Source organism: Solanum stenotomum, chromosome 5 (genome assembly GCF_019186545.1).
Source record: "Solanum stenotomum isolate F172 chromosome 5, ASM1918654v1, whole genome shotgun sequence".
Lineage (NCBI taxonomy): Eukaryota > Viridiplantae > Streptophyta > Magnoliopsida > Solanales > Solanaceae > Solanum > Solanum stenotomum.
In genome coordinates, this window is record NC_064286.1 from 44,157,625 (window position 1) to 44,229,713 (window position 72,089).

A 72,089-nucleotide genomic window follows, 5' to 3' on the forward strand; every position below is an offset into this window, starting at 1 on the left:
ACAACAACACTAGACTATATCCTTACTTCAGATGTCCTGCTTGTCTTGAGTTTACTCAAAAGCATCACAGAGCTGATACGAACACTCTTTTAGCTTTCTCGATGTGGCTTCAAAACAATAATGTAGAAGCATAAGAGCTTTACATGTGATGTTCAAGATTGAAGGCCTTGAAATCTTTTGTATATATGTTAAATCTTTGATTTATATATTCTTGTTGCAATAATTCTATTAAGTTAGACACCTAGTATTTAGGAGTTGATTTCTATTTCAGCTTGGTTTTTACTCTCTGAATACATGTCTTTTGTTAGTCATCAATAATATAAAGCTCTATAGTGCATTTGTTTCCTTCAACTTTTCTTCCATAGTAATTTTCCTGCATTTGTTTTCTTTCAAAAACTACTTGGTGGAATCTAGTGCTATTTTATTGAAGGGATCTTTGAGTGAAGAGATGGATTTCAAAAATTGTTTTTCATGAATAACACATGTTGTTTTTAGTAATGAAAATTACCATTTATGAGTTGTGAGAATGGAAAATTACTTCGAGACCCTTGATCTTTAGGAAGGAAGCCGTGGAAGTGGATTATGAAATGAATCGGTTACAAAATAATCCAACCATAGCGCAAATCAAGAGTCACAAGGAAAAGAAAATCTATGAAGTCCATGACGAAAGCAACTTTGTTTGTTGTTGTCTTAACAATTATTTTAAAGAGAATTATATTTCTCCCATCACCTAAACAAATTTGGACTTATCTTAAGAAAGAATATGTTGGAGGTGAAGGAGCTCAAGTTGAAAAGAATAAAAGACTCCAAGAAAATCAAAGAATGTTTGGATAGATTGCTTGGTATAGATAACAAGGTGAGATTTCTAGGTAGTAGATCAGAAAAGGTAAGAGATAAATATAAACACAAGCAGTCAAAGGTTGATTCATTGAATAATTTGAGTTTAGAAAAAAAATCCAGAAAGTCATTTTTGGGATGTGATATTAAAGACTCCCTTAATTAAGAGGAAATGGAATAAATGCTAGAATCCTTAGAAAAACCCCCCCCCCCCCCCCCAAGATATTATAGAAGAGACATGTGATAATGATCGTATTAAAGACAAGAAGGCAACGGTTTCGAATTCCATGGGAAAAGACTTCAGTAGAAGTAGTGCTAGTGAAGGGACTGATGGAAAAGGTAGAGGTAAGAAAAGAGAGTGAGTCGGACAAGATCTAGATTACACTTTGTCTCAGCATATTGCAGATGCTAAAGATTCTTCAAGACGAGGGATGTAAGTAAGACATATTTGGATGGTTCTACAGATGAAATGTTCAAGAGAGATGATGTACATTATGATGACGATCCAATTTGGGGAACTGTTTTATCGAATAGTGGATCATAAATTTATAATACAAGCAACCAAATGTTCATTCATTGAAAAAGTTGGCATTAGTAAAGATTCTAGAAAACTATTCTTTGGATGTGATATTAAAGACTCCCTTAAGAGGAATGCATTAATGCAAGAATATTGAGACTCAACCTTCCCTGGATATTATAGAAGTGACATCTGATAACGATTTTCAGAAAGAAAAGAATCATAGGTGTCCAAGTTCTTGGGAAAATACTTCTATATAAGCAAAGCTAGTGACAGATTATTATAAATAATAAGTTCACAACGATTATCAATGTCACAACCTAGCCCGCCGTGATTGGCACCGACTCTAACTATCCAGTGGGAAAACCATTACGACAAGCCAACTAAGCAACTTAACGAAAAACTAAACATTTAACGATACAGAAACAGGTTTAAATGATGGATAAAAACGGAGTTCCCATAAACTCCAAAGGTTTTAAATAAACAATTTAAACAACTATTGCGGAGGTCAACCCCTAGAACCAAAAAGTCGTTGTACCAAAACTCTACCAATCAACAAGTCTAAGGAAAGGGGGTACGACCTCGGAACTAAATATACGAATTAATCTAACTATTGAGTCTGATTTTGAAAAGAATGGACTAAACAATAGAGGACCCATGGCAGCCTGGAAGAACTGGATCACCCTTGAATTTGGTTTCGATCGGTGATCTCCTAACTGAGGTTTATCAGTAGCCTCCTGAGGATGCCCTCTACTCAACAAAGAATGAGCAAGTGTAGTATCAGTACACACGTAGGATCACACGACTACTCCAGTAAGCGAAATACAACTAGGAAATTACAACACAGTAAACACATATACAAAATACATAGTTCAATTAGCATTTCAGGAGCAACATACCGTTTCCTAATATCAATTACAGGTAGACATGAACATAATTATCACAAGTGGTTCTCTCATGGAACCCATACCCAAATTGTTAGTGTGTCGGAACGTGACACCCGATCCAAGGTATGTGTCGGAACATGACACCTAGTCCAATATATGTGCCGAAATGTGACACCCAATTCAATGTTTGTGTCGGAACGTGACACCTGATCCAATCATCACACACATAATCACAACCACCCCATAATGAATAACACATATAGTCACATGGTCAAGTATCAGTTCATGGCATGTAGTTGTTCGCACATATTCATTTCATTAGATTCGATTCAAATTTCACGATTCACATACACACATGCATATAAGAAGCAATTATCTGGCATATATAACACAAACAAGGAATTGAACCATCACCTACCTCAAAACCAAGTTTGAATCCTCCTAAGACACTTGAATCTTCCCTTTCCGAATTCTCTCCACTAGCTCTTGGTCTAAACACAAGTAATTAGCACAAGGATCAATAAACAAGGCCTAATTTACCTGGATTATAATCAAAATATCAATCCAACGCCAAACCCAAGATCCTAATATTGAACTAGGCCTTTTCCCACCATCAAATTCAGGCAAAAACCCTCCCCAAATGATAGTTACCCAAGATTCTAAGCCCTAGGAATCAAAATACGGATTAAGGGAGTAATTTCCTTACCGTTAGAACTAGAAGTCATAGAAAACTATCAAGAATCGCCCTGGGTCATCTCCTTGCTCTTAAGAATGATGTTTTGCAGAAAATAATGATTTTGGGGTTTTCCCAACTTAAGTTCATGACTGGCCCACCACAGCGCAGCCCATCCTGCCACAGCGGCCCCGCCAATACCTTACTTATGAAGCCTCTCATAGCAATCCAAAACGAACTCATAGGCATCCTCACTCTCACAACCATGGAACACAGACGACTTCAGCTTTAGAAACTTAGTCAGCATATCGTGCTCAGTACCAGTTATCACAGTACCCAATAGGGGACGGAAAAAGGCATTTGTGGCTAATGCTACATCAACCTTTTGAACTCTATCAATAATTGGGGGATTGGTTGGGGGTTTAGTCGCTTGCACAGTGGAAAGGACTCTAGGGCCGACCAATCCCTTCAAAAAAGTCATGATCTGTTGAGCTAGCACTGGTTCTAAGGGAGGAATAACTATAGTCTCAGCCTGTACCTCATCCTCTGGTCCAACATCATCCCCGTATTTGATTTCCACATTCTTTTGTACCTATTCTTACGGAGCAGGAGGGGCCTTTTCCCTTGGAGCATTTTCAATTGGGGCTCTATTCCTAGCGGGTGCTACCCTTCCTCGACCGCTACCCCTTCCTCTTTCTCTACCCCGGACTCGACCACGGCCTTTTGGTGCGGGCTCCTCAATTGGCTCATTGATAGGGGCTACATGTCTCACGTCGTTGTATCACGATTAACCATTTGTAGATAAAAGTGTGAAAGAAAATTATATACCACTTTGGATCACCAGATACCAATTGGAATCAAGACATAGCACGAAGAGAGAAAAAGATAGAGAGAGTTCCTAAAGTCTTATAGTCTCTCGAAGAAAAGTACAGACGTCTCCATACCGTTCCTCAAAACTCTACTAGACTCGTTTTGGTACAATGAGATCAACAAACCCAGGGCTCTAATAACAACTTGTAATGACCCAGCCCGCCATGATTGGCACCCACACTAACTCTTCGGTGGAAGAACCATTACTACAACCCAACTAAGCAACTTAACAAAAAAGTAAACATTTAAAGATACATAAGCAGGTTTAAATGACGGATAGAAAAAGAGTTGCCATGAACTCCAAATGTTATAAATAAACATTTTAAACAACTATTATGGAAGTCAAACCCTAGAACCTGAAAATCATTGTACCAAAACTCTACCAATCAAAAAGTCTAAGGAAAGGGAATGCAACCCCGGAACTAAACATACGAATAAATCGAACTATAGAATCTGAGTCTGAAAAGAATGGACTAAACAATAGAGGACCCATGGCAGCCTAGAAGAACTAGCTTACCCTTGAATCCAATCTCGATTAGTGATCTCCTAACTGAAGTATGTGAATAGCCACCTGAAGATGCCCTGTACTCAACAAAGAACGAGCAAGTGCAGTATCAGTACACAACCACAATATTAGGATCACACGGCTACTCTGGTAAGCGAAATGTAAGGAGAAAATTATAACACAGTAAACATAGATAAACAAAATACATAGTTCAATTAGCATTTCAGGAGCAACATATAATTTCGCAATATCAATGACATGTAGACATGAACATATTAATCACAAGTGGTTCTATCATGGAACCCATACCTAAACTGTTAGTGTGTCTGAACGTGACATCTGATCCAATGTTTGTGTCGGAACGTGACACATCGGCAAATATGTGTCAAAACATGACACTTGATCCAATTTATATGTCGTAAAATGACACCCGATCCAATCAGCACAACGACAATCAAAACCATAATCACAACCACCCCATAATGAATAATACATATAGTCACATGGTCAAGTAACAGTTTATGGCATGTAGTTGTTTCCACATAATCATTTCATTTCATGATTAACATACACGCATGCATACAATGAAGCAATTATCCGGCATATATCATACAAACAGTAAATCGAACCATCACCAGTCTAAAAACCAAGCTTGAATTCTCCTAATACACTTGAACCTTCTTTCCAGATTCTTTCCGCTTGTACTTGGTCTAAACACAATTAATTAACGCAAGGATCACTAAAGAAGGCCTAATTTACCCGGATTATAATCAAACTATCAATCCAAGGCAAAACATAAGATCCTAATATTCAACTAAGGATCTTTCCTCCATCAAGTTCAGGCCAAAACCCTCCCCCAACGATAGTTACCCAAGATTCTAAGTCCTAGGAATCAAAATACGGATTAAAGGAGTAATTTCCTTACATTTAGCACTAGAAGTCGTGGAAAACTATCAAGAATCACCCTGGGTTGTCTCCTAGCTCTCAAGAACGAAATATTGCAGAAAATCACAATTTTGGGGTTTTCCCCAACTTAAGTTCGCGACTGGCCCGCCAAGGTGGACCCTATTCCTCCACAGCGACCCCGCCCTGGCGGAATTAATCCCGCCCTAGTGGCACGAACGGAGATAGAAGCTCAGAGTTTGAGGTCCAAGCTCCCATTTCACAACACACCTTCCTCTCGGGGAGTTCTAAAACTACCATTTCACGCCAGGATAAGTTTCGGGAGTTTTACTCGCCCGAATTTGATTTTGTAAAGTCGTACAGGCTCCTTAACATCTTGGTTATCCACTCATGTAATCAAAATCATAATTAAGAACCCCCCGCCCCCATTAACTACAAGATTTACCTAGGCTAGAAATTTCCAAGTCACTACTCAAAAGTTTTCTGGCCCAAATTCTTTCCCCATTGGCTTTTCCATAACGACGGGAACAGGTCATTACAATCGATGAAGTTCATTGCTAACTTACAGTTTTTTTTTGTGTCTTAGGAAGAGCATTTTGATAGGGAAGACCTTGCAAGAAACGATTGTGGCCATATATACCATATTGATCGCCCCAAAGAGTGGAACAAGATCCAGAACGCTTGCCCCATCTGCAAGACAAAAGTGGTTATTATTTGCTATTTTACATTGAGAATTCGTGCAATCCTTTGTAACTTCACTACAACTAGTTAATTTATTACACGCCCAATGACTTGGTTTTGGTGGGATCTTTCTACAACTTGTTATTTTTGCAAAGCTCAAGAAAGTTCAGAAAAACCTCAAAATTAGAAATCGTTTTCAATCTTAGAACAATGGTCTTTTAGTTTTTCAATTTAGTAAGTTATATGTTTTTCTTACTTTTTCAAAGCTAAACATAACTAAGTATTTATGTCTCATGTTTTTAATGGATGATATACAAAATATTTGATTTTTATTGATCTTTAATGTAGATTTTGAATCCCTTTTTTATTGTAACTGCATTATTTAGTTCATAATATAATAACTGATCTATATTGTCCAGTTTCCTATGCTATGTACACTGGAGAGTTTGTGCATCCTTGTACTATTAATAAAGCATAATTGTGTATGTACTAACAACATAAAACATACATACAAAAAAAAAATTTGCCTTATTTACGAAGTGATATAAGTTTCAAATTTATTATCTTAATTTTAAAACTTGTGTGCTTTCTATGTGTATACACCAATATGCATATCTATGTCTGTAACCATATAAATTTAGGTAAACACATGCATGTAAATCGTTATAAGGGTGTAATATCTGATAACGATGTATAACTCTCTCTTATTCTAAAATATTTCAAAGTTTTTCTTGTCACATTTCTTTATGTAAATCTTGTATTCCAAAAAATGCCCTTAAATTTTAGGTAAATTTAGTGGAGTATGATTTTAGAATAATATTTTTTTTCTAAAATTCGAGTATCCGTCTAAGTTATATTACCCTACAAAATATACTGAAAGTTATCATTTTGTTGTCTGAAAAGTCAAAAGATGGAGAATTTTGTGGGGCTTTAGAAGTTTCTTATTATAATTTGTTCATGATTGCTTTCTAGAAATTGAAACTCACAATTATGACATCATGAGTAGATAGATTTAAGATTTCAGATTTTAACTAGATAAGTTCAACCTTTAAGTCTTTAAGATGCTTAATGCTAATCTCATTGTACATTTGAAACTATTTGTTCACAACTAGATTTTTTTTTTGGAACTTTTAATAGTTTTAGTTGTTTTTCACATATTTATTTGTGTTTCATATTGAAAATATTGGGTTTAGTTGGACCTATAGAACATATGCACTATAGGCCTCTGATAAGATGTCATTAAAATTATTTATCTTAAACTGCTACCAAATAGGAAGATTTAGCTAGTGTCATCAAACAAGGTAAAAAAAAAACCATCTGGGAACGCCAATTAGTAGAAGCTCTAATGTTACTACTGTGAGAAAATTATATGCACATCGAAAGCATACCAGAGTCTTATTGTTTACATGAATAATAGATAATCAAATTGTTTATGCTTGAACATATACAATTATGCTAGAATACATAAACTTACTGAAATTTAATTCAAGAATTACCTCTTGAGGTGTGAGCAGATACTTTCAAGCGAATCCACAAGTTAGACAGATCTTCCTTCAAGCGTATTCCCAAGTTAGACATATCTTTGAGTGTGTCCACAAGATAGACAGAAGCTATGTAGTCATCTACAATGATCCCAAATTCACATGCTAAGTCTCTCAATACTTGGGTGGGTAAGTATGTATAGAAACCATCAATCTTTTTCTAGGTTAGGAGAATCCCTACTTATAGAGATTTCTTCCCAATCCAAAAAGGATTACAAAACACAGTCTATTTTCTTCAACCAGAAAAATACACGACAGTTTTCTTTTCAAAAGAAAAACTCATGCTAGTCTCCTCTTTTCTCCTTAGAAATAAGATTCTGAGTTCTAGTTAAATATGGGCACTGTAGAGACCACAAAATTAATTGATGAGGCTTCCTATTATGGATATAATTCCGAATAATTAATTTGAATTATTCCTACCATAATAAATTACAAATCATTTCACTAGAAATTCGTAATTGCACTCCTCTATTTATATTTCGAAATTCCCCATTAAACACTTATGTAATTCACCATGATAAGATTACAGATACTAATCAATAAATTAAATTACTGACGAATTTAATTCAATGTTTAATTTCTTTTAGAGCACTACTTAACTTATTTAATGTGCCGGATTGGTTGAGAATATGTCTCAGGGTATTGCAAAAATAAAACAGTTACCTATTTTTAAGGTTTTTAAATTATGTTATTAAAGTCCTATTTGACTTATATTTAGGAGTTAGTTCTTTTTATTTGTTATTTGAATTAAACTGATAAGTTAGTAACTTATTTTTCTATTTTTAGTTAGGAATTATAAATGCACTATTCTGAGACACATTGTAATCTATATCTTGTCCGACTCGCTCTCACTTCTTACCTCTACCTTTTCCATCAGTCCCTTCACTAGTTCTGCTTCTACTGAAGTCTTTTCGCATGGAATTGGAAAGTTTTGCCTTCTTTTCTTTAATATGACCGTTATCGCATTCTCTTCTATAATATCTGGGGGAGGTTGTATCTTAGGATTCAGACATTCACTCCATTTTTTCTTAATTAAGAGAGTCTTTAATATCACATGCAAAGAATGACTTTCTTGATTTTTCGCTAAATTCAAAATATTCAATGAATCAACCTTTGGCTGCTTGTATTTATATTTATCTCTTACTTTTATCTAATCTAGTGCCTAGAAATCTTACCTTGCTATCAATGCAAAGCAAACTATCCAAGCATTCTTTGATTTTCTTGGAGTCTTTTATTCTTTGCAACTTGAATTCCTTCACCTCCAACATATTATTTCTTAGGGTAATTCCAAATTTCTTTTGGTGATGGGAGAAATATAATTCTCTTTAAAATAGTTGTTGAGACAACAACAAACAGAGTCGCTTTCCTTGTGGACTTCATGATTTTCTTTTCCTTGTGACTCTTGATTTGCGCTTTGGTGAGATTACTTTGTAACGAATTTATTTCAAAATCCTCTTCCACTGCTTTCTTCCTAAAGATCAAGGACCTCCAAGTAATTTTTTGTTCTCACAACTTATAATTGGTAATTTTTATTACTAAAAACAGCATGAGTTATTCATGAAAACCTATTTTTGAAATCCATCTCTTCACCTAAAGGTCCCTTCAGAAAAATATCTCTAGATCCCACCTATCAGTTTTTGAAAGAAAAGAAATGTAGGAAAATAACAATGGAAGAAGTAGAAGGATAAATTATATTTTGCACTACAAAACTTTATATTATTGACTAACAAAAGACATGTTTTTACAAACTAAAAACCAAACTGAAATAGAAATCAACTCCTAATTACTAGGTGTCGAACTTAATAGAATTATTGCAACAGGAATATTTATAGTTCTAAATCAAAGATTCAACATATTAACAAAAGATTCCAAGGCCTTCAATCTTGAACCTTATATGTATAGCTCTTAAGCTTCTACATTATTTTCTTGAAGCCACATCGATAAAGCTTGAATAGTGCGCGTATCAGCTCTATGATGCTTCAGAGTAAACTCAAGGAGAGCAGGCCATGTGAAGTCCGCATATAGTTGAGGGTTGTTGTAGTGCACCAATTCAATTGGTGGATTCACCACCTTATCTTTATCTGGAAAAATAAAGAAAGCAAGTGATTTCTAGGAGTCTTATTGTTAACCATTTCTCTATGCAAGCAACTTTTGTATCTACCATTCGATAGGGCCTGCAAAAGGACAAACACCAAATATGTTATATTCAATTTCTAAGTAAGAACTCGTGAGGTATTTCATTGCGCGTCATGTGTAAAGATCTTATAATGTTTTTCACCAAAAAAAAAGTATTATTTGTTTAATTGATTATGTTTTATTATTTGAATGTAATACATTAGCTTATTATATAGTACTAGTTTGAAATTTTGCTTACCATAAATGTGTCGCCGATGTTAACAACAAAAGCATTAAAATTTGGACGAATGGAGTACCATTCGTTGTCCACAAAAACATAAAATCCTGACTTGAATTGAGGAATAATACATAAAACATTGAAGTCAATAAATAGGATACATAATTTAATAGGATACAATGTTTTGATGTATTCATTGTACTTTATGTATCATAAATTATTATTTTAAAGTAAATTCAATAAATATGATACATAAATTATTAGGAAACAATAATTTTGATCTAGTAAATATTAACATTTCCTAAATCTCAAAAGACTCTTTAAATTAATTAAAATATTAATTTATCTATTAAATTATACATCTACAAATTAATAATATTTTGTAGTCTCACCTATATTAATTTAATGAGTTTTACTATAGTATTATTTTAAGAATAAAAGTTATTTGTAGTTATATAAGGAAATCTGTCTAAGGAAAATCAATCGGAAAAATTCATTAAATATCTCTACCTATGATTGTGCTATATTATGTATAGATATGTCTATGTACATTCTATAACAAAATTATACCCCAATTTTAAGCATTATTAAGCCATTCTTAGCAAACTGCTTTGGACCCATTTTTGATATTTCAAAGCTTTTTAAGGAAAAAATTTCAAACTCTGATTTGAAATCTATGGTCAAAAATATCTTTAAAAATATTTCCTTTTTAAAATTTGCTTCAAACTATATGAAAACTCTCTGCCCACAAAATTAAGCACTATTCAGCCCTTCTCAACAAACTGTTCGGACCCGTTTTCTATACTTGAAAACTTTTTAAGGAATTTTTTTTTTGAAATCTATGGTCAAACATATCTTCGAAAGTATTTCCTTTTTAAAAATCCTATTCAAACAACATATGAACTTCTATCCAAATTTTAGGCATACTAAAGCTTGAAGGGCAATCAGGTTCAAGTGGGAAAGATTCATCTATTGTTTCATCGAAAGACGATGAAGAATGGGAAACTGTTGGCCCAAAGAACAAGTCTGCAGTCACGAGAACTCAGGACTTCGTTCCTTCAAACTTGAGTGCCATTATTGGCGGGCAGTTGAAAAGCCTTGTAAAAGTGAGAGTGAACAAATCCTCTACAATAGTAAAACAATTTTTGGTATTCCATCTTCATATTTCACACGAAGCTGTTCATAACATTCAATATGCTCTTTGCCTATTTTCTATCCCAGAGACACTTGAGGGATATAGAACTATCGTAGGAATGGTTGGAGTGGCTAGTGCTAGGAAATCCATCAGTGTACAGACACTTCCTAAGATGATGATTTTTACATCTGATGCGGTTTGGTTATGGAAGCTACATAAGTACCAAATTGCACAGGTTTATGCAATTTGGTACGTCCATAACCAAACTGCTTCAGGTGAAAATCAGCATCTTAGGAAGTGTATGTATACTGATGAATTTCCTAGCAGTAGCCACTCCAACCATTCCTACGGTAGTTCTATATCCCTTGAGTGTCTTAGAGGAAGAAAATAAGAGGAGAGCATCTTGAATGTTATGAACAGCTTCGTGTGAAATATCAAGATGGAATACAAAAAATGGTTGAACTATCGCAGTGGCTTTGTTCTATCTCACTTTTACAAGGCTCTTCAACATCCCCCCGATAATGGCATTCAAGTTTAAAGGAACGAAGTCTTGAGTTCTTGTGACTGCAGACTTGTTCTTTCGACCAACAATTTCCTATTCCTCATCATCTTCCAATGAAACAACAGACTAATCTTTCCCACTTGAACCTGATTGCCCTTCAAGCTTTAGTATGCTTAAAATTTGGATAAAAGGTCATATGTTGTTTGAATCATATTTTAAAAAAGGAAATACTTTCAAAGATATGTTAGACCATATATTTTGAAAATATTTCCTTAAAAACTTCTCAAGTATCAAAAACGGGTCTGAACAGTTTGTTGAGAAGGGCTTAATAGTGTTTAATTTTGTGGCCAGAGAGTTTTCATATATTTTGAAGAAAATTTTAATAAAGGAAATATTTTTAAATATATGTTTGACCATAGATTTCAAATCAGAGTTTGAAAATTTTAACTTAAAAATCTTTGAATTATCATAAATGGGTTCAAACAATTTGCTAAGAACGGCTTAATAATACTTAAAATTGGGGTATAATTTTGCTACAGAATGTAACATATCAACAAATAATATAGCATAATCATAGGTAGAATGTAATGACCCGAACCGTTGTTATTTAGGAAGGACAAAAATCTGTGAAAATCTTGGCCACTGTTCCGTCAGAGCGGGCCAGATGCCGCTGGAGCAGCGGCACCACAGCGGGGTAAGTTGCCGCCAGAGCAGGATGAGCGAGTTAGAATGTAATTACGAGAAATCCTATTTTCTCCATCTTCCTAAAATACCTAAATAAGTTGTAAAATAGCTTTAAAACCACAGAAAAGCTGCTCTAAGCTTAGGAAAGGAGGGGAAGAAGAATTCTAGCATGGGGACGGTGAAACCTTTCGGATTCTTGGAAAATTCTACCATCACGAAGCCAGAAAGCTCGAATTGAAGCCAAAAATGTCATGTTACTGCTTGGTGCCTAGGTAGGCTAGGTTTTATGAATTGAGTAGTTTAAACTTGTTCCCATTGTTTGATATATGTGAATCGATGGTAAGATTTATGCGAAGGCCTTCATGCATCGAACAAGTTATGTTTCAAACTTTAGAGAGAAGCGTTAGACGATGGATTAAGGCTTAGTATGATCGAACTAGGGTTTGTATGAGATGGGGGATAAATATTCGTGATAGGTGATGATTGTGATTCTATGATTGTGAGATGTATTCTTGCTATGCCTTTGTTACGATATATGTTGGTATATAAATGTTGCAATATTGATCACACTTTTCGTAACTGAGATAGATGAATGATTGTATTCCATGAATCACTCTTAAATGCATGATCTTGATGATGTACATGTGTTTGTGATTGTGGTGTGATGAATCAGATAGCCACGTTCCGACATACTAACTTGGATCAGATTGCCACGTTCCGGCATGCTAATTTGGATTGGATTACCACATTTCGGCAGAACATATGGGATTGGATTGCCATATTTTGGCATAACTATAGGATCGGGTACCACGTTCCGGTGCACTAACAGTTTGAGTTTAGGTTCCAAGAGAGGACCAACTACTTGTGATAACTGCATATTGTGAAGCATGTGATAAAAATGTGGGTTGTTCGGTGTTCGTGTGCTTGTTGATAATATCGTATATGCTTGTTATACGCTCTCGAGGAGAGCATTGTATTGGTTGTATATGTTGTACTTAGAGGACACATGTTATGTCCACTTATAGTTAGTGGTTCGTGGGTTGTGAGGGAGAGAGTAGATATAGTGTATATGAAGGATATGAAGGAAATCGCCGGAAAGATTTCACCTTGAGGGAAATAGATTGGATTAGCAGTAAGAAGGTTGAATTAGGGCATCATGCGACTATGATGGTAAGGTGACGGGGAAACAAGGGTATGACGTGAGCAAGTAGTTGAATTGGTAGGGGTAGTACTTGGGTATATTCTGCGTGTTTCTAGAATGGCTAAGCTAGGATCCAGGTTTTGGTAAGTGGGTTAAGTCAAAAAGGGGGTTAGTAATCAGGGTACTAGTGTATATTGGAGGTGTTCCAAGAGAGAGAGTGAAGGTGGAGAAGGGAGTGGTTTATTTCATGATATTACTAGTTGATTTCTTATGTTATGTAGTGGGCGTCGAGTGGACCGATGATGCCTACCAGTACGTGTGTTTGTACTGATACTACTCTTGCTATGTCTTTTTGACATAGTTTGGATGCAGGATTGGTGATGTTTCATTAGGTGAAGACAAAGAAAAATCTCCAGTAGCTTCTATCCTTCTTTCCGCATGGTGGGAGCTGTGTCTTTTATGGTATTTTCCAGTTGTACTCTTAGTACCTCTTGTACCTGTTTAGACTAGGTCCTTGGGGGTTGTTAAATTCATTACAAGTCTTAGCTAGTTATTTTGAAAATATTCCATTTACAAAGATTTTTGTTCTCTATTCATATCCGTTTTTCATTAATTTTCACATGTTTTTAACCTAGGGTATGAGGGTTCTCCTACTTAGGTGCTATAGTGGGTGCCCGCATGGCCCGTTGGGTTAGGTCGTGACAAATTGGTATCAGAGCCTAGGTTATCGGTCTCCTAGTACAAGAGCAAAATGTGGACTAAACTCTTGCGGATTGGTGTGTTGACGTCCACATTTAATTTACAAGAGGCTAGGAAGCATTCTAGGAATATTTTTCCACTCATTCTCTCCTTTCGTGCGAAGTGTCACTTGTGGTATGTGTTGATTCCAATTGGTATCTCCCGATTCCAATTGGTATCTCAACGAAGAGGACTAGACTTTGTTGATATGACCGAAGGGACACCAACAAGTTAAATTGGAACTGGAAGGTTCCAATTGGTATCTAGCCTTAGGGGCTATAAGGAATATGGATGACCAGTAATGGTCATCCATGGAAAGAACTAACTAATAAATTGAAATTGTCTTTGCATTGTATTTTGGAAATTGTGAATGTGTGCTTCTTGTTACCTGAAATGACTGTAATTGTGTATTGCTTGTTGAGTGAATTGTCTATGTGTGTGGAAGTATTCTTTGATTGTCTGATTTTACTGAGGAGGTGAAGACATTTTGGTTGGTGCGTATGATATGATCAAGGACACAATGTGACGTGTCTAGACTAGTTATGAGTGCATTTTTTATGGAATCATTAAAAGAATGCAAGTGTAATTCCTTGAATATTGTGAAATGTGTTGAGATAGACTATGACTTATAATCATGTGCATGTATAGGTGTATCCTGGGGATGTGTGGGTGTAATGTCTAATTAATGAGAACTAGCGGGGTATCGTGTCGTTAAGATAGATTCGGAGTAGTTAATGATTTTCCTAGCTTGGAGATTTATCTTAGATGGATTGTTAAGCTAGGAACCTTGGGGAAGTCTTAGAAAAATGAAAAAAAACCCAGAAATTATTAGCATGGGTTCTGGCCTCGTCTAAACCGCTAGGGTGGGATTATTCCCGCCATAGCGGTACCGCCAGAGCAGGACAGGCTGAGGCAGAACCTCACCTAGCCTCCCATGTTTCCCCTCCTAAAACAATTCGAACCCCCAATGGGATCCGAACAAATCCCTTCAACTCTAAACAGTGTTCAGCAACTGGAATAGAGAGATTATGAACTTTCAGACTTAAATATAGGGCTGCATCAGACAGCCAAAAATGAGCATCCATGTGCTACAAAAACATAGAAAAGTCAAAAAAGTAAAAAACAAGTTGTCTTAAATTTACAAGCCCAAGAGGGGAAAAGGGAAAGCTGATCAAGGACTCTTGGACTGGGTAGTGTCGATGTTTGAATCGAGGTCCTCTTGGGATGTCACGCCATTCCAAGCCTCATTCAGCATAGATAAATCCCTGAAGTCCGGTGGCTCGAGTTGGGGGAGTTCTTTGTCGGGGACCATGCAAGTAAAGATGGCCTTGAGCGTTTTCCACATCCGCAACATCAAACGATCCCTGACCACACCCTTTTTCCTCTCCTTGCACAGCTGGCGGAGGAGCATCTCGATCTCCAGGGCAGTGCTAGGTAGGACGGGAGTGAATTCAGTGTAGGCACTCCCCATCCTCTCCCGGACAGCCGCTAAGTCTTTCTCAACCCGTGCACCTGAGAGTGGGTCCTCGTCATCCGAACCCACGGCCGCCTTACTGCTGCTAGCCCTACCGGTCCTCCTCCTCTTACTCCTAGAAATAGAACATGTCTGAATCAAAAGAGGGTGAATGGGGGGATCCATACGAAGTACCTCATCAGCATCAAATAAGGGCACTCCCGCCCGCTTGCATAGGGCAGTGATGAGTCCGGGAAGGAAGAAAGCCTTTTTGTTGCCTCGATAAAACATCTTCCATTCAGAGCTGATTTGTGCTCCCACATTTAGCTGAATACCCTGTATAGCACATGCCACCACCATGACCCGGGGAAAGGTCACATCGGTACGATTGCCCGATGGGTAGATCCTCCTAGATACCAAGTGTAGCCACCTCTTAGTATCAGGTGACCAGTCTGTGCTAGTGATGCCCTCCGCAGTAGCCTAGTAAACATTATCCTGACGCGTAGGCTCGACAAGAGTGTCTCTCAACCACTCCAGATCCATCTCTCTTAGTCGGTCCTCGAAAGCATGGTTCGGGACCTCCGGCACCTGTAGGGTCTCATTGATAGTAGTGGCATTCAGGGGGATATCAACTCCCCGAATGCGGATGGCGGGACTAGGAATGTCCCAGCGGACGATGGGTAGGATAGCGTAGAACTCCCGCACCCAATTAGCTCTAGAGTCAGTAGGAACCTCAATTAACGGGATCTACCCGAACTCTACCAATCGAGCATAAAACGTAGACTCTTTCTTCTCGAACCTGTGCAGCACAAAGCCCCTCTCGCAACTGAAACCCGTGTTCCGGTAATCATGATATCTCTCCCGACTAGCTGCATCGGGAAACCAGATGAAAGGCAAGTGTTCGTCATTTTGTCCGGCAATTTAGATAACATGCAATAAGTTGAATGTGAGTTAGAACACGATAGGATATTGGGTGGAGGCTAAGATGAAAGAGAGAAAAAATTGGGGTGGGAAGGCAGGCCACTGCTTGTGAAATCCCTCCACAGCGGCCATAATCCCGCCCTGGCGTGATTATTGAGGCCGCCACAACAGGATGTAGGCCGCCAGAGCGGCCTTCATCTAGGACGAACTCCATGCGTGACAATGGCGTCTTTTCGTCCCAAAATCCCCGTTTGATCAGAATTTCAGCAGATTAGAGTATATTAACTACCCTAGAACCTACTTACGCAATTAATTCAACAAAATAACCCCTAAACAAGGCCCAATTTAAAGTTTATGTCAAGAAAACTTTTCAACTTCTCCCTCCCCCCATTTTTGCTTCGATTTACCTGTGTTTTTACGAAATCCTTACGCCCAGGATGTTGTGTAAATGTTAGGGACGTAAGGGAGACGTCCATGCTACGTTTTTCTAACACATTTAGCAAGCTAGTTCAAATTTCAAAATAACCACCCAAAAACCATTTTGATTTGATCAGTTAATTGGCATGCAATCGTTGTCAATCAAGTAACAAAGTAAGGAACATGGGAAGTGAGAATTTTCACTTGGAATTAACGATACCGAGCAATGGAGTGAGAGGTTTTTGGGAGAGAGTTGGGAGAATAGAAGGAAATGGGGAGGAAATTTTGTTTTCCCCCTCTACTTGCTGTTCCGAATCTCCCGCTTCAGCGGGAGATCTCTCGCCATAGCAGGAAGGCTGCCGCCCTGGTGGGCCAGGCTATGTGATTTTAAAAGGCGTGTCGATCTTCGTGTGTCGCCTCCGAGTTTCTTCTAGTCTTGGGGAATAATACCTTTTCATGTGTTAATTAACTAAAAAAAAAAGGTCACGATTCGTCATGGTTTCTGTGGTTGGTCAAGTCGGTAGTTGGGAGTGTCCCGAAATTAAACCAGGTGGTTTCCGTAGACTAGTCGTTCGGGAAGAACGACGGGTAAATTGGTATCTATTGTAATGACCTGAACCGTCGTTATTTAGGAAGGACAAATATCCGCGAAAATCTGGGCCACTATTCCGCCAGAGCGGGCCAGATGCCGCTGGGGCGGCGGCGCCACATCGAGTTAAGTTGCTGTCAGAGTGGGATGAGCGAGGAAGAACGTAATTACGAGAAATCCTATTTTTTCCATCTTTCTAAAATACCTAAATAAGTCGTAAAACACACTAAAAACCTTAGAAAAGCTGCTCTAAGCTTAGGAAATGAGGGGAAGAAGAATTCTAGCATGGGGATGGTGAAAACTTGTGAATTCTTAGAAAATTCTACCGTCGCGAAGCCGGAAGCACGAATCGAAGCCAAAAACTTCATGCAACTACTTGGCGCCCAGGTAGGGTTGGTTTTATAAATTTAGTAGTTTAAACTTGTGCCCATTGTGTGATATATGTAAATTGATGGTAAGATATATGCGTAGTCCTTTGTGCACCGACTGAGTTATTATTTAAACTTTAGAATTAGATGATAGATTAGGGCTTCGTATAATTGAACTAGGGTTTGTATGAGGTCGGGGATGAATATCTGCGGTAGCTAATGATTGTGATTTTATGATTGTGTGATGTATTATTGTTATGGCTTCGTTACAATGTATGCTGGTATATAAATGTTGCAATATTGATCACACTTGTCGTAACTGAGATAGATGAATGAGAGTATGCCATGAATCACTCTTAAATGCATAATCCTGATGATGTAATTTTGTTTGTGATTGTGTTATGATGGATCAGATTGCCACGTTCTGGTATAACATATGGGATCGGATTGCCACGTTTCAGCATAACTATGGGATCGGGTACCACGTTCCGGTGTACTAATAGTTTGAGTTTGGGTTCTATGAGAGGACCAACTACTTGTGATAATTGTGTATTGTGAAGCATATGAAAAAATATGGGTTGTTCAGTGTTCGTGTGCTTGTTGATAATATCGTATATGCTTGTTATATGCTCTTGAGGAGAGCACTGTATTGGTTATCTATGTTGTACTTAGCGGACACGTGTTATGTCAACTTATAGTTAGTGGTTTGTGGGTTGTGAGAGTCAGAATAGAGATAGTGTATATGAAGGAAATCACCTGAGAGATTTCACCTTGAGGGAAAGAGATTGGATTATCAGTAAGAAGGTTGAATTAGGGCATCATGCGACTATGATGGTAATGTGATAGGGAAACAAGGGTATGACGTGAGTGAGTAGTTGAATTGGCAGGGGCAGTACTTGGGTATATTCAGCGTGTTTCTAGAATGGTTAAGCTATGATCCAGGTTTTGGTAAGTGGGTTAAGTAAAACAGGGGGTCAGTAATCAGGGTGTTAGTGTATATTGGAGGTGTTCCAAGAGAGAGAGTGAAGGCGGAGAAGCGAGTGGTTTATTTCATGATCTTACTTGTTGGTTTCTTATGTTATGTGGTGGGCGTCGGGTTGACCGATGATTCCTTCCAGTACGTGTGTTTGTACTGATACTACTCTCGCTATGTCTTTTTGACATAGTCTGGATACTGGATTGGTGATGTTTCATTAGGTGAAGACGAAGAAAAATCTCCAGCAGCTTCTGTCCTTCTTTCCGCATGGTGGGAGTTGTGTCTTTTATGGTATTTTCCAGTTGTACTCTTAGTACCTCTTGTACCTGTTTAGACTAGGTCCTTGGGGGTTGTTAAATTCATTACAAGTCTTAGCTAGTTATTTTGAAAAGATTCAATTTATAAAGATTTTTGTTCTCTATTTATATCAGTCTTTCGTTAATTTTCGCATGTTTTTAACCTTGCGGTTTGAGGATTTTCCTACCTAGGTGTTAGAGTGGGTGCTCGCACGGCCCGGTGGGTTGGGTCGTGACATAAAGATATTCAAAGAATTTTTCCGACTGATTTTCCTTAGATAGATTTCCTTATATAGCTACAAATAACTTTTATTCTTAAAATAAAACTGTAGTAAAACTCACTAAATTTATATAGATGAGACTACAAAATATTATTAATTTGTAGATGTATAATTTAATAGATAAATTAATATTTATTAATTTAAAGAGTCTTTCGAGATTCAGAAAATGTTAATTTTTATTACATCAAAATTATTTTATCCTGATAATTTATGTATCATATTTATTGAATTTACAAAAAAATAATAATTTATGATATATAAAGTACAATAAATACATCAAAATATTGTATTTTATTAAATTATGTATCCTATTTATTGAATTCAATGTTTTATTTATTCTACCTCAATTCAGGACTTCAGGTTTTTGTGGACAATGAATGGTACGCCATTCGTCCAAATTTTAATGCTTTTGTGGTTAAGATAGGCGACACATTTATGGTAAGAAAATTTACAAACTAGTACTATATAATAAGCTAATGTATTATGTATTACATACAAATAGTATAAACATAATCAATTGAACAAATAATACATTTTTTTTGGGGAAAAACATTATAAGATCTTTCCACATAATTTATCCTTCAACTTTTCTTCCTATGTTATTTTCCTGCATTTATTTTCTTATAAAAACTGATAGGTGGGATCTAGAGCTATTTTTCTGAAGGGACCTTTGAGTGAAGAGATGGATTTCAAAAATTGTTTTTCATGAATGACTCATGTTGTTTTTAGTAACGAAAATAACCAATTATGTGTTGTGAGAACGGAAAATTACTTTGAGACCCTTGATCTTTAGGAAAGAAGTCGTGGAAGAGGATTATAAAATTAATCCGTTACAAAATAATCCAACCATAGCGCAAACCAAAAGTTACAAGGAAAAGAAAATCTATGAAGTCCACGACTAAAGCAACTTTGTTCATTGTTCTCTCAACAACAATTTTAAAGAGAATTATATTTCTCCCATCACCAAAACAAATTTGGAATTATCTTAAGAAAGATTATGTTGGAGGTGAAGGAACCAAGTTGAAAAGAATAAAAGACTCCAAGAAAATCAAAGAATGCTTGGATAGATTGCTTGGTATTGATAACAAGGTAAGATTTCTAGGCACTAGATCAGAGAAGGTAAGAGATAAATATAAACACAAGAAGCCAAAGGTTGATTCATTGAATGATTTGACTTTAGCAAAAAATCCAGAAAGTCATTCTTTGGATGTGATATTAAAGACTCCCTTAATTAAGAGGAAATGGAGTGACTGCCAGAATCCTAAGAAACAACCTCCCCCCAAGATATTATTGAAGAGACATGTGATAACAATCGTATTAAAGAAAAGAAGGCAAAGGTTCCCAATTCCATAGGAAAAGACTTCAGTAGAAGCAGTGCTAGTGAAGGGACTGATGGAAAAGGTAAAGGTAAGAAGAGAGAGAGAGTCGGACAAGATCTAGATCTGACTCCAGATGCTGAAGATTCTTCAAGATGAGGAACATAAGTAAGACAGATTTGGATGGTTCTACAGATAAAATGTTCAAGAGAGATGATGTACATTATGATGACGATCCCATTTGGGGAACTGTTTTATCGAATAGTGGATCATAAATTTATAATACAAGCAACCAAATGTTTATTCATTGAAAAGGTTGGCTTTAGTAAGAATTCCAGAAAACCATTCTTTTGATGTGATATTAAATACTTGCTTAGGAGGAATGCATTAATGCAAGAATATTGAGACTCAACCTTCCCCGGATATTATAGAAGTGACATGTGATAACGATTTTAAGAATGAAAAGAAATAATGGGTGTCCAAGTTCTTGGGAAAAGACTTCAATATAAGCAAAGTTAGTGATAGATTATTATAAATAATAAGTTCACAATGATTATCGATGTCACAACCCAGCCTGGCTTGATTGCCACCCACTATAACTCTCCAGTGGGAGAACCATTATGACAACCCAACTAAGCAAATTAATGAAAAACTAAACATTTAAAGATGCGGAACCAATTTTAAATGATGGATAGAAATGGAGTTCCCATAAACTCCAAAGGTTTTAAATAAACAATTTAAACAACTATTGCGGAAGTCAACCCCTAGAACCTAAAACTCGTTGTACCAAAACTCTACCAATCAACAAGTCTAAGGAAAGGGGGTACAACCCCAAAACTAAATATACGAATAAATCTAACTATAGAGTCTGAGTCTGAAAAGAATGGACTAATCAATAGAGGACCCATGGCAGCCTAGAAGAACTGGCTCACCCTTGAATTCGGTCTCGATCAGTGTTCTCCTAATTGAGGTTTATCAGTAGCCGCCTAAAGATACCCTTTACTCAACAAAGAATGAGCAAGTGCAGTATCAGTACACAACCACAGTGTATGCGTAGGATCATGCGACTACTCCATTAAGCGCAATACAACCAGGAAACTACAACACAGTAAACACACATATACAGAATACATAGTTAAATTAGCATTTCAGGAGCAACATACAATTTCCCAATATCAATTACAGGTAGACATAAACATAATAATCAAAAGTGGTTCTCTCATGGAACCCATTCCCAAAATGTTAGTGTGTCAGAACGTGACACTCGATCTAATGTAGGTGTCGAAATGTGACACCCAAACCAATATATGTGTCAGAACGTGACACTTGATCCAATGTATGTGTCTGAACGTGATACCTGATCCAATTAGCACAATCACAATCGCAACCACCCCATAATGAATAATACATATAATCACATGGTCAAGTAGCATTTCATGGCATGTAGTTTTTCGCAAATAATCATTTCATTAGATTCGATTCACATTTCATAATTCATATACACACATGCATATAAGAAGCAATTATCCAACATATATCACACAAACAGGGAATCAAACCATCACCTACCTCGAAACAAAGCTTGAATCCTCCTAAGACACTTGAACCTTCCCTTTCCGGATTCTTTCTGCTTGTTCTTGGTCTAAACATAGGTAATTAGCACAAGGATCAATAAACAAGGCCTAATTTACCTGGATTATAATCAAACCATCAATACAAGGCCAAACCCAAGATCCAAATATTGAACTAGGCCTTTTCCCACCATCAAATTCAGGCCAAAACCCTCCCCCAATGATTGTTACCCAAGATTATAAGTCCTAGGAATCAAAATATGAATTAAGGGAGTAATTTCCTTACAGTTAGCACTATAAGTCATGGAAAACTGTTAAGAATCGCCCTGGGCCGTTTCCTAGCTCCAAGAATGATGATTTGCATAAAATAATGATTTTGGGGTTTGCCCGACTTAAGTTCACGACTGGCACACCACGACGGACCCCATCCCGCCACAGCGGGCTTGCCCAGACGGGATTAATCTCTCCCTGGTGGCTTTCACGGAGATAGAAGCTCGGAGTTTGATATTCAAGCTCCCAAGACGTTCTAAAACTACCCTTTCACACCAAGATCAATTTTGGGAGCTCTACTTGATCGAATTCGATTTCGTAAAGTCGTACAAGATCCTTAACGTCTTGTCTATCCACTGATGTGATAAAATTAATAATTAAACCCCCCATTCATTACCAGATTTCCATAGACTTCACCAGATTGAGATTTCTTCCAAGTCTGGCATAGGCTAGAATTTTCCAAGTCACTATTTAAAAGTTTTCTGGACCAAAATTATTTCCCCATTGGATTTTCCATAACGAGAGGAACATGTCGTTACAATAGATACAAATTTACCCATCACCCATCCCCAAGTGATAAACTAGGAAATATTGGCTAAGGTAGATTAGAGTATTACCTGAATCGTTGAATAACTCGGGATACTTGTCTCACATGTGCTTCTCGGTTTCTCAAGTAGCTTCCTTAACTGGATGATGCTTTCATTGAACTTTAACAGACCTTATCTTCTTGGTCCTCAGATTTTGGACATCGCGATCAAGAATTGCAACCGGTTCCTCCTCATATTGAAGGTCTTTGTCTAACAGAACTGAGTCCCACTTTATGATGTAATATGTGTCACCATGATACTTCTTCGACACGGACATATGAAACACCGAAAGGACCCCAGATAGGCTAGGGCGGTAAAGCCAACCTATAAGCCATTAGCCTTACACAGTTAAGAATCTCAAATGGACCGATGTATCGAGGACTAAGCTTTGCCTTCTTGCCGAATCTCATCACCCCTTTCATGGGTGATACTTTTAGAAGAACTTGCTCACCAGCCTGAAATGTCATGTCCCTTACCTTACGGTCCCCATACATTTTCTGTCGACCCTGGGCTGCTAGAAGCTTAACTTGAATGCTTCTTACCTTATTCTGAGCATCTTTCACCAAGTCAACCACCAAAGGTTTCACATCTCCAGCCTCAAACCACCCTATGGGTGATCTACATCCCCTCCTATAAAGTGCCTCGAAGGTTCCATGTCAATGTTTTAGTGATAACTGTTATTATAGGAGAACTCACACAAAAGTAGGATCTTATCCCAATTCCCTCCAAATTTGATCACACATGCCCTAAGCATGTCCTCTGACACTTGAATAGTTCTCTCTGACTTGCCCATCCATCTGTGGATGGAAGGTTTAACTAAAAGTGAGTTTAGTGCCCAACTCCTCATGCAATTTCCCCCAAAACATTGATGTGAACTGCGTACCACGGTCCGAGATGATGGAAAGCGGCATCCTATCCTGCCTCACTATCTATTTCACATAAGCCTTAGCCAATTGTTGAGCATTATAGTCTACTCTAACTGTAATGAAATTGGCTGACTTAGTCAATCAGTCAACCACTACCCAAATGGAATCAAACTTCACCAAGGTCTTGGGAGACCAACCACAAAATTCATAGCTATCCTCTCCCACTTTCATTTAGGTATTGGAATTTGCTGAAGCAAACTTGCAGGCCTTTGGTGCTCATACTTTAGTTGCTGACAGTTTTGTCACTTTGCCACAAACTAAACTATGTCTTTCTTCATGCTAGGCCACTAATAAAGTCGTTTCAAGTCTCGGTACATCTTGGTCACACCAGGATGAATGGAATACCGCGAACCATAGATTCTGTCAACATCTTCTGAATCAAGTCATCCACTCGGGGAACACAAATTTTTCCCGTAAAACTGAGCACACCACCAGCGTCAATAGTCGCATATTGTGCCTTGCCAGATACTTTCCTCCTTCTAAACTCATTCAAATTATCATCCTCAAACTTTTTGGCCTTGATCTCCTCAATGAATATGGGCCTAACCTCAATGCTGGCTATTACCCCACCTTTCTCTGAGATGCCCAACTGCATGAACTTAGACTCCAAGGTTTGAATTTTGTTGGCCAAAGGTCTCTTGGACACGCCCAGCATGCTAGACTACGCATACTCATCGCCTTCCGGCTTAACGCCTCTGCCACAACGTTAGCCTTACCTAGATGATACTGGATAGTAACATCATAGTCCTTACGTAACTTCATCCACCGTCACTGTCTTAGATTCAGGTCCTTCTAAGTGAATACACGTTGTAGACTACGATGGTCTGTAAACACCTCACACTTGACACCATAAAGGTAATGTCGCCAGATCTTTAGGGCAAACACTACCGCTGCCAACTCCAAATCATGCATCGGATAGTTTCTCTCGTGTACCTTTAGATACCGTGATGCATAAGCTATGACATTCTTATCCTTCATCAACACAGCCCCCAAACTCGAATGTGAAGCATCACAATAATTAATGAAATCTTTATCTTCCACCGGTAGCGTCAGAATGGGTGTTATGATCAGAAGAGTCTTGAGCTTTTGGAAGCTTTCTTCACATTTGTCAGTCCAATCGAAAGACACTTTCTTTTAGGTCAGCCTTGTTAAATGCATGGCGATTGAAGCAAAAATTTTCACAAACCATCGATAGTAGCTGGCAAACCCCACGAAATTCCTACCTTTAGTCATAGACCTAGGTCGGACCCAGTTCTTGACAACTTCGATCTTTTGGGGATCTAGCATTACCCGTTCCCTTGAAACCACATTCCCCAAAAAGGCAACTGAATCCAACCAAAACTCACACTTTGAAAATTTGGCATATAATTTCTATTTTCCAAGGACCCCCAAAACAATACGAGCATGGTCGACATTCTTTTCCTTGCTCTTAGAATAAAGAAAAATGTTATCAACGGAGACTATAACAAAAGAATCCAGGAATGGTTTGAACACACAATTCATCAAACTCATAAAGGCTGCAAGCGCATTGGTCAACCTAAACATATCTCTAAAAACTCATAGTGCCCATAGCAGGTCCTAAATGTCATTTTTGGTACATCCTCAAGCCTAATTTTCAGCTGATGGTAACCAGGACTTAGGTCAATCTTAGAGAAAATCGATGCACCATGAAACTGGTCAAATAGATCATCTATTCAAGGCAACAGATACTTATTCCAGATGGTGACCATATTCAACTGTTGATAGTCTATGCACATCCTCATACTACCATCCTTCTTCTTAACAAACAAGACATGAGTACCCCACTGGTAAGAACAGGGATAAATGAAACCTTTATCAAGAAGCTCCTGGATTTGAGTCTTAAGCTCTCTCAATACCACCGGAGCCATGCGATAAGGAGGGATGGAAATAAGGCGAGTGCCCGGTTCCAAGTCAATGCAAAGATCTATATCTCTATCCGGAGGCATACAAGGCAAATCGGTAGGAAACACTTCCTTAAATTCAGACACTACATTAATAGACTCAATAGAGGGACAATCAGCATCTACATCCCTAATATGAGACAAATATGCCAAACACCCCTGCCCCACTAGTTTCCTAGCCGGAATGAAAGATATGACCTTAGATGGCTTAGGCTTGTCCACCCCTTCCCACTCTACCTTTTCCCTACCCGAGATCTTTAGAGTCAGAGACTTAGTATTACAATTAAGCACAACATAATAGGGGGTCAACCAAGTCATGCCAAAGATTATATCAAAGTCAGTCATATCTAGAATAGAAAAATCAGCCCAAGTTTGATAACCGATAAACAGAATAGAACAAGCACAATATACATAGGTGATTATAACTGACTCTCCAATTGGGGTTGAAACATGGATGGGGCATCAAGTACAACATAATTCACATCAAATTCCAAGGAAAACTGAACTAACACATACGAATAAGTAGAACTCGGATCAAGCAAAATAGTAGCCATCTGGTCACAGACAAGATAGTACATGTGATCACCGCATCAGATGTCTCTACCTCGGTCTTGCCCAGAAAGGCATAACAATGAGCCCTTCCATCTTGACGGACAACCTCATTGCCTGGCTGCACTGCTCCTCTACCTGTATTACCATTTCCCCTGCCTCTATGAGCTTGCTGATTCCCTCATCGTCCACCTTGTTGATGTCCTCTACCATTATTATTGTTGCCCACGGGTACCACTACTCTAGTCTACTACTGCATGGGTTCAAACATGCACGGATGGGAACAATCTCTCCTCATATGCACAGGTTCTCCAAAATTGTAACAACCGCGGTTAAAATACGGCATGATGCTCACCAAAGGTGCGGCTCCCTAGCTATCCTGAATAAAATTCTGTTGTGAAGTTCCCGAGTAACAACCTTTAGATGCGTGCATGGCTGACTAAATTGGTCGGGCTGCAAGTGATGACCTACTTGAACCTCTGGAGTAAGAACCATAGAGGTTACCTGTGCTCTTGGGCTTCTTAGCCAAATCCTTGACCTGCCCATCATGTCGAACTCCCTTCACTTTCTTCACAAAGTCTGTCACCTCATTAAAACTTTTGCTTGTAGAAGTCATATGAACAGACATGTAATTCGGGGTTCAGTCCCTTGACGAATAGAAGAATCCTCTCCTCCTAAGTAGTTACCAAATATGTAGCATATCTTTACTAGACATGCAACTTAGCCTTGTAAGAAGCTACAATCATACCACCATGTTCAAAATCCACGAACTCATCCTTCTTGCGATCCCTCAAAGTCTGGGGCACATATTTTTCTAGAAATAAAGCATGGAACTGTGTCCAAGTGAATGGGGGTAAGACCTGCGATGTGCATTCAATATAGGCTCTCCACCACTGCTTTGCTTCACCTTGAAGCTCGAAGGTCATGAACTCTTTTCAATACTGATGTACATAATCTAACTTGTGAAGCCTCTCATAGCAATCCAAAATGAACTCATAGGCGTCCTCACTCTCAGAACCATGGAACACAGGCGGCTTTAGCTTCAGAAACTTAGTCAACATATCATACTCAGTACCAGTTATCACATGACCCAATAGGGGACGGAAAAAGGCATCAGTGCTAATGCTCCATCAACCTTAGGAGAAGCATCAATAATGGGGGATTGGTTGGGGGTTGAGTGGCTTCGACAGTGGTAAGGACTCCAAGGCCGACTAATCCCTTCAGAAAAGTCATGATCTGCTGAGCTAACACTGGGTCTAAGGGAGGAATACATATAGTCTCAGCTTGTACCTCATCCTCATGTCCAACATCCTCCCCGTTTTCGATTTCCACATTCTTTTGTACTTGTTCTTAGGGAGCAGGAGGGGCCTCTTCCCTATGAGCATTTTCAATTGGGGCTTTAGTCCTGGCGGGTGCTACCCTTCCTAGACTTCTACCCCTTCCTCTTTCTCTACCCCTGACTCGACCACGGCCTCTTGGTGTGGGATCCTCAGTTGGCTCATTGATAGAGGCTTCGGGCTCGACGTCGTTATATCACCTATTAACCATTTGCAAATAGAAAAGTGAAAGAAAATTAGAAACCAATTTGGATCACCAGATACCAATTGGAATCAAGTCATAGCACGAAGAGAGAAAAAAACACAGAGATTTCCTAAAGTCTTGTAGCCTCTCGAAGAAAAGTACAGACGTCTCCATACTGTTCCGTAAGACTCTACTAGACTCGTTTTGGTATAATGAGATCAACGAACCTAGGGCACTAATAACAACTTTGTAATGGCCCAGCCCGCCATGATTGGTACCCATACTAACTCTTCGGTGGGAGAACCATTACTGCAACCCAACTAAGAAACTTAACAAAAACTAATCATTTAAAGATACGAAAGCAGGTTTAAATGGTGGATAGAAATGGAGTTACCATAAACTCCAAATGTTATAAATAAACAATTTAAACAAGTATTGTGGAAGTCAACTCCTAGAACTTGAAAGTCATTGTACCAAAACTCTACCAATCAACAAGTCTAAGAAAAGGGGTGCAACCCCGAAACTAAACATACGAATAAATCTAACTATAGAATCTCAGTCCGAAAAAAATGGACTAAACAATAGAGGGCCCATGGCAGCCCGGAAGAACTGGCTTACCCTTGAATCCAGTCTCGATCAGTGATCTCCTAACTGATGTTTGTCAATAGCCGCCTGAAGATGCCCTGTTCTTAACAAAGAACGAGCAAGTGCAGTATCAGTACACAACCACAGTGTACTGGTAAGATCACGTGGCTACTTCAGTAAAAAAAATAAAATGAGGAAATTACAACACAGTAAACACACATATACAGAATACATAGTTCAATTAGCATATCAGGAGCAATATACAATTTCCCAATATCAATGATTGGTGGACATAAACATAATAATCACAAGTGGTTCTCTCATGGAACCATATCCAAAGTGTTAGTGTATCGGAACGTTACACCCTATCCAATGTTTGTGTCAAAACGTGACACCTCGTCAAATATATGGGTCAGAACGTGACACCTGGTCTAATCTATATGTCTTAACATGACACCCGATCCAATCAAAACCATAATCACAACCACGCCATAATGAATAATACATATAGTCACATGGTCAAGTAATAATTCATGCCATGTAGTTGTTCGCACATAATCATTTCATTTCACGATTCACATACACACATGCATAAAACGAAGCAATTATCCAACATATATCACACAAACAGGAAATTGAACTATCACCTACCTCGAAACCAAGCTTGAATCCTCTTAAGACACTTGAACCTTCCCTTTCCATATTCTTTCCGCTTGTACTTTGTTTAAACACAAGTAATTAACTCAAGGATCACTAAATAAGCCCTAATTTACCCGGATTATAATCAAACTATAAATCCAAGGCAAAACATAAGATCCTAATATTCAACTAGGGTTTTTCCCACCATCAACTTCAGGCCAAAACCCTTCCCCAACAATAGTTACCCAAGATTCTAAGTCCTAGGAATCCAAAAATGGATTAAGGGAGTAATTTTCTTACATTTAGCACTAGAAGTCGTGGAAAATTGTCAAGAATTGCTCTGGGTCATCTCCTAGCTCTCAAGAACGAAGTACTACAGAAAATCACAATTTTGGGGTTTTTCCAAACTTAAGTTCACGGCTGGCTCGCCACGGCGGACCCCATCCCTCCATAATATCTCTTCCCTAGCGGCTTGCACGGAGACAGAAGCTCGGAGTTTTAAGTTCCAAGCTCCCATTTCACAACATACCTTCCTCTCAGGATAGTCTAAAACTATGTTTTCACGCCAAGATCAGTTTCAGGAGTTCTACTCGCCTGAATTTGATTTCGTAAAGCCGTACAGGCTCCTTAATGTCTTGGTTATCTAATCATGTGATCAAAATCATAATTAACCCCCCCCCCCCCACATTAATTACCAGATTTACCTAGACCTCATTGGACTCAGATTTCATCCAAGTCTGGCCTAGGCTGGAAATTTCCAAGTCACTACTCAAAAGTTTTCTGGCCCAAATTCTTTCCCCATTGGCTTTTCCATAACGACGAGAACAGGTCGTTACAATCGATGAAGTTCATTGCTAACTTAAAGTGTTTTTTTGTCTTAGGAGGAGAATTTTGATAGGAAAGACCTTGCAAGAAACGATTGTGGCCATATATATCATATTGATTTCACCAAAGAGTGGAACAAGATCAAGAACACTTGCCTCATCTGCAAGAGGAAAGTGGTTGTTATTTTCTATTTTACATTGAGAATTCATGCATTCCTTTGTAACTTCACTACAACTAGTTAACTTATTACAGGCCTAATGACTTGATTTTGGTGGGATCTTTCTACATCATGTTATTTTGGCAATGCTCAAGAAAGTTCAGGAAAACTTCAAAATTAGAAATCGTTTTATCTTAGAACAATGGCCTTTTTGTTTTTCAGTTTAGTAAGCTATATGTTTTTTCTTACTTTTTCAAAGCTAAACATAACTAGGTACTTATGTCTCATGTTTTTAATGGATGATATACGACATATTTGATTTTTATTGAAATTTAATGTAGATTTTGAATCCCTTTTTTATTGTAACTGTATTATTTAATTCATAATATAATTACTTATCTATATTGTCCAGTTTCCTATGCTATGTACACAGGATAGTTTGTGCATCCTTGTACTATTAATAAAGCATAATTGTGTATGTACTAACAACATAAAACATACATACAAAATTTTATTATGCCTTATTTATGATGTGATATAAGTTTCAAATTTATTATCTTAATTTTAAAACTTGTGTGCTTTCTATGTGAATACACCAATATGCATATCTATGTCTGTAACCATATAACTTTAGGTAAACACGTACATGTAAATCATTATAATGGTGTATGATCTGATAACGATGTATAACTCTCTCTTATTCTAAAATATTTTAAAGTTTTTCTTGTCTCATTTTTTTAAGTAAATCTTGTATTCCAAATTATGTCGATAAATTTTAGGCAAATTTAGTGGAGTATGATTTTAAAATAATATTTTTTTTCTAAAATTCGAGTATCCATCTAAGTTATATTACCCTACAAAATATACTGAAACTTATCATTTTGTTGTTTGAAAAATCAAAAGATGGAGTGTTTTGTGGTGATTTAGAAGTTTCTTATTATAATTTGTTCATGATTGCTTTCTAGAAATTGAAACTCATAATTATGACATCTTGCGTAGATAGATTTAAGATTTGAGATTTAAAATAGATAAGTTCAACCTTTAAGTCTTTAAGATTCTTAATGCTAATCTCATTGTACATTTGAAATTATGGGTTCACAATTAGATATTCTTTTTGAACTTTTAATAGTTTTAGTTGTTTTTCACGTATTTATTTGTGTTTCATATTGAAAATACTGGTTTAGTTGGACCTATAGAACCTATGCACAATCTGCCTCTGATGAGATGTCGTTAAAAATTATTTATCTTAAACTGCAACCAAACATGAAGATTTATCTACTGTCATCAATCAATGTCAACACAAACCATCAGGGAACCCCAATTAGTAGAAGCTCTAATATTACTATTGTTAGAAAATTATATGCACAACGAAAGAATACCAAAGTCTTATTGTTTACATGAATAATAGATAACCAAATTGTTTATGCTAGAACATATACAATTATGCTAGAACACATAAACTTGTTGAAATTTAATTCAAGAATTACCTCTTGAAGGGTGAGCAGATACCTTCAAGTGAATCCACAAGTTAGACAGATCTTCCTTCAAGCGAATTCCCAAGTTAGACTGTGGATTGACAGAAGCAATGTAGTCTTCTACAATGATCATAAATTCATATCTGAACTCTCTCAATATTTGGGTGGGCAAGTATGAATAGAAACTTTCAATCTTTTTCTAGGTTAGGAGAATTCCTACTTATAGAGATTTCATCCCAATCCAAAAGGGAGAAAAAAACACAGCCTGTTTTCTTCAACAAGAAAAATACACGACAATTTTCTCTTTAAAAGAAAAACTCACGCTAGTCTCCTCTTTTCTCCTTAGAAATAGGATTCCGAGCTCTAGTTAAATATGGGCACTGTGTGGACCACACAATTGATGGAAATAATTCCAAATAATTAATTTGAATTATTCTTACCATAATAAATTACAAATCATTCCACTAGAAATTCGTAATTGCACTCCTCTATTTATATTTCAAAATTCCCCATTAAACACTTATGTAATTCACCATGTTAAGATTACAGATACTAATCAATAAATTAAATTACTGACGAATTTAATTCAATAATTAATTTCCTTTAGAGCACTATTTAACTTATTTAATGTGTCAGATTTGTTGAGAATATGTCTTGGGATATTGCAGAAATAAAGTAGTTAGCTATTTTTAGGGTTTTTAAATTATGTTATTAGAGTCCTATTTGACTTAGATTTAGGAGTTAGTTCTTCTTATTTGTTATTTGAATTCAACTGATAAGTTAGAAACTTATTTTGCTATTTTTGGTTAGGAATTATATCTATAGATGCAAGTCTCTGGATTATTAATAAAATAATTCCCTTTTATAATAGTGCAATATTTTTTCTCTCAAAGTCTTTCTCTGTTATTTTCTTAATTTATTTATTAAAAGCCCAACAATTGGTATCTAGAGCCTTCTTCTTAAGGGACTTGTGAGTAGAAAAATAGATTTCAAAAATAGTTTTTCACGAATGGCTCCTCCCATTTTTGATGGTGAGAATTATCAACTATGGGCTATGAGAATGGAAACTTTCTAGGAAGCTCTTGATCTTTGGAAAGCCGTGGAAGAGGATTATAAAATTAATCTATTGCCAAATAATCCCACTGTGGCCCTAATCAAGAGTTACAAGAAAAAGAAAATCATTAAATCGAAGTCAAAAGCAACTTTGTTTGCAGTTGTTTTGATAATTGTTTTCACGAAAATCATGACTCTCACATCACCAAAAGAAATTTGGAATTATCTAAAGAAAGAATGAAGATAAAAGAATACGAGGAATGAAGGTATTAAATATAATGAGGGAATTCTAATTGAAAAGTTATAGAAAATCCATCGGGGAAATTTTTGGGTAAGAAAACGTTTTGGTAGTAACTTGAAATTTCCTAGCCTAGTCCAGATTTGGACGAAATCAAAGTCAGGTAAGCCTAGGAAAATCTGGTAATTGACGAGATATCCAATAATGAATTTGATCACAGGAGTAGATATCTAAGACGTTAAGGAAACGGTATGACTTTACGAAATCAAATTCGGGTGAGTAGAACTCTCAAAACAGGTCTTAGCGTGAACAGGTAGCTTTTGAACGTCATTTGTTAAAGGAGTGTTGTGAAATGAGGGTTTGAAACTCTAATTCTGACTTTCTATCTCTGTGTAAGACGCCATGGCGGGAATAATTTCACCAGGGCGAGGCCGCTGTGGCGGGTTGGGTCCCGCTGTGGTGGAACAATTGCGACTTAAGTCGGATATAAACCCCCAAAAACGTCATTATTGTGCAAACTTTGTTTTTAAGAGTTACGAGACAACCCCAGTAGATTTATTGGATGTTTTCCATGACTTTTGGTGCTAAAGGTAAGGATATTAGCCCCCAATCCATTTTTCAATACACAGAACATAAATTTATGGGTATTTATCGTTCGGGGAGGGTTTGGTCTAAAGTTGATGGTGAGAAAAAGCCCTATCTGCACCTTAGGATCATGGGTTTGGTCTTGGGTTACTGGGTTTGTCATAATCTGGATAATTAGACCTTTGATTGTTGATCCTTGCGTATATTAATTGTTTGTAGACCTAGAACAAGCAGAAAGAATCCAGAAAGTGAAGATTCAAGTGCCTTAGAGGGATTCTAGCTTGGTTTCGAGGTAGGCGATTGTTTGATTTCATATTTGTGTGATGTATGTTAGTATTTGCTTCATTGTAATGCATGTATGTATGCGAATGTTGCACTATTGATCATATCTAATGCAAATGAGTATGAATGAATGTTTGTATGCCATGATTCAACACTTGATTGTATGATTATGAGAATGTAAATTGTGATTGTGCCATGTTGAATGGATCAGGTGTCACGTTCCGACACACTAATTGGGATCGGATGTCACGTTCTGACACACTAACTTGGATCGAGTGTCATGATCCGGCACACTAACAGTTTGGGTATGGGTTCCATGAGAGGACCATTGACATGTCATATATGTGTATTATTGAAAATGTGGAATGGTACATTGCTGCTGAAATGATAACTGATATTATATATGTTCGGTATATGCATGTTTACTATATTGTGACTGCTCATATATGTTTCACTTGCTGGAATAGACGCGTGATCCTACAAGTACACTGTGGTTGTGTACTGATACTGCGATTTCTCTTTCTTTGTTGAGTACAGGGCATCTTTAGGCGGCTACTGACAAACCTCATTTAGAAGATCAGTGAGCAAGATCGGATTCAAGGGTGGGCCAGTTCTTTCAGGCTTCCATGGGTCTTCTATGTTTTAGTCCACTCTTTTTGGACTCAGACTTTCTAGTTAGACTTACTCATATGTTTAGTTGGGTTGTACCCATTTTCTTTAGACTGGTTGAACTTTAGATATTTTGGTACATTGACTTTCAGATTCTAGAGGTATTTTCCGCAATGTTTTAGTAACGATTTGTTAGACTTGCGGAGTTTATGGGAACTCCACTTTATTTCTGCATTTAAACATGCTTCCGTATATTTAAATGTTTAGTTTTTGGATTAGTTGGTTAGTAGTAATGGTTCTCCCACTGGAGGGTTAGTGTGGATGTCAATCACGATGGTTTGGATCGTGACAAGAGAATGAAAGAGTCAGAAATAGTCAAAGAATACTGTAACAGATTGCTTGGTATTGTCAACAACGTAAGATTACTAGACAATGAATTTAAAGATACAAGAATTGCTGAAAAAGTTCTTGTAACAGCGCCCGAAAGATATGAATCGTGTATAACTACCTTGGAAAACACACAAAAACTATCCAAAATTACCTTGACAAAATTGTTAAATTCTTTGCAGACTCAGGAACAAAGGAGACTTATGATGCAAGATGGCATGGTTGAAGGAGTATTAGTAGTCAGCCACAAAACTCAAAGCAAGGGTAAATTTTTTAAAAATTAACCACCTTGTCAGCACTTTGGAAAAAATGGACATCCTCCATATAAATGTTGGCAAAAAGCATATGCACAGTGTAAGAACTGCAAACAACTGGGTCATGAAGTTGTGATTTGCAAAAGCAATTTTCAAAAAGATGAAACAATTACCCAAGTTACTACTGAAGAAGAAGAAGACCACTTATTTGTGGCAACTTGTTTTTCAACCAAAAAAATCTTAGTTTTGGATAATTGATAGTGGTTGACAAACCACATGACATATGAAAGAAATCTTTTTAAAGAGTTCATTCCTATGGAAAATAAGAAAGTCTAAATTGGGAATGGTGATTGTATTCCTACAAAAGGAAAAGGGTTTGTTTCAATTAAAACAAATTCAGGTACAAAAATAATTTCAAATGTTCTTTATGTGCCAGATATTGATAAAATTTTGTTTAGTGTTGGTCAGTTAATAGACAAAGGATTTAAATTATTATTTGGAGACAAATATTGTCAATTTTTTTATTCGACTAAGCAAAAAAATTTATAAGTTGAAATGAGAGGTAAGAGCTTCTCATTTAATCCAATAGAAGATGCACACAAGCCTTGTAACACAAAGGATGAATTAGCAAATTTGTTCACAAGGTCAATTTCAGAGGAGACTACAATCTACAATCCTGATCCGAGAAGGAGTGTTGAGAATATGTCTCAGGATATTGCAGAAATAAAACAGTTAGCTACTTTTAGGGTTTCTAAATTATGTTATTAGTGTCCTATTTGACTTATATTTAGTTGTTAGTTCTTTTTATTTGTTATTTGAATTAAACTGATAAGTTTGTAACTTATTTTTCTATTTTAAGTTAGAAATTATATCTATAAATGCAAGTCTCTGTATTATTAATAATATAATTCCCTTTGATAATATTGCAGTATTTTTCTCTCAAAGTCTTTCTCTGTTATTTTGTAAATTTATTTATTAAAAAACCAACAAGATCATAAATCCACTTGCAAGGTTTGACACGATGAAAACTTATAAGCTTCTCAAAAAGGCATATCAATAAATCTCTATAGCGATGTATGAATTCCATCAACTAACTTATTGCTTCACCAATATATATTATTATCATCCAATCTACCAGACATATTGACCCATCTCAGAATCTCACCTTTTAATAAATCAAAAGGATAATTAATATATACATATCATAATAGTTTTATCAGGATTAAAAATATAAGTACATTTAATAGTTTAGAGAATATTTTTTTGCCAGCAAGTCTAAAACAACTAACTCTACTCGGTCCCATTCAATACATACAAAATGCACTAGCACAAGAAGTTGGAAATATACCGTTCCCATAATCAGGATAAATTACATATAATCTTGTGCTACAATCATACCGATGGCATATCCAATTTCCATCCTAGATTGTGAACAAAAAACTTGTACTTATAAGAACCGATGATTTAATCCTCTGTGTATAAGCTAAAACTCTACACACTAAATCATCTACTATATAAGTAAACTGACACCATAAACGAATATATAATATATTAAAACTAAATAAATATTTATTCTATAATAAATAATATATCTTAAGATATGGTTAATAGTATATATCCCAACAATCTCCCACTTACACTTTTAACCATCACAATTGTTATAATGTACTATATCAAAATGCATGGTTAATAGTATATACACTAACAGTCTCCCACTTAGACATTTAATCTTGAAAATTGTTAGAATACTATCTCTTAATACATGATTAATACTATATACCCTAACAACCTCCCACTTAGACTCTTAAATCTGCATTTACAACTTTCACATGCATTCATTTATTTCTTATCAAAGTAAATTTACCAAGCTATTTTCTCATGCAATTTTGTCTAGTAGTGCTTCGTTGTAACAAATAGATTTTGTACTAGTTCTTGAGAGACCTTATCATGAAACCCTCCAAGAGTGTACTTCTTTTCAGGAGTTCTTTGGGAGTTCTATCATGAAAGTTCTCTCAAGCATACAAAACAAATCTTATTCAAATCCACCCTTTATATCTAAAAAAATTATCCCAACTAAGTTGTCTATTATTAGACAAAGCAAATCATTCTTCGTTATGATTCTCCCACTACGACTAAGTACTACTACATTATCACACTTTCATGTTATTGAGTCTTAATATTTTCTTCAAAATCTTTCGATATTGAAATATTAAAAACTTTTCATGTAGTGTTCATTTGCTCAACATCACTCCCACTACTTGAGGTAGTAGTGTTCTTATGTCTAGTAACGTTTCTCCCACTACTTAAATGCAATGGAATATCCATTCTGACATACCGATCAGATGTTCTTGTGTGTCTGAATTTATAATTGACTTATTTGTTATTTATTTGTTCAATTCCTACAAAACTAGTTTACTTTTAGGAACAAGGTCTACTAAATGATCCTTTTCTAGAATTCAGACAGTTGTATTAACAATTGCCTTATTTTCTTTAGGACATTATAATAAACCTTCTTTCATTATTTAGGATATCCAATTAACACACATATTCTGTTCTTAATTCCAATTTTCTTATTCTCCCACTCAGCACATGTGTTGGACAATCCTATATCTAAACATGTCACAGATTAGACTTACGTCAAATCCAACTAGTTCTATAGTTGTTCAAGGTACTAATTTGAAAGAAATTGAATTCAGAATGTGATATGTAGTTATTAGAACCTATCTTAAAAGAAAAAAAAATAACTAATAATAAGTCAATAATAAATCTTATCATCTTCATAAGAGTATACTTATTTTCTCTTCTACACCAATCTATTACAGAATGTCTGGAGTAAACAATTGAAATGCAATTAGATTATAGTGACTTTATATATTTTTCATGATATTATTTTCATGTGTCTTAAATACTTTGAGTTTATCAAGACATTTAGACTTACAAAACATAAAAAAAAAAATATTCATATCATGAGTAAACTTCTTGAAAACTTAGAATACTCAAATTCACCTCTTGCCCAAATGCTATTTATTACACAAATAAGAATAGATTAATTATAACTTATCACTACCTCTTTTTCCTTTATAAGAGGAAAGGTCTCTTAGTCATTTTTCCTTCTAAACAAGACTCACATGTTGGTAGTGACTGCACTTTCAATGAACTGTTATGTCCATTCATTAACCAACCTCGAAATTATATTCAGAATAAATGACTTAGACGCTAACGTATAGATAAGTTTCATTCAATTTAAAAGATAATTTCCCTTATGAGGCAGATTAATATAATTCAACTCATGAGAGATAATACTAATAAAAAAACACGCATCAATATACCACTATAAATAAAATATTCATCAAACTTAATGATAGGAGAGTTAAAAACAAATATATTAAGTACTCATCTCTTATCTAGTTAGAAACTGAAAATAATTCCTTCTCACATAAGGTAAATTTACAATGCATTCTTTGAATTTATATCTTATCTCTACCAATATAAAAGCTTAAGTAGTACTAAGTGGTTGCGTAAGGTCTATTGAAATAAGAGATATAATACATTAACTAGATCATAATATTTCGAATAATCCTAAGTTTATACATATATATCCATGCATCTCAAATAGCCAATCGATGGGATTTGAGAACTACCCATGCAATACATATGTACAATGAACAATTATTCACTCCATAAACTTATACAGACCTAACTCAGATAGAGAATCTACTATTAGTTTAAGTCAAGTGAAAATCCTCTAGTTACATTGATCCAATCATATATTACTCAGTTTAGGGGAGTTAATATAGATTATCAAAACTAGACGATTAAATACATAGTGACTTGTATTAATTTCATCTAATAGGGAGGAAGGTCTAATCCATCACATAAAACTATTACTTTATTACTATTTAATATTGGTAATCAATGGAGGGGACCCTATAATCAAATATGACCAAAAACTCATATAACGATCCAAAGAAATAATATTCCTTATTAGGTCATTCTTATGAATCTACCAAATTTCAGATCAATTAGAGTCCCATTTTTTTCGAATTCCAAAACTATGATCAATTTGGTCGAAAAATGTTTTTTGGCCAAAATAGAATTTAAGATTTTTTTGTTAAGTAATTCCTATCATATATTATTATTTGTTAACTACATATACTAATCAAGAACAAAGAGCAAAATTATCAAAACTATTTACATTATCTGAGTATTATTTCCTAAAAATCAACATTTTTATGTATACATTGAATATTAAAATTCAAAAAACACCTCATAGATATCCATGTATCTTGAACGATAAATTTTGATGAAAAATAACTACTCATGCAACATACATATGTGATGTCAGATATTCACTCCAACAAATTTAGATCAAAAGTTAACTCAGATGGAGAGTATATGTTAATTATGCCAAGTGAATATCATTATCCTTAGATTCATTGATCCAATCAAATATTACTCAAATAGGGGGAGTCAATACAAATTATCAAAACTAGAGATTAAATTTTAATGATTTGTAGTAATTTCATCCGATATGGAGGAAGGTCTAAAGTCAACACATGAGCTTAATACTTCACTAAAATTTAGTCATGAAGACCATAGAGAACAATGTCTATCACCACTATATCATAGCCGAGTAATTTTCAATGCAAAAAATATCTAAAAACATTATCTAAACAACCTCAAATTGTCAAATCACTTCATAACAATGAGTGTTTTTAATTTGATCATTTTTTATGAGCCTACCAAATTTCAGATCAGTTAGAGTTCAAAAATAATATTTATCTCCAAAGCTATGATAAAATTCATATTCAAATGATTTCAAGAAAAATAATCAGATCAATATCCTTGTCATATATTAATTCATGTTAACTCATCATATGTAATCATGTACTACATATAACATAAATAAAATCGATATAAAGGATGTCATTCATACTAAATAACATTTTATTTCCAATGAAAAATTTTAAAATCATTTTAACGACATCAAAAAATCATAACCACATAGTAATGAGTACTTCTTACTAGGTCGTTATCAATGAACTTACCAAATTTCAGGTCAATTGGAGTTTATAAAAACAAAAATCCCAAAGCTGTGACCAAATTTAAATTCAAGTGATTTAAGCATCTTTAGGAATTAAAACAATATGACCTACATTCTTATCACAAATCAATTCATGTTAAATAACCATGTACAATAGTATTCCAAATATAACATAAACATAACTCGAATAAAGAATAATCTTATCATATTCAAATCAAATTTTAATGTGACAAACTACCTAAAACTCATCCAAATGATTTTAAATGGAACCATCAAATTTCAAGTCAATCAGAGATAAAAATAATTCATGACCACCTAAACTTTTGCCAAATTTGAAAAATATAGAAGACTCAAGTATGGAGAGAAGTTTTGTTTCATGGGTCATCGAAATTTCTTGAGGTCGAACCACAAATATCAAAATGATGCTAAATCATTTGATGGAACTAAAGAAACAAGACCTGCACCATGTACAATATCTGGTTCACAAGTGTTGGATCAAGTGAAAGATATAAAGTTTACTCTTGGCAAATCGAGTGAAGGGGTAAGTGGGGTGATTAATAACACATGGAAAAAGAGAAGAATATTTTTTATCTTCCTTAATGGGAGTATAACTTGGTGCGCCATAATCTTGATGTGATGCATATAGAAAAAAAATGTATGTGACAACACAATATACACACTATTGGACATTGATAAAAAATCTAAAGGCAACTTACTTGCTCGATTGGATTTGAAGTTTTGGAAAACGTCAAGTTTCCACATTGCTATTCATCTAATATCGCACGTTGGATTCGCAAACGAAAGCTATCTGGACTACAAACTCATGATTGTCATGTTATAATGCAAGAGTTTCTTTCTATTTCCTTACGAAGATCAACGGATAAAAGAGTTAATTCCGTTTTAATTGATCTATGCACATTCTTTCATGTTTTATGTAGGAAAGTGTTAAAACTAGATGAGCTAAAGTTACTTGAATAAAGAGTTCCAGAAATATTGTCAACTATGGAAGCTCTTTTCCCTTGTATTCTTTACTATTATGGTACACTTGGTTACTCACATAGGCTACACTTCCGGGGCCACTACTTTATCGTTGGATGTATCCAATTGAGGGGTACAAAGAATATCATTGAATCTTCACTGTATGTTTTTTTTGTTCATAAATATTATAATATCAAAATAATAATATTACCTAATTCTACAAGTACATGGGTACTTTAAAATCATATGTTCGTAATCATGCATGCCCAGAAGGTTCAATAGCAGAAGCATACATAGTGAATGAGTGTTTGACATTTTGTTCACGATATTTGGAGGGTGGTGATTCAATGTCTTATTGTTCAAAAAATGTGATGATCAAATTGAGCACGATACTAATAAGGAAGAATTTCTTTTTCCTACTGTTGAGGTGACAGATGGTTGAATGGATGTATTTAAGTTTGATGAAAAAATGTGGTTACAAGAACATAAACATGTGTTATTCAATTGTGAGTCAGAGGTGGTTGAGCATTATAAAAAGTAAGTTTTATATCTATCTATCTATCTATCCATCTATCTTTATAAAAGTGTAATTTGATAAGAAAATTGATAGATATGAGTTATGTGAATAGTGAACATATTGCTGAAATCAAGAGATCACATCGTAAGCGTCGTTTGAATCAACATCAAATTGATTGTCTGCATTTTGATACCTTTTCAGAGTGGTTCAAGGAAAAAGTAAGTAGTAGGTCTACGTCATTGGTCAAGCTAAATTCGTGTCATTGTACTTATATTGTATTTATAATTGTGATAATAATTGGGCCTAGCCCCACTCTGGCGGCTTTCACAGAGAAAGAAGCTCGGAATTTGAGTTCCAAGCTCCTATTTCACGACACACCTTAAAACCTGGACATTAAAAAACTACCCTTTCATGGTAAGATCAGTTTCGGGAGTTCTACTCACCCAAATTCGATTCCGTAAAGCCGTACAGGCTCCTTAACATCTTGGCTATCCACTCATGTGATCAAATTTATAATTAAACCCCCCATCTATTACCAGATTTCCCTGGACCTCACCTGACTCAGATTTTGTCCAAGTCAGGCCTAGGCTAGAAATTTCCAAGTCACTACTTAAGTTTTTTGGCCCAAATTCTTTCCCCATTGGATTTTCCATAACGATGAGAACATATCGTTACAATAGATACCAATTTACCCATCACTCGTCCTCGAGTGATAATCTAAGAGAACTGGATAAGGCAAGAATAAAGTAGTACCTGAATCTTTGAATAGTTGGAGATACTTTTCTCACATGTCCTTCTCGATTTCCCAAGTAGCTTCCTCAACTAAACAACTTAAGAAGAATAATAAACCTAGAAATTCAACTTGAATTGCAAAACACAAATCTTCAAAACGAACTTAAGAAATTAATAATTGCTAGGTTTGCAAGAATAATCTCCCAAGTTACAAAATAGAACTAAAGTAATAATGTCTAACCCCCAAAAATGAGGTTTGCATGTCCTATTTATAGAACACAAGTCCTAAATTAAAAGGGAAACAAAATAAAGAAAGTTTGTTCAGGGACACGTCTTCATTCCACGAGACTGACTAACGGACCGTCAATGGATCTATAGTCCCTGAGTCCCTTCCGTCAGCCAAGACTTAGAGAATATTTCAGCTTCCAAAAATCAGCTTCTCTGGAGCAAACGATGGAACTGCAGTACAGACAGAAGATCGATCTACGCTCCGTCAATCCCCTTCCGTAGCTCCACACTTGGAATCTTCAAAAATCAGGTACTGGAACCCTCGCAGTATCAATTTACGAATCAACAGTATGGTCCGTAGATCCATCTACGGAACGTCAATGGCCATCGTGGTTCCACACTTGGCCAGATTTCCCTGATTTGCCTTTCATGCCTTGTCTGCTGATCTACGACCACCATCTACGGAGCGTCAATGGACCTACGGTCCGTAGATCACCACCGGAGATGCCCTTTTTCTGCATTTCTTTCAGCTATCTCTTTAGTTCCGCGCCTGAACATCTTTCCTGCAGAAAATGATAAAAACACATAAAAACCAATACAAAAAGGCCCTAGACACAAACAACTTGTAAGTGAAATGTATTAGAAATATCGTAAACTCGCGGTATATCATGCATCGCGCCAATTGAAGGTGCACGACAGAAATTATACAACCCATGTTTTGGAGTTGGCGGTGATAGTACTTTCTCTTAAAATCTAGCGGCATTATCTATATGGTGTTAAGTGTGATGTGTTTACTGATCATCATAGTTTGCAGCATCTGCTCACTCAAAAGGATCTGAATTTGAGACAGCGAAGATGGATGGAGTAACTCAAGGATTATGATCTGACCATTCAATACCATCCGGGGAAGGCTAATGTCGTGGCACACGCTTTGAGTCAAAAGGCGGTAAGTATGGGTAGCTTAGCTTACTTGAGTGTAACGAAGTGACCTTTGGCCAAAGAAATTCAGACCTTAGAATCTAAGTGCATACAGTTGGGCATCTCTAAAAGAGGTGGGGTGTTAGCTAGCATTGAAGTTAAGGCCACATTCATTTAGGGGATTAAGGCCAAATAATTCGAGGATAAAAATTTGATCGAACTCAAGCAGAAAATAGTGAATGGTAAGGCATAAGAGACCACTCTCGATGCGGATGGTGTACACAGTGTTAAGGGGAGAATTTGTGTTCCCCGAGTTGATGACTTGATTCAAAAATTGTTGGCAAAATCTCATGGTTCGCGATACTCTATTCATCCGGGTGTGACCAAGATGTATAGAGATCTGAAACAAATTTTTTGGTGGTCAGGCATGAAGAAAGACATAGCGGAGTTTGTGGCTAAGTGTACAAATTGTCAACAAGTGAAATATGAACATCAAAGGCCTGCAGGTTTACTTCAAAGAATGCCAATTCGAGAGTGGAAGTGGGGAAGAATAGCTATGGATTTTGTGGTTGGTCTTCCCAAGACCTTGGGGAAGTTTGATTCTATTTGGGTAGTGGTTGATATATTGACTAAATCTGCCCATTTTATTCCAGTAAGAACAAATTATAATGCTGAACAATCGGCTAAGGTGTATGTGAATGATATAGTGAGGTTGCATGGGGTGCCCCTTTCTATCATCTCAGATTGTGGTACCCAATTCACGTCTAAGTTTTAGAGGAAATTGCATGATGAGTTGGGCACACAACTCACTTTTAGTACAACCCCACAGATGGATGGACAGTATGAGAGGACTATTCAAGTATTGGAAGACATGTTGAAAGCATGTGTGATTGATTTTGGAGGGCATTGGGATAAATTCCTACCTTTGTGTGAGTTCTCTTATAACAATAGTCATCACTCCAGCATTGATATGGCACCATTTGAGGCATTATATGGGAGGGGTTGTAGATCACCAATAGGTTGGCTCGAGGCAGGAGATGTGAAACCTTTGGGGGTTGATTTAGTGAAGGATGGTCAAGATAAGGTGAGGAGTATTCAAGCTAGACTTCTAGCAGCCTAGAGTAGACAGAAGAGATATGAGGATCATAAAGTAAGAGACATGGAATTTCAGACTGGTGAGAATGTTCCTTTTAAGGTATCACCCATGAAAGGGGTGATTAGATTTGGTAAGAAGGGCAAGTTAAGTCCTCGATATATTGGTCCCTTTGAGGTTCTTGAATGTGTATGACCGGTGGCGTATAGATTGGCTCTACCCCTAATCTATCCGGTGTTCATCCGATATTTCATGTATCTATGTTGAAGAGATATCATGGTGACGGAGATTATATCATTAAGAGGGACTCAATTGTGCTAGACAAGGACCTCCAATATGAAGAGGAACCGATTGTTATTCTTGATCGGGATGTGCGTAAGTTGGGGACCAAGGAGATTAAGTCTGTGAAAGTTTAATGGAAGTATCGTCCGGTTGAGAAAGCTACTTTGGAAATCGAGAGGGACATGTAAGAGAAGTATCCCTAATTGTTCGTCGAATCAGGTACTACTTCATTCTTTCCTTAACCTACTTTTCTGAAGTTTGTCACTCGGGGACGAGTGATGGGTAAATTGGTATCTATTATAACGATCGGGTTCCGTCTTTATAGAAATGCCAACGGGGAAAAATTGGGGCCGAAAAAACTTTTTTGTAGTTTTTGTATTTTCTCAACCTTGTCCAGATTTGGAAGAAATCAAAGTCCTTGAGGTTTGGGGAAATCTGGTAACAATCGGGTAAGTTGTTTTTGGTTTTGAATGCATGAGTAGTTAGATAACTCGTTAACGAATCCGTACGACTTTATAGAATTGAATTTAGGTAAGTAGATATCCGAAAATCAATCTTACCGAGAAGGGTAATTTTTGAGTGTAGTGGGTTAGAGGTGCATTGTGAAATGGGGTTTGGAATTCTTTAAAATAGCATTCTGTCTCAAAATTGTTGATCTGGCGGGTGTCTCTGCCTTTGTGGCGGGATGGTGGTCGCTGTGGCGGGTGCGACGGGACTTAAAATCGAAGATTAAAGATGAAGAGGCCAATGGTTCAAAAGTTCCGCTCTGGCGGGACTATATATCACTCTGGCGCCACCGCTACAGCGGGATGAGGGTTGTTGTGGCGGGCCAGACACGACATAATATTGTTAATAAACCCCTGAACGATCTTATTTGGCACTTTTTGACTTTTAGAGCTAAGGAACGACTCCAAGGTGATTTCTACGTGTTTTTCACCATTCTTGAGGCTAAAGGTAAGCTTTTCACTCCCCGAATACATTTTCAATTCGTAGAACGTACTAGAATCGGTGAATATAGATGGGGGAAGGTTTTGTTATAGATTCTATGGTGAAAACAACCCTATTCTAGTTGCGATTGTTTGTTGATTTCCATGTTATTGTGACTGTTTGTAGACTAAGAACAAGCGGAATGAATCTGAAAAGGGAAGGATCAAGTTTCTTAGGGTTTCAAGCTTGTTTCGAGGTAGGTAATGGTTGTGATTCTATGATTGTGTGATGTATGCCTGTTCTTTCTTCATTATGATATTTGTATATGTATGAATGTTACAATGTTGATCACACTTGTTGTAAATGAGATATATGAATTATGAATGCCTTGAAACCACGACTTGATTGTATGATATTGATAATGTACTTGTGATTGTGATTGTGGTGTGTGAATGGGATCGGTTGCCACGTTCCGGAATGACTAACTTGGATCGAATTGTCACGTTCCAGCATAACTATTGAATTGGTTTCCACGTTCCGGCATAATTATGGGATCGATTGTCATGTTTCAACATAGATAAGGGATTTGATTGCCACGTTATGGCAAGCTAATGTTTGGGTTTGGGTTCCGTGATAGGACCAATGATGTGCTATAAAATGTGAAGTTGTTGGTGGTTCATAAATGTTGATGATGTTGTACATGTTGATATATATGCCTGCGATTATAATGTTATTTGACATGTTTATGTTCAATTAATGGGATAGTCTAGTTATCGTACTAGTACAATGTGGTTGTGTACTGATTCTGCACTTGCTCTTATTTTTGTTTAGTACAGCACATCTTCACGCAACTATTGACATACCTCGCTTAGAAGATCAGTGATCGTCGCTTCGAATTCAAGGGTGAGCCAATTCTTCCGGGCTGCCATGGGATTATCAGTCGTCTATATCCATCATTTCCGGACATAGATATTTGTTCTAGTTAGTTAATTAGTTCATTAGTTTGGGGATGTATCCCTTCTTGTTTAGACTTGGATCATTTGTTTAGATGTTTTGGTACATTGACTTTCAGGTTCTAAGTATTAAATTTCCACATTTGTTAGTTAATTAACTTGCTTCCATAACTTAATTTCCTTAGTTTTTAGATGGACTGCTTGGTTTGGATTGTAGTAGTGGTTCTCCCACCGGTTTGTAGTGTGGGTGCCAATCACGACGGTCTGGGTCGTGACAAGAACCATCAAAATCTGTCTCACTTATGTTCCTCATCTTGAAAAATCTTTAGCATCTGCACTATGCTATGCACAGTGTAATCTAGAACTTGTCTGACTCGCTCTTTCTTCTTACCGCTACCTTTTCCATCAGTCCCTTCACTAGCTCTGCTTCTACTGAAGTCTTTTCCCATGGAATTGGAAAACTTTGCCTTCTTTTCCTTAATAAGATTGTTATCACATGTCTCTTCTATAATATCAAAGGGGGAGGTTGTTTCTTAGGATTTTGGCATTCACTACATTTCCTCTTAATTAAGGGAGTCTTTGATATCACATCCAAAGAATGAGTTCCTGGATTTTTCGCTAAAGTCAAATTATTTAATGAATCAACCTTTGGTTTCTTGTGTTTATATTTATCTCTTACCTTTTTTTGATCTAGTGCCTAGAAATCTTACCTTGTTATCAATACCGAGCAATCTATCCAAGCATTCTTTGATTTTCTTGGAGTTTTTTATTCTTTGAAACTTGAATTCTTCACCTCCAACATATTCTTTCTTCAGATAATTTCAAATATCTTTTGGTGATGAGAGAAATATAATTCTCTTTAAAATAGTTGTTGAGACAACAACAAACAGAGTTGCTTTCGTCATGGACTTCATGATTTTCTTTTCATTGTGACTCTTAATTTGTGCTATGGTGGGATTATTTTGTAACAGATTAATTTCATAATCCTCTTCCACGGCTTTCTTCCTAACGGTCAAGTGCCTCCAAGTAATTTTCCGTTCTCACAACTCATAATTGGTAATTTTCATTACTAAAAACAACATGAGTCATTCATGAAAAAATATTTTTGAAATCCATCTCTTCACTCAAGGGTCCCTTCAGAAAAATAGCTCTAGATCCCACCTATCAGTTTTTGAAAGAAAATAAATTTAGGAAAATAACAATGGAAGAAAAGTTGAAGGACAAATTATGTATTGAACTACAAAACTTTATATTATTGACTAACAAAAGACATTTATTTACAGACTAAAAACAAAACTGAAATAGAAATCAACTCCTAAATACTAGGTGTCTAACTTAATAGAATTATTGCAACATGAATATCTGTAGTTCTAAATCAAAGATTCAACATATATAAAAGAGATTCCAAAGCCTTCAATCTTGAACCTCACATGTATAGCTCTTAAGCTTCTACATTATTGTCTTGAAGCCACGTCGAAAAAGCTTGAAGACTATTTGTATCAGCTTTTGAGTAAACTCAAAGAGAGTAGTCCATGTGAAGTCAGGATATAGTCAAGGGTTGTTGTAGTCCAATAATTGAGTTGGTGGACTCACCACCTTATTTTTGTCTGGACAAAGAAAGAAAGCAAGTGATTTTCTAGAAGTCTTATTGTTAACCACTGCTCTATGCAAGCAACTTTTGTATCTACCATTCGATAAGGAACAAACACCAAATATGTTATATTCAAGTTGTAAGTCTAAGAATTCATGATGTATATCATTGCTCGTCATGTGGAAAGATCTTATAATGTTTTGACCAAGAAAATGTATTATTTGTTTAATTGATTTTGTTTATATTATTTGTATGTAATACATAATACATTAGCCTATTATATAGTTCTAGTTTGTAAATTTTCTTACCATAAATGTGTCGCCTATGTTAACGACAAAAGCATTAAAATTTGGACTGATGGAGTACCATTCGTTGTCCACAAAAACCTGAAGTCCGCTAACAGAATCTTGATGGAGAACGGTTCGTGATGTTGGATTATAGTGAGACCCTATTCCTAAGTTGAGCTCTGGTTTCTGGCACCTGGCATAATAATTGAGTCTAACGATGGATTCATTATCTTCGAAAAACTTTTTAAATTGACTCTTCTGTACACCTAGCTCATCCGTAAAAGTTCCATGATACTAAGAGAAAGCATGCTCATGGAATTGCAATAATCTTGATAAACATTCATGTGCAATTAAAGGGAAAAAAGATTAATTCATATACATAATCGAAAATAGAAAAATAGATACTCCTTTTGTTTCAATCTTTTTGTCTGATTTTGTTTTGACATAAAATATAAGATATTAAAGAAAGACTTTTGAATTCAATATATATATAATGTACAAGAATATCATTTAAGCTAGTGGTCTTAAACATGTCATGCCAAAAAAGGAAAAAAACACATTTTTATGAAACATACCAAAAACAAAAGTACCACAAAAAATTGAGAAATATGAGAACTAAGATAGTCGATTGTCCTTACCCGAGATTTTTGAAACTTTCACCCAATGTCCTTTGGAAATACTCCTGAGCTATGTGAGATGATCACTCTATAACAGAGTATCGTAAAGAGAGTGTCTCTTTCTAAGGATGTTTTGAATAAAACCTTCCAGTAAAGTTGCTGGCATAACCACAATGTTCACCAATTTTCCTCTGAGCTTTTTGCTTTTCACAGAGAGGCATGTCAAAGAACATGTCCATATGACGATGGACATTAGAGATAAGATTAGCATCAACTTCGTGCTTTACTACAAGAAAGAAACCATGACTCCTGCACGCTTCACCCAAAAGCCTAGATGATTGTTGGGCGGCGGCAGGGTCACGAGAAAAAAACCCCTTAAGTCAATAAGGGGAACATGAAGTTCTTGTACTACAACATTAGAATTCTCATCATCTGGCCATATATATTGTATGAGAATGTTGAACTCATTTTTCATATGGGATGCATGAAAGATAAATGGGTTTTCCTCACCAAGCATATGTAATGACTTGTTCCTGTCGTTATGGAAAATCCAATGGGAAATGAATTTGGTGCGAAAGCTTTAGAGTAGTGGCTTAGAAATTTCTAGCATAGGCAAGAGTTGGACAAAATCCAAGACAGGTGAGGGTTAGGAAAACCTAGAAATGGGGGGGGGGTTGATTATGAATTTGATCACATGAGTGGATAGCCAAGATGTTAAAGAGCCTGTACGACTTTAAGGAATCAAATCCGGGCGAGTAGAATTCTCGAAACTGATCTTAGCATGGAAGGGTAGTTTTTGAATGTCCAGGTTTAAATGTGTGTCATGAAATGGGAGCTTCCAACTTAAATTCTGAGCTTCTACCTCCGTGCAATCCTCCAGAGCAAGATTAGTTCCCTCAGGGCGGGCCACTGTGGCGGGATAGTCGCGTGTTATGTCAGGGAAAAACCCAAAAATCATTATTTTCTGTAAAACTTTGTTCTTGAGAGCTACAAGGTGAACCAGAGCAGTTTTTGACAGTTTTCCACAATTTCTAGCGTTAAAGGTAAAATAATCACTCCCCTAATCCTTAATTCGATTCTTAGAACTTAGAATCGTAAGTAATTATCATTGGTGGAGGGTTTCGATTTCACCCCAGAAACTAGTAGACTAAACTAGAGCTTGTCGTGAGGGTTAGAGTCCTAGATATAACTCCCCGTACTTAAAATGAAGGGTTTCAGGTTAGAACGTCAAGGTACGACCCCCCCCAGGAATAACCAAAGGTCCTTGAGGAGGACCCTAAATTCTACCCAAAAAATAGTGATCCACGAAAGGGACCCACTCCCCTTGGGTGAGGGGTCGTGGGTCAGGGTCCCAAAAATAGTGTTGCAGGCCACCACCCACGTATCACAAGCATGCCCCATGGGTCCACTCATGGCCCGTGGATGTGGTCTCGTGGGTGAGGCATAATGTTGGTTTCAAACGGTTAAGTAGGGGCTTTGTGGAATTTTCTAGAACTAATTAGTTATTAAGTGACATTGTTTTACCCTAGTTTAGACAAATTGTATAAACACTTTAGACCCTTATTTAAGTCATCCTAAATCATTAATTCGAAACCCCCAAAAGAAACCCAATTCCCTCTTAAAATTCCTCTCTCTAGAAAGAAGAAGAAGAAGAAGGAGAACCAGAAGGACAAGGACAAGGACAAGGACAAGNGAAGAAGAAGGAGAAGGAGAAGCAGAAGGACAAGGACACGGAGAAGGAGAAGGACAAGAGGAAGAGGAAGCGGAAGAGGAAGAGGAAGCGGAAGAGGAGGAAGAGGAAGAGGAAGTAGAAGAAGAGGAGGGTCAAGCTAGGTCAAGACTCCATTGTTTCAAGCTTTCTAGGCTTTGTAATCAAGGTATGATGGCATATTATTTCATGGACTCCTTTCATTTATGATGTCCCCTAGTTTTCCACAATTTGAAGTAGAATTTCCCAATTCTACCTAAGGTTTCTTCCAATGTTGTGGGTTATGATGAATGTGATCCAATTGAGTGGATTATGATTTTTTATGATCGTTTATGATTATTTATGATGGAATTACACGATTTTAGCATGGTTATACATGTAAGAAGAAGAAGAAGAAGAAGAAGAAGAAGAAGAAGAAGAAGAAGAAGAAGAAGAAGGAGAAGGAGAAGGAGAAGGAGAAGGAGAAGGAGAAGGAGAAGGAGAAGTAAAAGGAGAAGGAGAAGGAGAAGAAGGAGAAGCAGAAGGAGAAGAAGGAGAAGAAGGAGAAGCAGAAGGAGAAGAAGAAGGAGGAGAAGAAGGAGGAGAAGTAGGAGGAGAAGGAGAAGAAGAAGGAGAAGAAGAAGGAGAAGAACAAGGAGAAGAACAAGAAGGAGAACAAGAAGGAGAAAGAGAAGAAGGAGAAATAGGAGCGGAGGAGAAGGAGGAGGAGGAGGAGGAGAAGGAGAAGGAGAAGAAGGAGGACGAGAAGGAGGAGAAGAAGAAGAACGAGGAGGAGGAGAAAAAGAAGGAGAGAAAGAAGAAAGAGAAAGAGAAGAAGAAGGAGAATGAGAAGGAGAAGAAGAAGAAGAAGAAGGATAAGAAAAAGAAGGAGAAGCAGAAGAAGCAGAAGAAGAAGGAGGAGGAGGAGAAAAAGAAGGAGAAAAGAGAAAGAGAACGAGAACAAGAACGAGAAGGAGAAGAAGAAGGAGGATGAGAAGGTGGAGAAGGAGAAGAAGGGGAAGAAGAAGGAGAAGGAGAATGAGAAGGAGGATAAGCATAAGGAGAAGGAGAAGCATAAGTAGAAGGAGAAGGAGAAGGATAAGGAGGAAGAGGAGAAGAAGAAGAAGAAGAAGAGGAGGATGAGGAAAATGAAGAGGAGGAGGAAGAAGAAGAGGGTCAAGCTAGGTAAAGAGTCCATTGTTTCAAGATTTATAGGCTTTTTAATCAAGGTATGCTGGCTTATTCATTCATGGACCTCTTTCATCTATGATGTCCCCTAGTTTTCCCCAATTTGAAGAAAAAATCCCGAACTCTAGTTAGGGTTTCTTCCAATGTTGTGGGTTATGATGAATATGATCCAATTGAGTGGATTATGATTTTTTTTAACGTTTATGATTATTTATGATGAAATTACACGATTTTAGCATGATTATACATGTATTCTTAATTAACCTAAGATTCTAGGGTGAAATTAATATAGTTTAGTTTTATGCCATGAAAAAGGAAATTGAGAGCTTAGATGTGACTTTCTAAGATTAATGAATTACTTTATGAATTGCTTGAGATTAGAGCACCTAGATATGAATTTCTTAAAAGTAAATCTTGTAGACATGAATTGATTAGATCAAGGGTCATATGATGAATAATGACTAGTAGTGTTGAGATTGAGTTTATATGATGATATATGATTAAAATTGATCAAGGATGAAGCATGTGGTTAGATTGTCGTTAGAATTAGAAATATGTGATGACTATGTGAAGTATTGTGTAAGAGTAAGGCTTGTAGTATGAATGTGATTTCTAGGGCCTTGAGGGTAAAAGCTAATATGAATTAACTAGGAATGTTAGGGCTTTGAGAGTGAAGCTATTATGTATATTTATTTGTATATTGTATTATTGTGGAAGGACTTTGCTCACATGACCTATATTATGAGTATATGAGATTATGCATATAGCGATTTGATTACTTGAAATTGTGATTATATCCATGTCTAATGTAGTCATTTTAGATGTGTTGATTTGATATGAGCATTGGTCCTTGAAAGGACAAGATATGATATTATGCATGATTTATTAAGGTTATGTATATGCTTTAGGAACACTTTGAGAATAAAGTGATTATGATTATGACCTTGTTGTGTGTTGTTTAAAGGATATTCTCATATGCACACCTATGTATGAATATGATATGATGTGAATAGTCTTCTCACAATATGATGATTCTAAGGTTGGATGACTAGTCTCACCTATTGAATCTATATGTAGACATGGACGGTAAAAGGCTATTCTCAAGTATGATCTAATGTGTTATCTTATGAAATATGTTGGATTGAGTGTCAAGACATTCTTCCATGAATATGAACTTAAGTCAAGACTTAATATGAAGTTCATGGGAATTAATGCCTAGCACCGAATGGATATTGACAATGGGATGGAAACTCCTTCGTTAGTAGAGGGCGGGTTTCTAGAAGAAGTCCCATGAGATGGAAGCTCCTCCATTAATTAAGGGTGGGTTTATAGTAACAATCTCCTTATCCCATAAACGACGTGCCCTCATAAGTTACTTAGCCATTGGATTAACCTAACCTAAGAGTATGGTTCTACCTTAGGCAAGTAGAGCAACCCCTTTTCGGTGTGGGGTAGACACCGGATTCCATGTTAAGCTCCCATGTTCTATGTTGGTTAAGGCTTAATCCCACAACAAGGATATGAATTATGAACTATGTATACTCAAGAAGCTTTACATAGTATGGGTGAGATTATGGGATCTTATTCATGAATTGCACAAGTATGCTTTGAAGGTATTCATGGTATGTTCTCTTATGTTATGATGGTCTATGTAATAAATGTGCTTATCACTTATGCTTACGATCTATGATTGGTTGGATTGTAGCTTTAAAGGCCCTTCCAATACACATATGACTAAAGGTGAATGTTCCCTTGTCTATCAGAAATAAGCTAAAGATGAGATCAAAAGATGATAAATATGAATAAGGGCCTAAAGTGACTTGCTTAGCATGGGTGGGATTATGGGTCTTATCCATGTATTGCACAAGCTTGCCTTGAGGTGACTTAAGATGTGTTTCTCTTATGATATGTTAAACTAGATGTATTGATCATGTCTATGACTATGTTGTTACATCTTATGCTTATAGCCTATGTTTTATGATGATATCTTTTATGCTTATGACTTGTGTTATTGTCTCTTATGATTATGGTATATGTCTTACATTGACTAACACCTATGGTGTGCTTATGTTGATGATTTATGCTAGCTTTCACGCCCCGAAGCTACCCCCTTGGATTTGGACACGGGACCTAGGATCACGAGTGACCCAAAGCTAACCCTGCTGGCATACCATAGGCATACTAAATAATCTAAAATAAGAAAATATTGTGCGGAAGATAAATCATAAGATAATCTGAAATGATGGGGAATACTCATACTAAATCTAAATATATAAATACTGAGAGTTTAATAACAACTGAAAAGTCAAACTCAAATACTAAAGATGATTCTAACTATGTCTGAAATAAAACCTCTACTAACTAGAAATGTTGGTACATGCCCCAGCTAGATCTACCAAATACTGAAAACTAAAGATCAAAAAGCAAAGAAAGATAATCATGTCAATCGTCCTCGATGAATAAGAACTCACCAATGATGTTGTTGAACTGTAGATCGGGAATCGATCTATACGTGATTCAGAAGATAAGAACCTAAACCTATATCATGAGAAGATGTAGTGTAGAGTATGAGTCAGTACTTGAAAGGTATTGAGCATGCATGATAAAGTAAATCTGAACACAATTAGCATAACTAAACCAAAACATATATCTGAGCAAGGATAAGAGATAAGCATGATACTAAACATAGAATACTGAACATGAAATGACTGTATCCAATGACCAAATATATAATATGCTGAGATTAAATTTTGAACTGTGACTGATAATATGGTCAATGCCATATAATCTGACTGTTAGGGAGCTACTAATAACAAACATAAAACCACATGAGCTAAATGTGGTGTCTGATGTATACTCCCCATCGAGAGGACCCAACACACCCTGCCAAAGGTATAGACACATGACTTGGTGTGATCACTAAATTGATACTTACAGAGGGGACTTACAACCTACGAAGCACGTAGTTCAGGGACTTGAGGGTGACTAACCCAAGTCCACTCGGTATTAAGATACTCCCAATTGATTATGTAATTGACAATCTATTACTGGATTTCTGTAATACTGCATAGCTCAAAATACTGACATGCTAACTGAAAATGCACCATATAAGCACTAATAATGAAACATTCAAATATGAGGCATGTATAACTGAGATAACTGACTTAGCATATGTAATTCATGAACTAAAAGAACTACATAGCTAGGGTTCTGAATTTAAGAAAAAATCTACACAAAACAATACTAATATCATGATAATCTGATTAGGAACATTCAAGTAACCAATTCATAATAAACTGCTGAAATTCTAGAAACCCAGGTCTAGATAATATGAAGGGAATCAAGAATCTGAATGAATTATAGAGACCTAGTGGATGAAAGGAATCCACCAGTGAAATCCACATACCTGGTGACGAATTCCACAGATAAATCTTTCGATTTCGGGGCTGGAACTTATAAAAACTTGTTGTGTTCTTGAACTAGGAATTGGTCGACTTTCTCCTCTGTTTTGCTCTAAGTTTGCTGAATTTTTGGTGAATAATATATTAGGTTAGGTTCTAATTTGCTTACTAGGCTAAAACTAACCAAAACCACATTGTTTAGGGGTTAAATGATGTAGTTTAGGGGTCCAACACATGAGCAAAAGACCAAACGACCCCTGACTTAAAATCTGTTGAAGCCACAGACAGGCTTGACTGACGGACTGTTGATTGACTGACGGCCCGTCCTGTCAGTCCATCGATTGGCACCAGAGAGTGGGTTCTATGGGTCTGACCTACGGCCCTAGACCACAGACCATGGTTTTACCTACAGTCCGTAGGTCCTGGGGTGGGTCTACTATTAGCCAATTTTTTCTAAGGGGCTCTAGGGGGGTTGCAGGTGGTGCACCACGGACCACCATAATGTATCGTGGGTCACCCTACGGTCCCTTAGTGGCAATGGGTTGCACCTGCAACTTCTGAAAAAAATCTATTTTTTTGTAGTTCTAGCATACAAGGTGTTACATTATCTCCCCCTTGGGAACATTCGTCCTCGAATGAAGACTAAACTAGCTGGAGATGGAGGGAAAGAGTTCAAAACCCTACCATTAAACACTAGAAAACTGATTTCTGACTGAACTACGTTCCAAGAACATGCAAATATGCTGAAAATGCAAGTATAAGTGAAGGAACATGATACTAAGACATAAACTACGCATGAATGACTGAAAAACTGAAGAGGAACTATTACCTCAAGTTGTAATGGGATCGGAAGGAAAGAGATTAGGATACTTGGCCTTCATGGTTGCTTCTGCTTTCCAAGTAGCACCCTCAACTGACAAACTCCTCCACAAAACCTTAACTAAAGCGACTTCTTTGTTTCCCAACTTTCGAACTTGACAATCAAGGATTTCAACTGGTACATCCTCATAAGTGAGACTATCCTTCACAACCACATTTTCTAAAGGTACAATAGATGTTGGATCACCCATACACTTTTTCAACAATGAAATGTGAAAGAGCGGATACGCTACTGATAGTTCTGTTGGCAACTCTAACTTATAAGACACTTTACTAACTTTCTTCAGGATCATGTAAGGGCCTACGTATCTAGGACAGAGATTTCCTTTCTTGTTAAATCTCATTACCCCCTTTATAGGTAACACTTTCAAGAAAACCCAATCATCAATTTGGAACTTTAAGTCCCTTCTCCTTACATCTTCATAGGATTTCTGGCGACTCTAGGCTGTCTTAAGTCTATCTCTAATGAGTTGAACTTTTTCCATAGCAGCATGAACTGAATCTAGTCCTATCAAGGCTGCTTCACCTACTTCAAACCAACCAACTGGAGATCTACATCTACGCCTATAAAATGCCTTATGAGGGGTAATGTTGATACTGGAATGGTAACTATTATTGTAGGGGAACTCTATAAAAGGAAGATGATCAACCCAATAACCCTTGAAATCGATTACACAAGCTCTCAACATGTCCTCTAAGTTCTGAATGGTACGCTCAGCCTGAACATCTATCTATGGATGAAAGGTTGTGCTAAGATTAACGTGAGTACAAAAACCTTTCTGAAATGACTTCCAGAAATGAGAGGTAAACTGAGGACATCTATCTGAGATGACAGACAAAAGAACCCCATGCAACCTGACTAGCTCATTAATGTAAATCTTGGCGTAGTCCTCCGCCGAATCTGTAGTCTTAACAGCCAAAAGGCGCGCAGACTTAGTAACTCTATCAACTATCACTCAAATGGAGTCATGTTGTCTGCGAGAACGAGGTAAACCTGTAATGAAGTCCATGTTGATCACTTCCCACTTCCAAGTAGGAATGTTGATCTCTTGAGTCAAACCTCCTGGTTTTTGATGTTCTACCTTCACTTGTTGACAATTAAGGCAATTATCCACAAAATCTTCTATATCCCTTTTCATACTATTCCACCAAAAGACTTCCCGCAAATCACAGTACATCTTAGTGGCGCCTGGATGAATAGAATACCTAGAGTAATTATAGGGTTGTGCAAGAACTTGATGTCTCAACTCACCCACCTTAGGAATACATAATTGACCCTAATAGCGAAGCACACCATCTCCCCCTTGGGAAAAAACCTCAACTCTCTACTAATGAACTGCACCCTTTAGTTGAAGAAATATAGGATCACTGCCATGCTTTTCCTTCACCTCTGCTACCAATGAAGATTCTGACTCATTTTGAACTGTTACACCACCATCTGATACACTCGTCTGGTGAACTCGCAAGAGAACAAGCATGTGAACATCCTTTGTTAGGTCTTTTCTTTCTTCGTCAACATGTGCTACACTACCATATATAGTCTGCTAAGAGCATCTACTACTATATTGGCCTTACAATGATGGTAATGCACAATCATATCATAATCCTTGAGGAGCTCTAGCCATCTCCTCTAGCGAAGATTCAACTCTTTCTAGTGAACACATACCGAAGACTCTTATAGTCTGTGAACACATCTATTTGAACACCATATAAGTAATTTCTCAAAATCTTTAGTGCAAACACCGTTGTTGCAAGCTCGAGGTCATGAGTTGGATAATTCTTCTCATGAACCTTAAGCTTCCTAGAAGCATAAGTTATAACCTTACCTCTCTACATCAACACACAACCTAGGCAGACTCTGTATGCATCAGAATAGATAACTTAATCGTCTAAACCCTCTAGTAGAGTCAAAATGGGAGTTATAGTCAACCTAGTTTTCAGTTCTGCGATGCTTTTCTCACAATTATCTTACCAGTGAAACTTAACCTTTTTTTGAGTCAACTTAGTCAATAGAGAGCCTATGGATGAAAACCCTTCCACGAACCTTTTGTAATAACTAACCAAACCCAAGAAACTTCTGATATCTGTAGAAGAGATAGTTCTGGGCCATTGTTTCACTACTTCTATTTTCTGAGAATCTACTCGGATCCCTTCACTAGAAACAATATGCCCAAGGAAAGAAATAGATTGTAACCAAAACTTACATTTGCTAAACTTAGCGAATAACTGGCAATCTTTGAGAGTTTGAAGGAGAACCCTTAAATGATTCGCATGTTCTTCCTCATTCCAATAGTAAATGAGGATATCATCAATAAAGACAATGACGAACAAGTCCAAATACTACTTGAACACCCTATTCATCAAATCCATGAAAGCTACAGGAGCATTGGTTAGTCCGAATGACATAACTACAAATTCATAATAACCATACCGAGTTCTGAAGTCTGTCTTCGGGATGTCAATATCTCTGACACTGAGTTGATGATAACAAGATCTGAGGTCTATCTTTGAGAAATGACGAGCACCCTGAAGTTGGTCAAACAAGTCATCAATCCTCAGGATAAGGTACTTATTCTTTATTGTGACTTTGTTCAACTACCGGTAGTCAATCCACATTCTGAAGGAACCATCTTTGTTCTTCACGAACAGCACTGGTGTACTCCATGGTGAAATACTAGGTCTGATGAAGCCCTTATCTAGAAGGTCTTTCAAGTACTCTTTCAATTCCTTAAGCTCAGCTGGAGCCATTCTGTAAGGATGAATAGAAATAGGCTAGGTATCAGGAAGGAGATCAATTCCGATGTCGATTTCCCTTTCAGGAGGAACTCCAAGAAGATCTTCTGGAAACACTTTTGGGAACTCATTAACTACTGGAACTAACTCAAGAGTTGGGGTTTCGTAGCTTGAATCCTTAACCCAAACTAGATGATAGAGATAACCCTTAGAAATCATCTTTTTGGTCTTAAGGTAAGAAATGAATCAACCCATAGGTGCTAAGCTACTACCCTTTCACTCTAAGATTGGTTCGTCTGGAAACTGAAAGCGAACAATCCTAGTTATACAATCGACTGCGGCATAAAAGGAATGTAACCAATCCATGTCTAGAATGATATCAAAGTCTACCATTTCTATCTCTACAAGATCTGTTGAGGTGACTTTATGGGAGACTGTGACAGGGAAATTTTTGTATATACGTCTAGCTATAACTGGGTCACCGACTAGAGTAGAGATTAACAAGGGTTCTGAGAGATTTGTTGGACTCACACCTAAGATTACTGCTATAAAGAAAGTTACAAAGGTAAGAGTAGCCACTGGATCTAACAATGCATAAACATCTAAGAAAAGACTCAAAATGTAATAGTCATCTGAAAGGCATAACGTCGAATTAGAAATGAGGATTTAGATCATAGCTTATGCACAATAAGAGTAACAAGAAAATGAAGTTTTCCTAAAGTACTTCATAGCCTCCCTCTCATTAGATGTGGTGCACTTAACACCCATGAAAAGGACTGTACTTAGTGCAACTTTTCAAACATCCTAGGACACTTAAACCTAATGCTCTGATACCAAGTTTGTTGCACCCCGAGGAAACCCCTTTGACGTGGACACGTGACCTAGGATCACGAGTGACCTCAAGCTAACTTTGTTGGCATATCAAAAGCATACTAAATAAACTCAAGTAAGAAAATATTGTGCGAAAGCTAAATCATGAGATATGGGGAATACCCATAATAAGTTTGAATATATAAATGTTCAGAGTTTAACAACAACTGAAAAATCAAATCCAAATACTAAAGTTGATTCTTACTATGTCTGAAATAAAGCCTCTACTTACTGTAAAATGTTGGAACATGCCCCAACGAGATCTAGCAAATACTAAAAACTAAAGATTAAAAAGCAAAGGAAGCTAATCATGTCAATCCTCAAAGAATGAGGATTCACCACTAATATTGTTGAACTGAAGATAAAGAACCGATCTAGGCGTGATCCGGAAGCTGAGAACCTGAATCTAGATCACGAGAAAATATAGCACATAGTATGCGTCGGTACATGAATGGTACTAAGCATGCAAGATAGAGTAAAGCTGAACAATAAGCATAACTGAGCCGGAGCATGTATTTGAGCAAGGATAAGAGATAAGCATGATACTAAACTGAGAATATTGAGCATCAAATGACTGAATGCAACGACCAAATATATAACATGCTAAGACAGAATAGTGAACTGTAACTCATAATATGGTCAAAGCAATAGAATCTGACTATAACGGAGCTACTAATAACCGACATAAAACCACATGAGCTAAATGTGGAGTCCGATGTGTACACCCCATCGAAAGGACCCAATATACCTTGCTAGAGGTATAGAGGCATGACTTGGTGTGATCACTAAATTGATGCCCACAGAGGTGACTTACAACATACGGGGCACGTAATTCTACGACTTGAGGGTGACTGAGCCTAGTCCACTCGGTAATAGGCTACTCCTAATTTATTATCTAATTAACAATCTATGACTGGATTTTTGTAATATTGGGTAGCTGAAAACACTGACTTGCTAACAAAAAATGCAATATTAAAGGACTGATAATGAAACATTTAAATATGAAGCATGTATAACTGAGATAACTAACCTAGCATGTGTAATTCATGAACTAAAAGAACTGCATAGCTAGGGTTCTGAGATTATGAAAGAAACTACGCAAAACCATACTAATATCATGATAATCTGATTAGGAACAGTAATGTAACTAATTCATAATATTTTACTGAAATTCGAGAAGTCCTAGGTCAAGATTATATGAAGGGAATCAAGAATCTAGCTAAATTTTAGGGACCTAGTGGATGAAAGGAATCCACTAGTGAAATCGCACTTACCTAGTGACGAATTTCGTGGAGAAATATTTAGATTTTGGGGCTGGAACTGATGAAAACTCGTTGCGTTCTTGAACTAGGATTGGTTGACTTTCTCCTCTGTTTTTGCTCTATGTTTGATGATTTTTTGTTGTATGATTGATTAGGTTTGGTTCTAATTTGTTTACTAGGCTAAAACTTACAGAAACCACGTAATTTAGGAGTTAAAAGACATAGTTTAGGGGTCCAAGGCATGAGGAAATAACCAAATGACCCCTGACTTAAATCTGTTGAAGCCACCGACGGGCCTGATCGATGGACCATCGATCGATTGACGGCCCGTCCTGTTAGTCCATCGATTGGAGTCAGAGAATAGGTTCTGGTGGTTTGACCTACGACCCTGGACCACGGACCGTGGTTTGACCTACGGTCTGTATGTCCTGGGGTAGGTCTACCCTTAGTAAATTTTTCAAAGGGGTTATGGGGGTTGTGATGAGTCCACGATTTGGACTCATCTAGGGCTATATTTGGATAGATTTATTGTCCTCAAATGCTTTATTTGTGCCAATAACTGATATAAAATCCTTGCTTTCCATGTATTTGGATTCAGAAACAAAGCAAGGACACAAATGTACAAAAAGGAACAAGGCAGCTGAAAAATGAAGAAAAGATAGCATGTTGATTGCCTAACCCATTGGGCAAGTCGCCGAATGGCTATTACCTCGCCTAATGTTCCAGTTTTCAAATCCATGAAGGAGAAAACAAGTCAACGATAGAAAGGAGCAGTCGGCGTATCACCGAACGGTTCTGCGATGCAATGTTGGATAGCACAAAGTTACAGAACTTGAGGATTTTAAAGGCCAAAGCAAAAAAGCGATGGAACTGACCAAAGAGCAGATCACCGAGTTGATCGGCGATCTTGACTTATTGCACTGAATGGCCCTTCACAGCATAATTTTGGCGACTATAAATACAATTTTGAATATTTAGTTTAGCAGTCTTTGATCAATTTAGTATCAGTTTTCATAATAGACAAGTTTTTCTTTACATTTTGAGAGCTCTGAGTATTGAGACAATTTTTCATGAGCTTTGAAGAATTGAAGTTTTCCACCTTTGACAAATTGGAAGTGGGTTTGTGAGATTCTTCAATTTGGATCTTTGTAAAGACGAAATTAATCTTACCCAGTTGATGAAACCACTATTTGTTAACGATTTCTATCTTTTCATGATGTCTAGCTAAAACCTCAATTCTTGAGGTGTGATTATGTGGTAATGGGTTGATTTAACTGTTGGGTATTGTTAATTAATAGTTCAAATGTTGTTTAAAAGTGATTCCAATCAGTAATTGTGGTTTAATTTAAAGGGTTGTAGTTGCAAATGCAGCTCTACCTTCGTGTTTTTGGCTTGCTCGAGAGAGAGGTTTTAAAAACCAAGATTACTGAATTGATTTTTTGTGGGTATTGGGTTGTTATGGGTTCAGCTCAAGAGAGTGAATCCTAAACCCTTTTCCATACAGTCAGCTCGAGAGAGTGAATGGACTAAAGCGTAGGTTGTTCATAATTGATGCTCGTTGGTGTTCGAGAGAAACTACCCCCGCCGATTTCAGTGAAGGGTGTTCACAGTTTCTTAGGGCATGCAGGGTTCTACCGAAGGTTCATTAAAGACTTCTCAAAGATTGCACACCCACTATGCAAACTCTTGGAGAAGGAAGTGAAGTTCTATTTTGATGACGCCTATATGGCTACATTTCAGTGTCTGGAAGAGAAACTAGTATCCACCCCGATTATCATCATCCCTAATTGGTCCGAATCTTTTGAAGTAATGTGTGATGCTAGTGGTATGGCATTCGGGGTAGTGTTGGGGAGTTGAGTAGAGTTGAGGTGAGTATGTTTCCTTCTTTAAAAGTTCAAGCTTTTATGTTATGTTCAGTATTTCCCCTTACACACTTGTACATTTAATGTACTGATGCCATTTGGCTGCATCATTTTGATGATGCACATACAGGAGATCAGGGTCATCAACATGCGCTTTGTTGATACCATAGCAGTTCGAGTTAGCTTTGGTGAGCCTCCTTGCTTCCGGAGGATCCGTTTTTTTATTTTCATCTATTTCAATTTTGTTAGGATGATTGGGGATCTTGTCCCAACATCCCTCAGAGTATTAGAGGCTTCATAGATAGACAGTACTATTTGAGGAATCTTTCTTTCATTTCTTTTGTTTAATGTTTTAAAGACTGCGAGTTGAACACTTATGTTCATTTGAGTATTTTGAGTTAACTACTTTATTTATGAGTTAAGTTGATTGTGTGATTCTATTTCACTTGAGTAAGTCTTCCGTTGCGAGTTGTGCCAGGCCAAGGGTTCGCTTGAGGCCATTAATAGTTCTCGAGTATCGGCCACGTCTAGGGTGTAGGCTCGGGCAATGACAAACTTGGTTCAAAATGAATATATGGGAACTAAGTATTCCCAAGAGTAAATGTTTTTACATTTAAAAGGAGCGAAAACATCGATTTTCAAATGAGTTCATGAGGAGTTTTTTAGTATAATCTCTTTTAAGAGAACCTTTTGACTAATAATCTAAAAGCTTGAGGATGAAAAAATGTTTTTAAACGTATGAGCTGAGTATATTTTTGGGAGTAGTATTGAGCACCGATATGGGAACGAGTTCATATACCTCAAAGTCCTCATAAACCATGTAGCCAACGTGGGTAGAAAGGGTCATACTTTTTAGATGATTCCGTATTGCTTTTTAAGCACAGATTAGTGGATCCATTTAGTTGAGGATGTCTTATACTCTGGCAAGGTATTGGATAGTTGTAGCAGCGTGGGCGAGACGTTGTATCATCATATAGCTCATAATGATGGTTGTCGGTTAGAGAATCTCCCAAATTGAGTTATTTTGTATCTTTACATACAAACTGAGTTATTATTGTATTTTTAAATACATTGAGTTGTTATATATTGTTTTAAATGTTTTATATAAACTGCATCTTTATTGTTGTTTTTATACTGCATTGAGTTAAGTATCCATGAGTTGAGGTTGAGTTGAGTAGAGTTGAGGATAGTATGTTTCCTTCTTTCCAAGTTCAAGCTTTTATGTCATGTCGAGTATTTCCCCTTACATGCTCGTACATTCAATGTACTGATGTCATTTGGGTTGCATCGTTTCATGATACATATATAGGCAGACGCTTTGTTGATACCATAGTAGTTCGAGTTAGCTTTGGTGAGCCTCTTTGCTTCTGGAGGATCTCTTTTTTTTATTTTCATCCATTTTAGTTTTGCTAGGATGATGGGGGTCTTATCCCGACATCCCTCAGAGTATTAGAAGTTTCATAGATAGACAGTAATATTTGAGGAGTCTTTCTTTCTTTTCTCTTACTAATGTTTTAAAGACTGTGAGTTGAACACTTCTGTTCATTTGAGTATTTTGAGTTAACTACTTTATTTATGAGTTGAGTTGTTTGTGTGATTCAATTTCACTTGAGTAAGTCTTCAGCCGAGAGTTGTGCCAGGCCAAGGGTTCGCTTGGGGCCAGCAATCTCCTCTTACTTTGATGTCACGCCCCGAGCTACCCCCGAGACGCGGACACGGGACCTAGGACCACAAGTGATCCCAAGCTAACCTTGATGGCATGATCATGAGCATACTAAATATAATCTGAATAATAGAAACTGTGCGGAAGCTAAATCATAAATAAATCTGAAAAGATGGGGAATACCCATATACTATAACTGAATATATCGAATCTGAGAGTTTAATACAAAAGAAATATCAAACTCAAGACACTAAGCTGAATCTAACTATGTCTGAAATAAGCCTCTAAACTGACTAGAAATGTTGGGACATGCCCCAACTAGATCTAGCAAAACTGAAACTAAAGACTAAAAATACTGAAAAGAAACTCATGACTATTGTCCTCGGAGAATGGGGACTCGCCACTGATTTCTGCTGAACTGGAGATCGGGAACCGATCTAAGCGTGATCTGGATGCTGAGAACCTGAACCTACATCACGAGAAGATGTAGCGCACGTATGCGTCAGTACTTGAAAGGTACTGAGCTTGCAGGATGGAGTAAAGCTGAAAGAACATATAACTGAACAAAGCAATAAAGCAATGAAATAATCTGAACATGATATAGATACTGAAAATACTGAATACTGAGCTAACTGATGCAATGACCAAATTTATAACATGCTGAGACTGAATACTAACTGAACTGTAAATGTGGTCAATGCAATAGAGTCTGACTGAACTGTGGGAGCTACTAATAACCGACATAAAACCACATGAGCTAAATGTGGAGTCCGATGTATACGCCCCATCGAGAGGACCCAATATACCCTGCCAGAGGTATAGAGGCATGCTGGCGTGATCACTAAACTGATGTTGCCCACAGAGGGGACTTACACCTACGTGGCTCGTAGTTCTGGGACTATATGGGTACGCTGAAACCCTAGTCCAACTCGGTATTATGCTACTCCCAATGAATTAAGTGGTTAACTGGTTATGACTGAATTTCTGTAAATACTGGATAGCTCGAAACTGAACATGCAAACTGAGAATGCAACAATTAATCTGATAATGATGCATTCATAAACTGAGGCATGTAAAACTGAATACTGAAATATCTGACCTAGCATGTGTAATTCAAGAACTAAAGAAATACATAGCTAGGGTTCTGAAATTCATGCGATAAACTGAGCAATAACATGATAATCTGATTTGGAACATTTAAATAACTAATTCATGATGATCTGCTGTAATTCTAGAAACCCTAGGTCTGTTCATAATCATGGAATCAAGAATCTGACTGAATTCTAGGGACCTAATGGGCGAAAGGAACCCACTAGTGAAATCCCACATACCTGGTGACGAATTCCACGGAGAAATCTTTCGATTTCGGGGCTGGAACTGAAGAAACCTCGCTGCGTTCTTGAACTAGGGTTCTTGACCTTTTTCTCCTCTCTTGCTTCTAATTTTCTAAGTTTTGATTAATGAATTTGACTTAGGTAAGTTCTAGTTATGTTTCTAGGCTTAAACTAATTAAAACCTCATGATTTAGGGTCTAAACGACGTATCTTAGGGGTTAAACGAAATAGGAAAAGACCAAAAGACCCCTGAATTAACTGCTGTCGGAGTGACCTACGGATTGGACCTACGGGCCGTAGGTCAATCTACGGTCCGTAGATTGCGTCCGTAAGTCAAGCCTGCTCGACAGGCCTTCACTAAAACGAGCATAACTTTTTACTCGGAGGTCGGAATTTAGCAAACTCGGTGGCGTTGGAAAGATAATTCAATTATCTATCTAACCATAGGTCATGGGACACATAATTCATTTTGTGCTAAAAGTTATGACCATCTGAAGTTGACCCATCAGAATTTTCAGCTAACTGGCTGCTAACCTTCGATCTACGGTCAGACCTACGGACCGTGGATCGAATGACGGTCCGTGCTGGTCAACCGTAGTTCGTGTCAGAGGCTGGGTAAGGAGGTCTTGATCCACGGACACAGACCACGGACCGTGGTCTGATCTACGGACCGTGGGTCTGTCCGTGAGTCGAGACTTAGCCAATTTTTTTCTGAGCTGGCTGGGGAGGGGTTGCAGTGGCGAACCACGGACCACCAGGACGGGCCGTGGTCTGACCTACGGTCCGTGGATGGTGACCGTAAGTTGCACCTGCAACTTCTCAAAATCTGCATTTTTGGTCCGTTTCGGATACGGGGTGTTACATTATCTCCCCCTTGGGACCATTCGTCCTCGAATGAAGACTAAACTAGCTGAAATAGAGGGAGAGGGCTGCAATCCCTACCACTAAACACTGAGAACTGAATTTCTGACTGAACTGAGTTCCAAGGACATGCAAATACGCTGAAAATGCAAGTACCAACTGAAGGAACATGATTCTAAGACTGAATTTTCGCATGAATGACTGAAAAACTGAAGAGGAACTATTACCTCAAGCTGGAATGGAATCGGAAGGAAAGAGGTGAGGATACTTGGACTTCATGGCTGCTTCTGCTTCCCAAGTAGCTCCCTCTACTGACTGACTCCTCCACAAAACCTTGACTGAAGCGACTTCTTTATTTCTCAACCTTCTAACCTGACGATCGAGAATCTCAACTGGTACATCCTCATAAGAAAGACTATCTTTCACGGCCACACTCTCTAATGGCACTATGGATGCTGGATCACCCACACACTTCTTCAAAAGAGAAATGTGAAAGACTGGATGCACTGCTGCTAAGTCTGCTGGCAACTCTAACTCATAAGCCACTTTACCAATCCTTTTCAAGATCCGGTAAGGGCCTACATATCTGGGACTGAGCTTTCCTTTCTTGCCAAATCTCATCACTCCCTTCATGGGTGACACTTTCAGGAAAACCCAATCATCAACTTGGAACTCTAGTTCCCTTCTTCTCACATCTGCATAAGACTTCTGGCGACTCTGAGCAGTCTTAAGTCTATCTCTAATGAGTTGCACTTTCTCCATAGCATCAAGGACCGAATCTGGTCCTATCAAGGCTGCTTCACCTACTTCAAACCAACCAACTGGAGATCTACATCTACGCCCATACAATGCCTCATAAGGGGCCATCTGAATGCTGGAATGGTAACTATTGTTGTAGGCGAACTCTATTAGAGGAAGGTGATCATCCCAACTACCCTTGAAGTCGATCACACAAGCTCTCAACATGTCCTCTAAGGTCTGAATGGTACGCTCTGCCTGACCATCCGTCTGTGGATGAAATGTTGTGCTAAGATTAACCTGAGTACCAAGACCTTTCTGAAATGACTTCCAGAAATGAGATGTAAACTGAGGACCTCTATCTGAGATGATAGACAAAGGAACTCCATGCAACCTCACAATCTCATTAATGTAAAGCTTGGCGTAATCCTCCGCCGAATCTGTAGTCTTGACCGCCAAAAAGCGAGAAGACTTAGTAACCCTATCAACAATCACCCAAATGGAGTCATGTTGTCTGCGAGTACGAGGTAAACCTGTGATGAAGTCCATGTTGATCACTTCCCACTTCCAAGTAGGAATGTCAATCTCTTGAGTCATACCTCCTGGTTTCTGATGTTCTACCTTTACTTGCTGGCAATTGGGGCACTTAGCCACAAAGTCTGCTATATCTCTTTTCATACCATTCCACCAATAGACTTCCCGTAGATCACGGTACATCTTAGTGGCGCCTGGATGAATAGAATATCTGGAATTGTGGGCTTCTGCGAGAATATGCTGTCTCAATTCACCCACATCAGGAACACACAATCTACCTTGATAGCGAAGTACACCATCTCCCCCTTGGGAGAAAACCTCCACTCTCTGATTGTGGACTGCACCCTTAAGTTCAAGCAAGATTGGATCACTATCTTGCTTTTCCTTAACCTCTACTACCAAAGAAGATTCTGCCCCATTCTGAACCGTTACACCACCATCTGATATGCTCATAAGACGAACTCCTAGGCGAGCAAGTCTGTGAACATCCTTTGCTAGCTCTCTCCTTTCTTCCTCAACATGTGCTACACTACCCATGGATAGTCTGCTAAGGGCATCTGCTACTACATTCGCCTTACCCGGATGGTAATGCACGCTCATATCATAATCTTTGAGGAACTCAAGCCACCTTCTCTGGCGAAGATTCAACTCTTTCTGGGTGAACACATACTGAAGGCTCTTATGGTCTGTGAACACATCTACGTGAACACCATACAAGTAATGTCTCCAAATCTTAAGTGCAAACACCACTGCTGCTAGCTCGAGGTCATGAGTTGGATAATTCTTCTCATGTACCTTAAGCTGTCTAGAAGCATAAGCTATAACCTTACCTCGCTGCATCAACACACAACCTAGGCCGACTCTGGATGCATCACAATAGATCACATAACCATCTGAACCCTCTGGTAGAGTCAAGACAGGAGCTGTAGTCAACCTAGTTTTCAGTTCTGCAAAGCTTTTCTCACAATCATCTGACCATTGGAACTTAACCTTTTTCTGAGTTAACTTAGTCAATGGAGAGGCTATGGATGAAAATCCTTCCACAAACCGTCTGTAATAGCCCGCTAGACCCAAGAAACTTCTGATATCTGTAGCAGAGGTAGGTCTGGGCCATTGTTTCACTGCTTCTATCTTCTGGGAATCTACTCGAATTCCTTCACTAGACACAATATGCCCAAGGAAGGCAACTGATTGTAACCAAAACTCGCACTTGTTAAATTTTGCAAATAACTGGCGATCTTTGAGAGTTTGTAGAACAACTCTCAAATGACTTGCATGTTCTTCCTCATTCCTAGAGTAAATGAGGATATCATCAATAAAGACGATAACGAACAAGTCCAAGTACTGCTTGAACACTCTGTTCATCAAATCCATGAAATCTGAAGGAGCATTGGTTAGTCCAAATGACATAACTACAAATTCATAATGACCATACCGAGTTCTGAAGGCTGTCTTCGGAATGTCACTATCTCTGACTCTAAGCTGATGATAACCTGATCTGAGGTCTATCTTTGAGAAATGACTAGCACCCTGAAGTTGGTCAAACAAGTCATCAATCCTGGGGATAGGATACTTATTCTTGATTGTGACTTTGTTCAACTGCCTATAGTCAATGCACATTCTGAGAGAACCATCTTTCTTCTTCACGAACAACACTGGTGCACCCCATGGCGAAATACTAGGTCTGATGAAGCCCTTATCTAGAAGGTCTTTCAACTGCTCTTTCAATTCCTTAAGCTCAGCTGGAGCCATTCTGTAAGGAGGGATAGAGATAGGCTGGGTATCTGGAAGGAGATCAATTCCAAAGTCTATTTCCCTTTCGGGAGGAACTCCAGGAAGATCTTCTGGGAACACTTCTGGAAACTCACTGACTACAGGAACTGACTCAAGAGTTGGGGATTCGGAACTAGAATCCTTAACCCGAACTAGATGATAGAGATAACCCTTAGAGATCATCTTTCTGGCCTTAAGGTAAGAAATGAATCGACCCATAGGCGCTAAGCTACTACCCTTCCATTCTAGGATTGGTTCGTCTGGAAACTGAAAACGAACAATCCTAGTTCTACAATCAACTGAGGCATAACATGAATGTAACCAATCCATGCCTAGAATGACATCGAAGTCTACCATTTCTAACTCTACAAGATCTGCTGAGGTGACTTTCTGAGAGACTGTGACAGGGCAATTTCTGTATACCCGTCTAGCTATAACTGGGTCACCGACTGGAGTAGAGACTGAGAAGGGTTCTGAAAGAGTTTCTGGACTAACACTGAATTGGACTGCTATGTAAGGAGTTACAAAAGACAAAGTAGCCCCTGGATCTAACAATGCATAAACATCAAGATCAAAGACTCGTAACGTACCAGTGACTACATCAGGAGAATCTTCCTGATCTTGACGAGCCTGAAGAGCATAAAGCCTGTTTTGGCGCTGTCCGCCACCAGTACCAGAAGAGTTACCCTGCTGAGTCGGGCGACCTGCTGGTGCTGCTGAAGTTGTAGACTGAGCTCTACCATTATTTCCTCCTTGACCTTGTCTTGAAGGACAATCCTTCAATCTATGACCAGACTGGCCACACCCAAAGCATCCTTCCTTACCTGCAAGGCACTCGCCCGGATGGTTCCTACTACATTTCGGGCAAGTTGGGTAGGTTTTGGTGCCTGAAACACTACCTTGAGACTTAGAGCCTGACGCCCTACCTTTCTGATCATTACGGAACCTGGGGGATGGAACACTAGCTGATGAAGGGGCTGGAGTCGAAGACTTCTGCTGAAAATGCGAGCGGTTTCCACCACCCGATTTCTGGTGGGAATACTCGTAGTTACCTGTTCTTGCTTTCTTAGTCTCCTTAGCCTGTTCCCTAAGCTTATCACCCTCAACCTGCTGAGCATGAGTCATGAGCCTAGAGATGTTCATGTCTCCCAACAACATAGCATTCCTGCACTCTGTTTTCACTAAGTCTGACACTCCATAGAGAAACTTATTCATCTGAGCCCTGGAATCAGCAACCATGTGAGGAGCATACCTGGAGAGTTGGTTAAACTTGAGCCCATACTCTTGGACAGTCATGTTACCCTGCCTTAAGTTCATAAATTCCTGGGCCCTTGCTTCTCTCAACTCTATGGGGAAAAACCTGTCTAGAAAGGTTTCGCTGAAACATTCCCAAGTAATAGGAGCAACATCTGTACCCCTGTTCTCCTTCCACTGAGTATACCAGATATGAGCTACATCCTTAAGTTGGTAAGATGCTAACTCAACCCGATCATTCCCAGTGACCTGCATCACCTCAAAGATCTTCTTGATCTCATCCAAGAAATTCTGGGGATCTTCACCAGTCTGCGATCCTAAGAACTCTGGAGGATTCATCCTAACAAAGTCACGGACCCTTGCTGCTGCTGATCCACCATTTGCATTCACAGGAGCTTGAACCCGCTGATTGTTCTGGTTAGCGACACTCTGAGCCAACATCTGAATGGCATTCCTGAATTCAGCATTTGAGACTTCTTGATCTGGAACTGGAGGAGCTGCGTTTGCGTTCCTGGCATTCGCATTCCTAGCATAAGCTCTACGAGGAGGCATGATCACTGAAACGTAGAACGTCGAGTTAGAATGGAATTAGATCATACCTTACGCACGATAAGAGTAACAAGAAAATGAAGATTTTTCCTAAAGACACTTTGTAGCCTCCCTCTCATTAGATGTGGTGCGCACTACACACCCATGAAAAGGACTCTACCTAGTGCGGCTTTTCAGACATCCTAGGACACTTAAACCTAATGCTCTGATACCAAGTTTGTCACGCCCCGAGCTACCCCCAAGACGCGGACACGGGACCTAGGACCACAAGTGATCCCAAGCTAACCCTGCTGGCATGATCATGAGCATACTAAA

At 37.5% G+C, this 72,089-nt stretch overlaps 1 pseudogene; it reads right to left on the minus strand.

Annotated features, from left to right (window-relative positions):
* Positions 1-9,319: 9,319 nt before the first annotated feature.
* On the minus strand, positions 9,320-49,703 carry LOC125864027 (gibberellin 20 oxidase 1-like; annotated as a pseudogene).
* Between the last annotated feature and the right edge of the window lie 22,386 nt (positions 49,704-72,089).